The sequence below is a fragment of the Cherax quadricarinatus genome, chromosome 32 (assembly GCF_038502225.1).
Source record: "Cherax quadricarinatus isolate ZL_2023a chromosome 32, ASM3850222v1, whole genome shotgun sequence".
In the NCBI taxonomy this organism is placed as follows: Eukaryota; Metazoa; Arthropoda; class Malacostraca; order Decapoda; family Parastacidae; genus Cherax; species Cherax quadricarinatus.
This window is the reverse complement of record NC_091323.1, coordinates 5,316,628-5,388,716: the sequence shown is the minus strand read 5'-3', so window position 1 is coordinate 5,388,716 and position 72,089 is coordinate 5,316,628.

Here is a 72,089-nt window from a genome sequence, read left to right as displayed (position 1 = left end):
TTAGTTTGGAGTCAAATTTCACCCCAAGGATATTAACTTCTTCCCCAGGTGCCAACACCCTCCCATTCATCTTTACTACTGCACCAGCATTACCATCACGGTGCCTAGAGACCAACATCATTTGCGTTTTCTCAGGCGCAAATGTTACTTTCCATCTATTTCCCCAAGCTGATACAGCTCTTAGCTGGTGATTGATGTAGCTTAGAGCAGCTGGCATTTCTTCTCTTGGATAAGTGAACGTCAGTGTATAGTCATCTGCATATGCATGGGATTCTGGGATGAGGTGAAGAAGGTCATTGAAGTAGACATTCCATAACAATGGTCCCAGCACGCTTCCTTGTGGAACACTTGCCCCAATAGGATGTCTTGCTGATTCCGTTCCATTGAGAGTTACCCTTAGAGATCTACCATGAAGGTAATCACTGAGAAGATATAGCGTAGAGCCTGCAATTCCCAGTGCTTGAAGTTTTGCTATGAGGCCCTGGTGCCACACCCGGTCGAAAGCACCAGCAATGTCCAGTGCTACCACACAGCTGATTTTGGATTCATCCAGTGACTGGTACCACTTAGTGGAGAGGTTTAACAACAGATCAGCAGCAGAGTAACCTTTCCTGAAGCCATATTGACGGTCACAAAGTAGTGAGTGGTAGTCTCTCTCTCTCACTTTTTCTCTCTCTTTCTCTCTTTCTGTTTTTAAAACTATGATATTGTATCTTCTATAGTAAATATTACTGGTGGTGAGGATATATGATAACTCAAAAATCAATCTCTGGCTCATGATTTTGTCCATAACTTTAATAAATGTCTTTTTTGAGTGTCTCCTTTCTGGTAATGTATCTCTATGACCAGGTACCACAGACTAGGTATTAGTGTCTGTGTTCGTAATACCACCTGCGAGGAAATAAGGGGCTGTTCTTTTAGACTGTTGTGAGGATGCTGTTCTTTTAGGCTGTTGTGAGGAGGATGTTCTTTTATGCTGCTCTGATGGAGCTGTAAGATGAAATTCTTTAACAGCCTCTGTGAGGAGGCTATATTGCTAGAAACGGTCAGTGGGGACTGTGTCTCTAGGTCAGCCTCAAATGGGGGATGTTCTTCTAGGGTTCCTGCTGTGGGGGGTATTCTTGCATGGTTCGTACTAGGAAGGTTACTATTCTAGGGCTTCTGCTACATGGCTATTCTTACAGGGCGTCTGCTAGTGGGGCTATTCATCTAAGGCTCCTACTAGGGAGATTATACTGCTGTGGCTCTTAGTTCAGAGATATTTCCGCACAGGAGGCTATTCTTCTATGACTTTTGCTAGAGGCTATTCGTCTGTCTTTTGCTAGGGGGCTATTTTCCTTTGTCTCTTACTAGGAGGCTAGTTGTGTCGCCTAAATGAGTATTAACTGTATATCCGCAGTTCATCCTGTAAGCAGCATCTTAAACCCACTAAAAGCAATGGTCATTGCAAACAGTTAATTCATCTTATCAATGCAAAATATGGATACATCCTCAAGATTTCTGACATCTTATTATTAGCAATGAAATATTTTGCCATATCCTATATGGTCTGTATGGAGGTGTCTCCGAAAGATTGAATATTTGGATACTCTAGAAAATAATGTTCCAGTGTATGGCCCTGTCTCTGTCCACACACCAGTTAATGGCGCTGCTTTTGTCTGCACACCAGTGTATGGCCCTGTCTCTGTCCACAAACTTTGCATTTTATGCCATTGCCATCTAATACAAACCGCACTGCCAACAATACGTATAGTTTAGCCATAATCTAGCAGTAACAACAGTACTGCAAGAGATACTTATAGCCTAGCCATAATCTAGCAGTAACAACAGTACTGCAAGAGAAACTTATAGCCTAGCCATAATCTAGCAGTAACAACAGTACTGCAAGAGATACTTATAGCCTAGCCATAATCTAGCAGTAACAACAGTACTGCAAGAGATACTAATAGCCTAGCCATAATCTAACAGTAACAACAGTACTGCAAGAGATACTTATAGCCTAGCCATAATCTAGCAGTAACAACAGTACTGCAAGAGATACTTATAGCCTAGCCATAATCTAGCAGTAACAACTACTGCAAGAGATACTTATAGCCTAGCCTTAGTCTAGCAGTAACAACAGTACTGCAAGAGATACTTATAACTTAAGCCTTACTCGAGCAATAGCATCTTGGAATCTACTGACCTAGTTACCTTCTCCAAAAATACTTTTAACTAGACACATTTTATTAAGACAGATAATGGTCTGAAGTTCTTATCAAGCTCCTTCGCTGGTTCCTTTCTGACAATGTTTTGTAAAATGTTTGAAAACCAAAATTATACTCAACATTCTCTTTCTCCATTGCTTGTTTAGCTAATTCATCAACTCTGTCATGCTCCTGGAGACTTACGTGAGAAGGAATCCACAAAAGCTTCTTAACTGTGATCCCTTTCTTAATAATTTGCGCATATCTGTGCCTAGCTCCATACACATGAATGCTGCAATCCGGTCTCAGGCTGCTTAGAGCAAATAATAAGGAAAGACAGTCAGTTACAATTACACTGTGAGAGGTCATAGTTTCCACAAGCTTGAGAGCAACAAGGATGGCAAACACTCCAGTATGTAAGGTGGAAACTCAGTTATTAACTCTAATACATCTCTTTATTATAGTACCAACCTGTCCTCTCACTGTCAGGGTTAAAGTAGCCATCTGTGCAGATGTGTGATAATATTCTTTGATCTAGGGGTCGTGTATGTGTTCCAGAGCTCTGATTTTAGTAACTAATCGAAGCTGAAGATCGAGCATGATTAGTTACATAGAAAGATAGGTGGGTATAGTGATATCGAAAGCTATTATATGCCAGGGTGGCGGAAAATGCTATTGTTTCCTATTATGAATCAGTTCATGTAGTTAAATATCTTCATGGATGTCCAATGAGTTATACGTTTTAGTAATTCTTTAGAGACAATATTAATTCGAGCACAAGGCTGCAGCTTCAGGCATGACATTGATTTGATGTACCAAGTGTTGCTGACAGAATATATCTAATTCTTTTCTCACATGAAGTATTTTGGTAGTTATATAACAGCCCAGAATAATTCTCAGGGCTTCATTTTCTATTTTTTCCAGTCTTTCAATGGTTGTACTGTGTTGCAGGACTAAACTGGTGCATGGTAATCTATCAACCATCATTTTTACAATTCCAACATTTACACTATATTTGGGATTATCCCCAAAAATAGTTCTGAGAGCTATCAGTCTATCCTTACATTGTTGGTTTATTTTATTCACAGATGTTAGTGTACATAGAACAGTAACACCCAAATATTCAGAGGACACGTAGAGGTCTTTTGTTTATCATCCCTTGCAACAGGAGCTGCTACTGCTGCTGTTGTTAGTCTGCTGATATTGGTGCTGGTGCTGTTTCTGCTGTTGTTAATATTGCTATTGCTGCTGCTGTTTCTGCTGCTCATACTACTGTTACTGCTATTGCTGCTGATGTATAGTAGATTTAAGATATAAAGACTTAAGTTAAAAATAAGCAGATTGAAGGTAGCTTTATAACCTATAAAATATAATTACGCGTCTTCCTTATGACAATTAGTCAGGCCATCACATAACAACCATGAATTACCTACACGGCTGCTACTACTACTAGTACCATTGGCATGGCCCAGCAGGCCTACTGCAGTGCAACTGTTCCTCTTTTACTAAACCCGGAGAGCAGAGGTGAAGGGAAGGGTGATGTAAACATTCAAACAGGTTGTGTAGAAGACAAAGATGAAATTCTAGGTGGAAAAGAGAGTGAGAATTCAAAACAATCTTCCAGAGATCAATCTGAAATTTCTCATCCAATCTTCCATCAAAGACGTCCACTGATTGATAGCATGATCAGTCAGGGTGTTGGTGCTACCTGGCAGAATCCAGCACAGGGTAAGCACCACAGCGCGAAAATTCAGCAGATTCCATCTACTAGAAACTAGATCATACATGTCGTTTCAATGATCTGTTATCTAGAACAGCAAACAAATATGTCTCTGTATTTTGTTCCTATTTTTCTAAGTAAAAAAAACAAAATACTGTTGCTCGTGGGAATTTAATTCAGCGCTTCATGCCGATTTTTCGAGGTCAAATTTCGCCTCTATTATATTTTTGTGACAGTAGCTTGCATATTATTGGATAAATTTGCATAATGATAATGCAGATCCACACAGAGGTGCCTAAGTCTTACTTATATTCACCCGCATTATATATATATATATATATATATATATATATATATATATATATATATATATATATATATATATATATATATATATATATATATATATATATATATATATATATATATATATATATATATATATATATATATATATATGCAAAAGAACCACTCTGAAAGAATAGAGAAATTCCAAGCGCTTTCGTGACTACTCACATTATCAAGGAACTATGAAAGTAAAGTATCCAAGGAAGCTATATAAGGGGTCTGGCCAACACCTCACTATCAAATCCCACAACGGTTAAACACCTGACGCGCGGCGGCCCGACTGGACAGGTCCTTTGCACAACTCACCAACAAACTATTCTACCCAAGAAAATTTAAAAATTATTCGTCCAGTGTATTATTAAATTCTTCCCAAATTCTATTAATTATAAATGGATCTAATTTATATAAACCAAAGGAAATATTCATATTATTGTCAAAACTGCTTTTTATGAAACAAGATTCAATTATTCCTGTCGACTATGGACTTGCTTGATACTACTTTCTCAACTTTTTGAAAATCAATTGGATGGTTAAAATCTCTTACATGAATAAATAGAACATTGGAATCTTGTCCAGTTCTAATGCTATATTTATGTTGCTTTAATCTTAGTTCGAGATTTTTACCAGTTTGACCGTAATAAATTTTATCGCAAATTTTACAAGGAATCTTATAGACACATCCATCAGCATTTTGGGGGGAATTCTTTATCAAAAGTTTTTTTACTGTATCAAGATTTTTGAATACAACTTTAATATTAAAAGTCTTAAGAAGAGAAGGCATATCAACCAAGTTTTCATGGTAAGGGAGAACCAACATGTTTTTAGTTGAATAAGGCTGGTTGCCTTAGATTAAAACAACATAAATATAGCATTAGAACTGGACAAGATTCCAATGCTCTATTTATTCATGTAAGAGATTTTAACCATCCAATTGATTTTCAAAAAGTTGAGAAAGTAGTATCAAGCAAGTCCATGGTCGACAGGAATATAATTGAATCTTGTTTCATAAAAAGCAGTTTTGACAATAATATGAATATTTCCTTTGGTTTACATAAATTAGATCCATTTATAATTAATAGAATTTGGGAAGAATTTAATAATACACTGGACAAATAATAATTTTTAAATTTTCTTGGGTAGAATAGTTTGTTGGTGAGTTGTGCAAAGGACCTGTCCAGTCGGGCCGGAGCGCGTCAGGTGTTTAACCGTTGTGGGATCTGATAGTAAGGTGTTGGCCAGACCCCTTATATAGCTTCCTTGGATGCTTTACTTTCATAGTTCCTTGATAATGTGAGTATTCATGAAAGCGCTTGGAATTTCTCTATTCTTTCAGAGTGGTTGTTTTGCATATTCTGAAATCACCTGTTTACTGTGATCTTATTGCATATATATATATATATATATATATATATATATATATATATATATATATATATATATATATATATATATATATATATATATATATATATATATATATATATATATATATATATATATATATATATATATATATATAATCTCAATGAAATCCGGTATTGCTGCCGCAGTTTGGTAAATGATATATATGTATATATATATAAATGTATATATATATATATATACTGATCTCTGGCTGAAGGAGACTCGAACCTACGAACCTTAGAACAAGGTACGCAGTGCTATACCAATCTACCCACACTGGACAATACCTTGGCGTGTAGCATGTGCTACACGTTGATCCAAGGCAGCCAGCTTTCAGGGAGAAGGCTTACAGCTTTTCATCTCATCCCCTGCATGCTTCAGCCTTACTAGAGATTTTAACAATGCAAGGAATTCGCGAGAGCATGCGAAATATACACAAACACCGATCTCTGGCTGAAGGAGACTCGAACGTACGAACCTTGGAACAAGGTACGCAGTGCTTTACCAATCTACCCACACTGGATAATACATTGTATATTTCGCCTGCTCTTGCGAATTCCTTGCATTGTTAAATACTCTCGTAAGGCTGATGCATGCAGGGGATGAGATGAAAAGCTGTAAGCCTTCTCCCTGAAAGCTGGCTGCCTTGGATCAACGTGTAGCGCAAGCTGGACTCCAAGGTATTCTCCATTGTGGGTAGATTGGTATAGTACTGCGTACCTTGTTCTAAGGTTCGTAGGTTCGAGTCTCCTTCAGCCAGAGATCAGTGTTTGTGTCTATTTCGTCTGCTCTTGTGAATTCCTTGTATATATATATATATATATATATATATATATATATATATATATATATATATATATATATATATATATATATATATATATATATATATATATATATATATATATATTCGCAGATAAACATAGAAGTACAGAAATTCTGAGACAGCTCCCAATGTGAGGAAGTGACCTGAGGTCTGACGCCTTATCCACTACACCAATACTATGGTATGGCAAGTAATGAATAAGGCATCAGACTCCTGGTTCCTTACTCCGGAGCAACTGTGTACCACTGTGTCACGCTGATACAGACACCACTGCAAGTCTGTATCAGCTGCACCAGCTGTGACACTGTGCCTTTCCCACAACTCCTGAGTTTTCATGGTACATTTATTCTGGCACTTCTGAAAGCCATGTAATCTGTAAATTCAAGCTGCATTACTGGGGAACGTTAATGGCCAAATGGAAAAATGGATGGGACTCGAACCGTGTCCCATCCTAGCAAGTACCAGACCCACCGCTGTACCACTTAACCACGATGAGTATGAATAGGAAGATTTTAGCTTATACAATCTCTATGACTTGCGGGTCTTTGCGGCACTGAATATGATCTTACTCTCTCTCCCCACAGCACTAAAGTTTTTATGGTGCATCTGTTCTAATAACCCTCGAAGCCATATAGTCAATAAACCCAAAATAAGTCGTAACTAACGACCGTAAATGAATTAATAGGACCAGGACCTCTGTTCAAGTCGTCGTCCTCTCTTCTGTTTGTTTACCGACAGTCGTTCATTACGATTTATGTTGAGTTTATGGACGACTTGGCTTTGAGAGGAAGGAAAATATTGATGTTTCTGGAGACTACTCCATTTCCTCGTTCCTCTTCCCCTCAGCGATACTGAGACGTTCGCTTTACCGACATCAACAATGTTCATCTCACTCTTCTTCTAGCCTTCACATACACCATCGTGCCGAATCCGCCATTATAAGAAAGCGTTCCTAACATGACTGTGTATCCGCAGATGTCTGCCTTTGTTTAAAATACTCGTGACTTGGCCTGATCTTTGCTGCCTCCTCTACTTACCTCGAGACCTGTCCTCCTCATTATCTTTGTCATCCCAGCAGCCTGCTGACATTCCTCTTATTTGCTGTGGATCAATTGGCCTACTGTTCTTCATCTCTGTCCTCTTGGGTACAGGTGGTAGGGTGTTGAGATGCTTCATGCTCCACAGCCTTTAAATGTAATCCACTCAATAGTGCTGCCCAGCATAATCCAGCAGATATACTGCAGTGTTTTTTTTTAACTACTACTACTACTACTACTACTACTACTACTACTACTACTACTACTACTACTACTACTACTACTACTACTACTACTACTACTACTATTACTACTACTACTACTGCTGTTGTTGCTGAAAATTCTACTTCCACCTTTGCCACTACTGCTTCTATCACTACTACTAAGACTACTTATATTCTCTTCTTCCCCTTTCTCTTATCGTACTGTCTTCAGACCATCTCCGCTTTTCTCACAAGTCATGTGACCTGACAGTGGTCCAAGGTGAAGAGAAATGTCGTCTAAAGGTTTCTCTCCTACGTAAGAGTTTTCAGCGAAGAGATCACATTCTTACAATAGCAGCCAAATTCACACAATACCAGCCTCAAATTCACAGTCTTGAATTTTTTGAAAGAACGTACTGCAGGTTTAAGTGAGGAAGACTTTGTGGAATTTACCAACACGTATGGAAGGATTTTGGGCAGATTCCACAGTCTACTCCGGCACCTATGGAATGATTTTTGACAGCTTTCAGTCTATCTGCTCCCGCACCTCTGGAAGGATCTGAGGCATGTTTGGCAGTCTACTCCCGCATCTCTGGAAGGATCCGAGGCAGGTTCGGCAGTCTACTCCCGCACTTCTGGAAGAATTTCCGGCAAGTTTGGCAGTCTACGATGGTCAGTGGCCTGGTGGCAAAAGCCCTCGTTTGGCATGCTTAGGGGTCTGGGTTCGATTCCCGGCAAAGGGGAAAAACATTGGGCGTGTTTCCTTACACTGGTTGTCCATGTTCACTCATCAGTAAAATAGGTACTTGGGTGTTAGTCGACTGGTGTGGGTCGCATCCTGGGACAAAATTAACCTAATTTGCTCGAAATGCTCTACATAACAATCAGCTTTCTATATAGTAGTATGTCACTGATGTCAGCTATGGGCTGTATACCTTGTACATGCATTTGTACAAATAAAGATAGTAGTACTCTCGCTCCTCTGGAATAATTCGTGGCAGCTCGGCCGTCTACTCACTCAACTCTGGAATAATTTGCAGCAAGTACCTCAGTGTAGTCCCGCACATTTGATATATGGACAACACAAGAACATAGAAATAGAGGAACGCTGCAGTAGGCTTACTGGCCCATACTTGGCAGGTCCTTCTCAAATCCAAAATACTTAACAAAAATATTTGCCCAATTAATTTTCAGTGTTACCCACGCGATAAGCTTTCATAATCATATTAACTCATGTGCAAGTCCCATTTAAATCCATCACCTTCTGACTCATGTATTTAATTTTTTTATTAACACATCGCCCGTTTCCCACCAAGGCAGGGTGGCCCGAAAAAAAGAAAAACTTTCATCATTCACTCAGTCATTGCCTTGCCAGAAGCGCGCTTACACTACAGTTATAAAACTGCATCATTAACACCCTTCGGAGTGCAGGCACTGTACTTCCCATCTCCAGGACTCAACTCAAGTCCTGCCTGACGTTTTCCTGAATCCCTTCATAATTGTTGCCTTGCTCATACTCCAACAGCACGTCAAGTCCTAAGAACCATTTGTCTCCATTCGCTCCTTTCTAACAAGCTCACGCATGCTTGTTGGAAGTCCATGCCCCTCGCACACAATCCTTTAACCCCCCTCAATCCAACCTTTCCTAGGCTGACCCCCTACCCCGCCTTCCCTCCACTACAGAGTTATACACTCTCGAAGTCATTCTATTTTTTTCCAACCTCTCTACATGTCCGAACCACCTAAATAACTCCTCCTCAGTCCTCTGGATAATAGTTTTGGTAATCTCACACCTACTTCTAATTTCCAAACTACGAATTCTCTGAAATATATTCACACCACCCATTGCCCTCAGACACGACATCTCCACTGCCTCCAGCCTTCTCCTTGATGCAACATTCACAACCATATAAGAGTGCTGGTATAACTGTACTCACATTTCACTCTTTGCTTCCATGGACAAAGTTCTTTATCTTCACAGACTCCTAAGTGCACCACTCACCATCTGTCCCTCGTTATTTCCATGATTCACCTCATCTTTCATAGACCCATCTGCTGACACGTCCACTCCTAAATATCTTAATACATTTACCTCCTCCATACTCTCTTCCTCCAATCTGATATCCAGTCTTTCGTTACCTAATTTTTTTGTTATCCTCATCACCTTACTCTCTCCTACATTCACTTTTAATTTTCTTTGTCTACATACACTACCAAATTCATCCACCAACCTCTGCAACTTCTCTTCGGAATCTCCCAAAGCACAGTGTCGTCAGCAAAGAGCAACTGTGATAACTTCCACTTTGTGTTAGATTCTTTATGCTTTAACCCCACACCTCTTGCCAACACCCGAACATTCACTTCTCTTACAACCCCATCTATAAATATACTGAACAATAATGGTGATATCACACATCCCTCTCTCCGATATATTTTAACCTTAGCCTTATTATCCTCGTAAAAACTCTTCACTGCTTTCAGTAACCTACCTCCTATTCCATAAATTTGCAACATCTGCCACATTGCGTCCCTCCCCCCAATCCACCCCGTCATACGCATTTTCCAAATCTATAAACGCCACAAAAAACTCTTTGCCCTTATCTAAATACTGTTCACCTATATGTTTCACTGTAAACACTTAGTTTACTCACCCCCTACCCTTCCTAAAGCTTCCTTGTTCATCTGTTATCCTACTCTCCGTCTTACTCTTAATTAATTCTTTCAATAATATCTCTATCATACACTTTACCAGGTATACTCAACAGACTTATTCCCCTATAATTTTTGCACTCTCTTATGTCCCCTTTGCCTTTATACTAAGAAACTATGCATGCTTTTGCCAATCCCAAGGTACCTTGCCCTCTCCATACATTTATTAAATAACATCACCAACTACAAAACTTTATCCCCACCTGTTTTTAACATTTCTATCTTTATTCCATCAATCCCACTTGCCTTACCCTGTTTTAATCTACCCACTGCCTCACGAACTCCCCCCCCCACTCACAACTGGCTCTTCCTCACTCCTACAAGATGTTATTCCTCCTTGCCCTATACACGAAATCACAGCTTCCCTATCTTCATCAGCATTTAACAGCTCCTCAAAATATTCCCTCCATCTTCCCGATACCTCTAACTCTCCACTTAATAACTCTCCTCTCCTATTATTAATTAACAAATCCATTCGTTCCCTAGGCTTCCTTAATTTATTAATCTTACTCCAAAACTTTTTCATATTTTCAACAAAATTTGTTGATAACATCTCACCCACTCTGTTTACATTGCTTCACCACTCTCTGAACCTCTCTTTCTCTCCATTTACTCTTCCCTCCTTGTATCACTTCTACTTTGTAAAAACCTCTCATATGCTAATATTTTCTCTCTTACTACTCTCTTTACATTATCATTCCACCAATCGCTCTTCTTCCCTCCCGCACCCACTTTCCTGTGACCAAAAACTTCTGCTGAACACTCTAACACTACATTTTTAAACTTACCCCATACCTCTTCTACCCCATTGCCTATACTCTCATTAGCCCATTTATCATCCAGTAATTGTTTATATCTTACCCTAACTGCTTCCTTGTCTCATATGTGTTGCTTCCATTTTCCTTGTATCTCACCTACCTTTTACTCTCACTGTAGCTACAACTAAAAAGTGATGTGAAATATATGTGGCCCCTCTATAAACATGTAGACCTTGAAATCGGTCTTCTATGTTCCAATACGTAGTCCAACAAACTACTGTCATTGTGCCCTACATCATATCTTGTATAATTATCATCTTTTTCTTAAAATATCTCTTACCTATAACTAAACCCCTTTCTATACAAAGTTCACTCAAATGCCCCCATTATCATTTACAACTGGCACTCCAAACTTACCTACCACGCCCTCTTTATATGTTTCTCCAACTTTAGCATTTAGATCCCCTGCCACAATTACTCTCTCACTTGGTTCAAAAATTGCTACTCGCTCGCTTAACATCTCCCAAAATCTCTCTCTCTCCAGGTGCATACACACTTATTATGACCTACTTTTTGCATCCAACTCTCATTTTAATCCACATTATCCTTGAATTTATACATTTGTATTCCTTCTTCTCCTTCCATAACTGATCCTTCAACATTATTGCTACCCTTTCCTTAACTCTAACTCTCTCAGATACTCCTGACTTAATCCAATTTAATTCTCACCACTGAAATCGCCTACCTCCTTCAGTTTTGTTTCCCTTAGAGCCAGGACATCCAACTTCTTTTCATTCATAACATCAGCAATCATCTCTGTCTTATCATCCGCACTACATCCACGCACATTCAAGCATCCCAGTTTTATAAAGTTTTCATTCTTTCTTTTTAGTATTTTCTACAGGGTTACTAGCCCATTGCTCCTGGCGTTTTAGTCGCCTTATACGACACGCATGACTTATGGAGGAAAGATTCGTTTCCACTTCTCCATGGAGAATAGAGGAAATAAAGAAGAACAAAAAAGTATTAAGAAAACAGAAGAAAACCCTAAATATTTGTATGTAAATATATTCACTTGCATACCTTGTGTAGTGTGACCTAAGTGTAAGTAGAAGTAGCAAGACGTACCTGTTATCCAGCGTGTTTATGAGACACAAAAAAGAGTACCAGCAATCCTACCATCATGTAAAACAGTTACAAGTTTCTGTTTCACAGCCACCTGACAGGACGGTAGTACCTCCCTGGGTGGTTGCTGTCTACCAACCTACTACCCTACTTTTGTATTTATCTAAGCTGAATTTGAAGATACCCAAGCCTTTACCTTAAATAATCCTACTGTTCCATTCATCGCTAACCATATTTCCAAACCAGTTCCTTCCTATATCCTTTCTAAAGCTAAACTTATCCACATTGAATCCATTATTACGGGTTCTTTCTTGGAAGGATATTCCACCTTTTCTCCCAATATTTTTAATAAATTCGCACACTTTCCACTGACTGCAAATGAAGTACTGTGAAGGTAAGTGTTACCAGTCTACACTTTCCACTAACATGAAAGTGTTACCAATCTCCAGTTTCCACTAACATGAAGGTAAGTGTTACCAGTCTCCAGTTTCCACTAACATGAAGGTAAGTGTTACCAGTCTCCAGTTTCCACTAACATGAAGGTAAGTGTTACCAGTCTTCACTTTCCACTAACATGAAAGTGTTACCAGTCTCCACTTTCCACTAACATGAAGGTAAGTGTTACCAGTCTACACTTTCCACTGGTGGTTTAAACAGCATTGGGAAAAGTGTCTTCAGATAACACAGACTGCAGAGCTCTGCTGCAGGCAGAGCTCTGCTGCAGGCAGACCTTGCACGTAAAAGTTGCAAGAATGTTAAGTGGCAAGTGTTGGTGGTGGTGTTGTGTTGTTTTGTTATTGTGTTGTATTGGTCTTGTGTTGTTGTGGTTGTTGCTTTGTGTTGTGTTTGTATTGTGTTGTATTGTTGTTGTGTTGGTATTGTGTTGTTGTATTGTTGTTGTATTGATATTGCGTTGTTGTGTTGGCATTGTGTTGTTGTTTTGCAAATGTGATGGTGTTGTGTTTGTGTTGTGTTATTGTATTGATGTTGTGTCGCTGTTGTGTTGTATTAGTTTTGTTTTGTGTTGCGGGTGTAGTGTGGTGTTGTGTGTTGGTGTTATAATTTGCTGTTGTTGTGTTAGTGTTGTGTTGTGTTGGTGTTGTGTTTGTATTGTGTTGTTGTGTTGGTGCTGTGTTATGTTGATTTACGTTGTGCTGTGTTTGTGGAGTATTTCCAGTGCCACAAGATGGGAGTCCAGAGAGATCTTGGTATGACAAGAAATTACCGCAGGTTCTGCCCTAATTTTTCTCAGGTTGTTTCTCCTCTTACTAAGCACACCAGCAGGAATGTTAATTTTCAATGGTCTCTATATAACACAGTGGTGTTTGATAGGCTAAAACGCTTGCTTTCCTATGTTCCTGTCTTGAGGAGCCCAAACCCTTTTTCTTGCATATATATGCAAGCGGTTATGCAGTGGGTACTGTGTTTCTACGAAGGTCGTCAACCACTGAAATACTTCATCGTATATTGTAGGAATTCACTGAGTTCAAGAAATCCCACAGGGCCATCTTAAATAAGCAGTAGAGGCCTCTAGTATCCACGCCGACAATGCAAGTACCAGGAATCATGAGTCAGCACATAATTATTAATAGGCTTACACTAATTTGTTAGATTACAGGGTTTAGGTAGAATTCGAATGTTAGGTATTGATAAGATATAGTTTTAGGCTTTAATATAGGTTTACACTAGATAGCAGCGAGTAGGGATATTAGATAAGCAGTGACAACTAGCGGTGCGCCAGAGAATTAGAGAGGAAGAAGGACACTGGTAACCATCTTGTACAAGGACCCGTGGTGTCAGCACCTTCCTACTAGTTTCTATCTCGTAAGTTCCGCACGGTTTTCCAACATTATCTAGTAGTCAACAACGTATTTCAGAGGCTTTCTAACGAATCGTAAACAGGAGGCTCTGCGCTAGATCAGTTTGTGAGAAATTATTTTCATGAGGCTCACGGGCAGTAACCTGAATTCTTACATGCATATAATTTGGGGCAGGTACAATTAAAATGGCACTCACTGATGTTAGTTGCACCTCAGAACTAAGTGACACTTCAGGTACAGAGGGTCGCAACACTGCACCTTACTGGATGCCCACCCACTCCAAACCACACACAAAGTGGGACCTATAAATAAATATTATTATTTAATAAAACCAGAGAGAGGTGAAGGTTTATAAACTAAAAGAGGAGGCAGTTAGGGTAAGATATAAACAGCTATTGGAGGATAGATGGGCTGATGAGAGCATAGGCAATGGGGTCGAAGAGGTATGGGGTAGGTTTAAAAATGTAGTGTTAGAGTGTTCAGCAGAAGTTTGTGGTTACAAGAAGGTGGGTGCGGGAGGGAAGAGGAGCAATTGGTGGAATGATGATGTGAAGAGAGTAGTAAGGGAGAAAAAGTTAGCATATGAGAAGTTTTTACAAAGTAGAAGTGATGCAAGGAGGGAAGAGTATATGGAGAAAAAGAGAGAGGTTAAGAGAGTGGTGAAGCAATGTAAAAAGAGAGCAAACGAGAGAGTGGGTGAGATGTTATCAACAAATTTTGTTGAAAATAAGAAAAAGTTTTGGAGTGAGATTAACAAGTTAAGGAAGCCTAGAGAACAAATGGATTTGTCAGTTAAAAATAGGAGAGGAGAGTTATTAAACTGCATCTGCCACTTCTCCGACCACTCATCAGTCTTTTCAAATCATCCTGGAGTGCTCAGTCTATTCAAATCATCATGGAGTCCTCATTATAATAAATTGGACGGCCTATTTTGGTGTCGTCAGCAAATTTACTTATGTCGCTATTTATTCCCTCATCTGTGTCGTTTAAGTAGATTGTGAACAACAACGGGCCCAACACTGACCCCTGTGGAACACTGCTTGTGACGTACCCCATTCTGATTTTCCCCATTTATGCGAACTCTCTGCTGCCTATTCGTCAACCATGCCTCTAAATTGATTTTCTCTGTCTCACTCCTCTTTGATATTGCTACTACATCCTCGCACTTTCCTCTGAGATTTTTCAAATAGTATGCTATGACTTATAGTCTACAAGCTTCTTTTTCTTACACACGTCTTCCTGTGGGAATAGTTGAAGGGAAAGGGGCTAGGGTTATAAATGTTGAAAGTGGAAGGGAAACGGGTTTGGGTTGTTCTGAGTCATTGTTCATTTAGGAAAGTAGATACTAAGCAATGAACCTTGAGATGTTTTCTGGAGGCTGACTGTTAACCTCTCTTGCCAATCTTCCTTCCTCATTCTTTTTCCTGTGAGGGACTATTTTTTTTACATCCTCCTTCAGCTGTTTCCTCTGGTTACAAAAAACGTCGTGAATGACAGGATGGATAATGAGAACCTTCAAAAGCAGGGATGCCAAGTCCATGATGACACTCTTCAGGTCGCTTGTTCTATCTAGGCTGGAATACTGCTGCACACTAACAGCACCTTTCAAGGCAGGTGAAATTGCTGACCTAGAAAATGTACAGAGAATCTTCACGGGACACACAACTGTGATAAACCACCTCAATTACTGGGAAAGCTTGAAGTTCCTAAACCTGTTCTCCTTAGAACGTAGGCGGGAGAGATACATGATTATATAAACTTGGAAAATCCTAGAGGGATTAGTACCAAATTTTCACACTAAAATCACTCCCTACGAAAACAAAAGACTTGACAGACGATGCAACATCCCCAAAAGGAAAAGCAGGGGTGCCACTTGCACGTTAAAAGACAACACAATAAGTGTTAAATACCCAAGACTATTCAACTGCCTCCCAGCATACATAAGGGGGATTATCGATAGACCACTGGCTGTCTTCAAGAAGGCAGTGGACAAGCACCTAAAGTCAGTACCTGACCAGCCGGGCTGCTGTTCGTACTTTGGATTACGTGCGGCCAGCAGTAAGAAACTGGTTGATCAGACCCTGATCAACCATGAGGCCTGGTCATACACCGGGCCGCGGGGGCGTTGACCCCCGGAACTTACTCCAGGTAAACTCCAGGTATCACAGAGCAAGCTAGAGGGTCCACTAATTGATCCACCTCTAACAGGTGGCTTGTTTCTGGTTTTGTAACAAGACGTTAAGAAATATTATATTCCAGTTATTTAAGAGGCTACTCTGTAGCCTTTTTCTGTATGTAATCGGTATCAATACTAGAAGAACATATAACAATTAGGTAAAATTTAAGATCTTTAATAATAAAGCTGTCTATGTGGATATATAGAAAATATTTGACATAAGATAGCCTCCTACACTTTTCTTGGTATATTTATCATTGTGTGACTTCATTAATCATAAGAATTTCTAAAATAGCCCGGTACATTAATATACAGTTTCAAGACTATATGCTTCAACCTAGTAATATATTCGTACTACTCGACTTAGATTCATAACGTCAACAAGTCGCTATAACAAGGCGTTTCATACAGTGAAGAGAGTGCTCGATGTGACTACTAAGAGAGAAGCAACGAGGTAATTGAGTGAGGCAAACCCAGCATCCCCTACATCTGGTTGGATCACGTGACTTTGTAGTTACTCCAGTAACTGAACCAAGCAAGAAGGAGGTAAACAAGTGTCGACAGCCAATTAGAAGCACAGCTAAATATATTCTACCTATTTACAAAAGCTAAGGCAATAAATCAAATAATATAGAGAAGATATTTTCATTTTAGCCACTAATGACAACATCTCCAATATAAAATTATATGAAAATTAAATATTTACAGAATGAACATAACGTCCAGTTCAAGGGCGCAACATTTCTCCATATCTGTTCTGTCCCTAACTAGGTATACATGACGACATCTTCATGTGTTCCTAACTTGATGTGTTCCTAACTTGATGTGTTCCTAACTTGATGTGTTCCTAACTTGATGTGTTCCTAACTTGATGTGTTCCTAACTTGATGTGTTCCTAACTTGATGTGTTCCTAACTTGATGTGTTCCTAACTTGATGTGTTCCTAACTTGATGTGTTCCTAACTTGATGTGTTCCTAACTTGATGTGTTCCTCAAGAAAGTTCCATGTCACACGATCTATTTATTAGTTGCTCTTGACGATAATATCTTGTTTAAAGATTTGCTGACATGTTTCAACTATTTTATCAAGGCATCTTTGGTAAACATCTATACTTTCCTGTATAATTAATTCTTACATATTCATTACCGGTGATAAGTTCTCTATAATATCTATCATGCTTGTTTCATCTGACTTCATGATTGTTCTTTTATCTATTTTTATGTTTCACGGCAATTTTCACTCTCATGGAAATAACAGAAAACCGAGAAATCCAGTGTAAAAGTTATCATATTTATTGTTAAGAAAATAAGACCAACTAAAACAATTTTTTTTATCGATCTTGAGATTATATGACGAGAAACTTAATATATTTTTCAGTGGTCTGGCTGCTTGAGTAAATAGACTTTTAAAAAACAACAGAGTTATTTTACGCTGCAGCCTAATCTTGTTGTGATCCACACTACGTTGTGCATAATCTTGTTGTGATCCACACTACGTTGTGCATAATCTTGTTGTGATCCACACTACGTTGTGCATAATTTTGTTGTGATCCACACTACGTTGTACATAATCTTGTTGTGATCCACATTACGTTGTGCATAATCTTGTTGTGATCCACACTACGTTGTGCATAATCTTGTTGTGATCCACACTACGTTGTGCATAATCTTGTTGTGATCCACACTACGTTGTACATAATCTTGTTGTGATCCACACTACGTTGTGCATAATCTTGTTGTGATCCACACTACGTTGTACATAATCTTGTTGTGATCCACACTACGTTGTGCATAATCTTGTTGTGATCCACACTACGTTGTACATAATCTTGCTGTGATCCACACTACGTTGTGCATAATCTTGTTGTGATCCACACTACGTTGTGCATAATCTTGTTGTGATCCACACTACGTTGTGCATAATCTTGCTGTGATCCACACTACGTTGTACATAATCTTGCTGTGATCCACACTACGTTGTACATAATCTTGCTGTGATCCACACTACGTTGTACATAAAGATTTCGCAAATGATGTTGGATCACAGGAAAATTGCAAAGGAATTTCTGTTGATAAAACAAAAACTGCAAGAAAAAACAAATTTCATCTTCGTTTTAATATTTAATCGTATTTCTTCGTGATATGATTACCATCTTCAGGAGGTTAAACACTCATTTTTCTTTAATCCAGATTGTTTTATTGGCTCTTGCAAAGCTTGGCAATGATGCTGTGTTTTAAATTGGAGTTATTATTTAATTTCATTATAGAAGAATTTGATTGAATTCAAGTTTTGGTTTCATTCTGTCCACTGGATAACGTTGCTATTGTACTCTTAAAACCTGGATACCCAGACTGCTTTTACTAAACTCTCATGGTATCCTTCCACCAAGGAATAGCTAATCGACTCAAAGTGACGTAATCACTTTCTCTACTAAAATAATGGACAATAACTTCTCCAGGATACAAGATACAGCAGGATTCCCGAAGATTCTGCGTGGAAATCTACGGTCAGGAACACACTGAAAACACTTGAAGGACGCCATCAACGAGCATCACCGAACTCACGGGGATAATTTGCTGTGAACATGAGAGTTCGGTAGTTTTTTTTTTTAAAGTTAGCAATAACAACCATTATATTTGGAAGTTACTTAAAGCATGCAGAAATCTAAATGCAGTTATAGAGGAAAAATCATAGAACCAGATCTCATTGCCACTACCTTAATTATAATAAGTATTTTTTTTTTTTATTATCACACCGGCCGATTCCCACCAAGGCAGGGTGGCCCGAAAAAGAAAAACTTTCACCATCATTCACTCCATCACTGTCTTGCCAGAAGGGTGCTTTACACTACAGTTTTTAAACTGCAACATTAACACCCCTCCTTCAGAGTGCAGGCACTGTACTTCCCATCTCCAGGACTCAAGTCCGGCCTGCCGGTTTCCCTGAATCCCTTCATAAATGTTACTTTGCTCACACTCCAACAGCACGTCAAGTATTAAAAACCATTTGTCTCCATTCACTCCTATCAAACACGCTCACGCATGCCTGCTGGAAGTCCAAGCCCCTCGCACACAAAACCTCCTTTACCCCCTCCCTCCAACCCTTCCTAGGCCGACCCCTACCCCGCCTTCCTTCCACTACAGACTGATACACTCTTGAAGTCATTCTGTTTCGCTCCATTCTCTCTACATGTCCGAACCACCTCAACAACCCTTCCTCAGCCCTCTGGACAACAGTTTTGGTAATCCCACACCTCCTCCTAACTTCCAAACTACGAATTCTCTGCATTATATTCACACCACACATTGCCCTCAGACATGACATCTCCACTGCCTCCAGCCTTCTCCTCGCTGCAACATTCATCACCCACGCTTCACACCCATATAAGAGCGTTGGTAAAACTATACTCTCATACATTCCCCTCTTTGCCTCCAAGGACAAAGTTCTTTGTCTCCACAGACTCCTAAGTGCACCACTCACTCTTTTTCCCTCATCAATTCTATGATTCACCTCATCTTTCATAGACCCATCCGCTGACACGTCCACTCCCAAATATCTGAATACGTTCACCTCCTCCATACTCTCTCCCTCCAATCTGATATTCAATCTTTCATCACCTAATCCTTTTGTTATCCTCATAACCTTACTCTTTCCTGTATTCACCTTTAATTTTCTTCTTTTGCACACCCTACCAAATTCATCCACCAATCTCTGCAACTTCTCTTCAGAATCTCCCAAGAGCACAGTGTCATCAGCAAAGAGCAGCTGTGACAACTCCCACTTTGTGTGTGATTCTTTATCTTTTAACTCCACGCCTCTTGCCAAGACCCTCGCATTTACTTCTCTTACAACCCCATCTATAAATATATTAAACAACCACGGTGACATCACACATCCTTGTCTAAGGCCTACTTTTACTGGGAAAATAATAAGTAATGGAAACCAAATGCAGTTTCAGAATTCATCCATAAAAAGTATACTTAACAGAACTCAACCTAAAGGAGAATGATACCATTGGAATTAAAAAAAAGTGAAGCACAGCTGGGGGTCTTATGACTAGTGCTGAAGTTAGCTTCACACATCTGCTTGCTCACCTGATCCTCCACATTCATCTGCCTGGTGACCTGACGGTCCACACTCACCTGCACCTGCACGTTATGCTCAACTTGTCATAGACTTCACCTGAGGGACTCATTATGTCTGTATGAGCATAATGCAATCTCACGCTGAGGAGGATTCCAGTTGGGAGTCGAAATTATATATATATATATATATATATATATATATATATATATATATATATATATATATATATATATATATATATATATACTATATATATATATATATATATATATATATATATATATATATATATATATATATATATATATATATATATATATATATATATATATATATATATATATATATATATATATATATATGTCGTGCCAAATATGTAAAACTGGTCAATTAGCAAGAACTCATTTAAAATTAAGTCCTTTCCGAAATTTTCTCTTATACGTTTATAGATATATTTTTTTCATTAATGTTGAGAAATGGCATTAACAGCTAAGTTTAAAGAGTTTGTACTTAACTTAGAAAGACACCTCATCGCCTGCACAGCCGCCCCTGCAGACGAGGTCTTGAGAAGCTGTCGAAGTCATCTCTCAAAGGGCTGTAAAGATTTATAATTTGTAAGATTATAAATTACCCCTAGGGGGTGTTATGTCAGCATATTTCATTCACTGATGGCTGACAAATTACATACTTGTTTGGACTCAAAAGTCCGCACCTTACTGCCGACTATAGGTTGATTACAAACTCCTTGCGACTCAAGAACTGCGCAGTCCCCCGTACTACAAGAAATTCGTAACCTACCTTTCACTTGTAGCGTGAGCTATGGTGTTCTTCACACCTTCGACAGATATCGGTGACTTGATAGAAGCTGAAGTGTCCTTGGATGTCCACGTCTTCCATAGTCTAGGAAAACGCACACTGGTACACTATGTTCCACAAGATTTGTCTTTATTATTCACAGTTTATCACTAAAGAAGCTGATCACACTTCTCTTAAGTGTTTATTGTGTTTTATGAGACACTTTGTTCACACTAACGCACAGATCGTTCTTTTTTGGTTATCCTGGCGTCAGTGTCACTCTCAGTAGAGTCAAAAGTAATCTGAAGACGCCACAGCACCCCACGCCGTTACTGCCCCTTGCACAAAGGAAAAGCTGACCTAGTACTATTTGCTTCCTTGCCACTTCCTCGATGAAGCAAAGCAGAATGGTTGTTTCTTGCTGTCTTAAGCATAGACAACAATGTACACTATCTTTACCATGGTAATAAAGTGGGAGCAGGATTTTCCTTAATTGTCCTGCTAAGGTAAGAGATGAACTGTCTTTTATTAAAATACACTCTGCAACACTGGACTGAAAGGAGCGGCGGTCGCTTGACCACGTCGCATACTCGTACTGCATCTGCGATCAATTACCCACTATAGCAGTAAACAAGATATTTGCCCCTTCTGAGAGGGCTGGGCCCATCAAGGCTGAAAGGGCTGAAAGGGGCTGAAGGGGCTGACACCCCCCTCCTGAAAAAAATTTCTCCACAATTAATGTTAATGCAAAAATTTTTGATTTTGCACCAAAAGAATCTTAGAAAACTTACCTAACCTTATTATAACAAGAGCATTTTATTTTAGCCTAACCCAACTAAATATATTTTAAATACGTTTACAATAATTTAGTACTAAACAAACAAAATAAAATAATTTTTTTCGTTAGGTTCAGAATGATTTTGGCGAAATTATTGCATACACAAATTTTCACTTGTCCTATATGGCAAGATGAGCGCTGTTATTTAAGCCAAGATCGCAAGTTCTGCCTATTCGGCACGACATATATAAATATATATATACATATATATATTATATATATATATATATATATATATATATATATATATATATATATATATATTTATATATATATATATATATATATATATATATATATATATATATATATATATATATATATATATATATATATATATATATATATATATATATATATATATATATATATATAGATGAGGAAATATCCAAAATTTATGAAATAGGTAATGATTTAAAATACCCAAGAAATGTAATTGATAAATCTTTTAAAGTTGCTAGGAACACTTTTTATAATCCAAAAAAGGGCAACCAGCCTTATTCAACTAAAAATATGTTGGTTCTCCCTTACCATGAAAACTTGGTTGATATGCCTTCTCTTCTTAAGACTTTTAATATTAAAGTAGTATTCAAAAATCTTGATACAGTAAAAAAACTTTTGATTAAGAATTCCCCCCAAAATGCTGATGGATGTGTCTATAAGATTCCTTGTAAAATTTGCGATAAAGTTTATTACGGTCAAACTGGTAAAAATCTCGAACTAAGATTAAAACAACATAAATATAGCATTAGAACTGGACAAGATTCCAATGCTCTATTTATTCATGTAAGAGATTTTAACCATCCAATTGATTTTCAAAAAGTTGAGAAAGTAGTATCAAGCAAGTCCATGGTCGACAGGAATATAATTGAATCTTGTTTCATAAAAAGCAGTTTTGACAATAATATGAATATTTCCTTTGGTTTATATAAATTAGATCCATTTATAATTAATAGAATTTGGGTAGAATTTAATAATACACTGGACAAATAAATAGCTTGGGGGTGAGTTTTGCAAGGGACCTATCCAAGTTGGTTCGCCGCGCGTCACGTGTTTAACCGTTGTGGGATCTGATAGTGAGGTGCTGGCCGACCCCTTATATAGCTTCCTTGGATGCTTCACTTTCATAGTTCCTTGATAATGTGAGTAGTCACGAATGCGCTTGGAATTTCTCTATTCTTTCAGAGTGGTTGTTTTGCATATTTTGAAATCACCTGTTTACTGTGATCTTATTGCATATATACATGTAGTAAGGGAGAAAAAGTTAGCATATGAGAAGTTTTTACAAAGTAGAAGTGATGCAAGGAGGGAAGAGTATATGGAGAAAAAGAGAGAGGTTAAGAGAGTGGTGAAGCAATGTAAAAAGAGAGCAAATGAGAGAGTGGGTGAGCTGTTATCAACAAATTTTGTTGAAAATAAGAAAAAGTTTTGGAGTGAGATTAACAAGTTAAGGAAGCCTAGAGAACAAATGGATTTGTCAGTTAAAAATAGGAGAGGAGAGTTATTAAATGGAGAGTTAGAGGTATTGGGAAGATGGAGGGAATATTTTGAGGAATTGTTAAATGTTGATGAAGATAGGGAAGCTGTGATTTCGTGTATAGGGCAAGGAGGAATAACATCTTGTAGGAGTGAGGAAGAGCCAGTTGTGAGTGTGGGGGAAGTTCGTGAGGCAGTAGGTAAAATGAAAGGGGGTAAGGCAGCCGGGATTGATGGGATAAAGATAGAAATGTTAAAAACAGGTGGGGATATAGTTTTGGAGTGGTTGGTGCAATTATTTAATAAATGTATGGAAGAGGGTAAGGTACCTAGGGATTGGCAGAGAGCATGCATAGTTCCTTTGTATAAAGGCAAAGGGGATAAAAGAGAGTGCAAAAATTATAGGGGGATAAGTCTGTTGAGTGTACCTGGTAAAGTGTATGGTAGAGTTATAATTGAAAGAATTAAGAGTAAGACGGAGAATAGGATAGCAGATGAACAAGGAGGCTTTAGGAAAGGTAGGGGGTGTGTGGACCAGGTGTTTACAGTGAAACATATAAGTGAACAGTATTTAGATAAGGCTAAAGAGGTCTTTGTGGCATTTATGGATTTGGAAAAGGCGTATGACAGGGTGGATAGGGGGGCAATGTGGCAGATGTTGCAAGTGTATGGTGTAGGAGGTAGGTTACTGAAAGCAGTGAAGAGTTTTTACGAGGATAGTGAGGCTCAAGTTAGAGTATGTAGAAAAGAGGGAAATTTTTTCCCAGTAAAAGTAGGCCTTAGACAAGGATGTGTGATGTCACCGTGGTTGTTTAATATATTTATAGATGGGGTTGTAAGAGAAGTAAATGCGAGGGTCTTGGCAAGAGGCGTGGAGTTAAAAGATAAAGAATCACACACAGGGTGGGAGTTGTCACAGCTGCTCTTTGATGATGACACTGTGCTCTTGGGAGATTCTGAAGAGAAGCTGCAGAGATTGGTGGATGAATTTGATAGGGTGTGCAAAAGAAGAAAATTAAAGGTGAATACAGGAAAGAGTAAGGTTATGAGGATAACAAAAAGATTAGGTGATGAAAGATTGAATATCAGATTGGAGGGAGAGAGTATGGAGGAGGTGAACGTATTCAGATATTTGGGAGTGGACGTGTCAGCGGATGGGTCTATGAAAGATGAGGTGAATCATAGAATTGATGAGGGAAAAAGAGTGAGTGGTGCACTTAGGAGTCTGTGGAGACAGAGAACTTTGTCCTTGGAGGCAAAGAGGGGAATGTATGAGAGTATAGTTTTACCAACGCTCTTATATGGGTGTGAAGCATGGGTGATGAATGTTGCAGCGAGGAGAAGGCTGGAGGCAGTGGAGATGTCATGTCTGAGGGCAATGTGTGGTGTGAATATAATGCAGAGAATTCGTAGTTTGGAAGTTAGGAGGAGGTGCGGGATTACCAAAACTGTTGTCCAGAGGGCTGAGGAAGGGTTGTTGAGGCGGTTCGGACATGTAGAGAGAATGGAGCGAAACAGAATAACTTCAAGAGTGTATCAGTCTGTAGTGGAAGGAAGGCGGGGTAGGGGTCGGCCTAAGAAGGGTTGGAGGGAGGGGGTAAAGGAGGTTTTGTGTGCGAGGGGCTTGGACTTACAGCAGGCATGCGTGAGCGTGTTTGATAGGAGTGAATGGAGACAAATGGTTTTTAATACTTGACGTGCTGTTGGAGTGTGAGCAAAGTAACATTTATGAAGGGATTCAGGGAAACCGGCAGGCCGGACTTGAGTCCTGGAGATGGGAAGTACAGTGCCTGCACTCTGAAGGAGGGGTGTTAATGTTGCAGTTTAAAAACTGTAGTGTAAAGCACCCTTCTGGCAAGACAGTGATGGAGTGAATGATGGTGAAAGTTTTTCTTTTTCGGGCCACCCTGCCTTGGTGGGAATCGGCCAGTGTGATAATAAATAAAAAAAAAAAAACATATATATATATATATATATATATATATATATATATATATATATATATATATATATATATATATATATATATATATATATATATATATATATATAAATATAAGGCTAAAGAGGTCTTTGTGGCATTTATGGATTTGGAAAAGGCGTATGACAGGGTGGATAGGGGGGCAATGTGGCAGATGTTGCAGGTGTATGGTGTAGGAGGAAGGTTACTGAAAGCAGTGAAGAGTTTTTACGAGGATAGTAAGGCTCAAGTTAGAGTATGTAGGAAAGAGGGAAATTATTTCCCCGTAAAAATAGGCCTTAGACAAGGATGTGTGATGTCACCGTGGTTGTTTAATATATTTATAGATGGGGTTGTAAGAGAAGTAAATGCGAGGGTCTTGGCAAGAGGCGTGGAGTTAAAAGATAAAGAATCACACACAAATTGGGAGTTGTCACAGTTGCTCTTTGCTGATGACACTGTGCTCTTTGGAGATTCTGAAGAGAAGTTGCAGAGATTGGTGGATGAATTTGGTAGGGTATGCAAAAGAAGAAAATTAAAAGTGAATACAGGAAAGAGAAAGGTTATGAGGATAACCAAAAGATTAGGTGATGAAAGATTGGATATCTGATTGGAGGGAGAGAGTATGGAGGATTTGAATGTATTCAGATATTTGGGAGTGGACATGTCAGCGGATGGGTCTATGAAAGATGAGGTGAATCCTAGAATTGATGAGGGGAAAAGGGTGAGTGGTGTACTTAGGAGTCTGTGGAGACAAAGAACTTTGTCCTTGGAGGAAAAGAGGGGAATGTATGAGAGAATAGTTTTACCAACGCTCTTATATGTGTGTGAAGCATGGGTGATGAATGTTGCAGGGAGGAGAAGGCTGGAGGCAGTGGAAATGTCATGTCTGAGGGCAATGTGTGGTGTGAATATAATGCAGAGAATTCGTAGTTTGGAAGTTAGGAGGAGGTGCGGGATTACCAAAACTGTTGTCCAGAGGGCTGAGGAATGGTTGTTGAGGTGATTCGGACATGTAGAGAGAATGGAGCGAAACAGAATGACTTCAAGAGTGTATCAGTCTGTAGTGGAAGGAAGGCGGGGTTGGGGTCGGCCTAGGAAATGTTGGAGGGAGGGGGTAAAGGAGGTTTTGTGTGCGAGGGGCTTGGGCTTCCAGCAGGCATGCGTGAGCGTGTTTGATAGGAGTGAATGGAGACAAATGGTTTTTAATACTTGACGTGCTGTTGGAGTGTGAGCAAAGTAACATTTATGAAGGGGTTCAGGGAAACCGGCAGGCCGGACTTGAGTCCTGGAGATGGGAAGTAAAGTGCCTGCACTCTGAAGGATGGGTGCTAATGTTGCAGTTTAAAAACTGTAGTGTAAAGCACCCTTCTGGCAAGACAGTGATGGATTGAATGATGTTGAAAGTTTTTCTTTTTCGGGCCACCCTGCCTTGGTGGGAATCGGCCAGTGTGACAATAAATAATATATATATATATACACACACACACACACACACACACACACATATATATATATATATATATATATATATATATATATATATATATATATATATATATATATATATATATATATATATATATATATATATATATATGTATATTTAAGGTTCTTTTGGTACAAAATCACTAAATTTTTGTATTAACATAATTGAAGAAAAAATCTTTTAAACGTATAAGAGAAAATTTTAGATAGGACTTAATTTTAAATGAGTTCTTGCTAACTGACCAGTTTTACCTATTCGGCACGACGTTTTATATATATATATATATATATATATATATATATATATATATATATATATATATATATATATATATATATATATATATTCAACAAGTCGGCCGTCTCCCACCGAGGCAGGGTGACCCAAAAAAGAAAGAAAATCCCCAAAAAGAAAATACTTTCATCATCATTCAACACTTTCACCACACTCACACATTATCAGTGCTTTTGCAGAGGTGTTCAGAATACAACAGCTTAGAAGCATATACGTATAAAGATACACAACATATCTGCCGAATAGGCAGAACTTGCGATCTTGGCTTAAATAGCAACGCTCATCATGCCATAGGACAAGTGAAAATTTGTGTATGCAATAATTTCGTCAAAATCATTCTGAACCTAACGAAAAAAATATATTTCACTGTGTTTGTTTAGTATTAAATTACTGTTAACAAATCTAAAATATATTTAGTTGGGTTAGGCTAAAATAAATTGCTCTTGTTATAATAAGGTTAGGTAAGTTTTCTAAGATTCTTTTGGTGCAAAATTAAAAATTTTACAATAACGTTAATGAAAAAAAAAATATCTCTAAACGTATAAGAGAAAATTTCAGAAAGGACTTAATTTTAAATGAGTTCTTGCTAATTGACCAGTTTTACATATTCGGCACGACTTATATATATATATATATAATATATATATATATATATATATATATATATATATATATATATATATATATATATATATATATATATATATATATATATATATATATATATATATATATATATATATATATATATATAAACCTTTGAAAGACTTTGGAAAAAGAACGTCTGTGAGGACATTTTCAGAGTGTAGGAAAATTCATTAAGTTTTCTCATTATCTGTGAGCAGTACACTCCAACACACGTAATTATAGCTGGTCAGGTGGAATGTTCCAGCCACCACTATACTGGTCACTATATCTTCTAGCGTGAGTGCTGGTGGTGGTGGTGGTGATGATGGTAGTGGTGGTGATGGCCTTGGTGGTGGTGGTGATGCTGGTGGTGGTGGTGATGATGGTAGTGGTGATGGTGGCCTTGGTGGTGGTGGTGGTGATGATGGTGTTGATGGTGGTGGTGGTGGTGGTGATGGTGATGCTGGTGGTGGTGGTGGTGATGGTGATACTGGTGATGATGATGGTAGTGATGCTGCTGGTGGTGGTGGTTGTGGTGATGATAGTGGTGATGATGGTAGTGATGGTGGTGGTGGTGGTGATGCTGGTGGTGGTGGTGGTGATGATGGTAGTGATGCTGCTGGTGGTGATGGTTGTGGTGATGGTAGTGATGATGGTAGTGATGGTGGTGGTGATGCTGGTGATGATGGTGATGCTGGTGCTGGTGGTGATGATGGTCTTGATGGTGGTTGTGATGGTGGTGATGGTGATGCTGGTGGTGGTGGTGGTGGTGATGATGATGGTAGTGATGCTGGTGGTGGTGGTGGTTGTGGTGATGGTAGTGGTGATGATGGTAGTGATGGTGGTGGTGGTGGTTGTGGTGATGCTGAGGGTAGTGGTGATTTTAGAGATGGTGATGGTAGTGGTTTTGGAAGTGATGGTACTGGTGATTTTAGTGATTGTAGTGGGGTTGGTGATTGTAATGGTGGTGGTGATGGTGATGATAGTGGTGATGGTAGTTGTGATGGTGATGGGGATGGTGACGGTAGTGGTGTTGATAGTATTTATAACGAAAACAGGTAAAGAATGGCCTGTGAGACCTGGTGGTAATCGGAAACAGAACATACAAAACTCAGCAGTATACTATAATGTATATTTGCCTTTACCAGATGATATATACAAGTATGTACACTATGTACATTATTTACAGATGAAAAAGTAAGTGTACACCACGGTGACAGATGGCAAAGCAGAAGCCAGAGAGAATGTACCGTGCTCAACCAGCAGCTAGGCAAGTCTGCCAATGCTTACCGCAAGCGAACCACGTTTCGTCTGCTTTGGCGGTCTTGCCTGTGATTGTCCAATGAACCAAGGTACTGATTTAACGAGAGGTACCCTATTGGTCGTTAAACCCTTAGCACCGGTTTGCTGGTTGGAAGGCAGCCTATATGGGAGTGTGACATACTCTGAATAGAATACAGCATACTTTTAGCATGCCACAGTAGCAGTGAAGGTACTGGTGATATAATGGTGATGATAGTGGTGATCGTAGTGTTGATGGAGATGGTGGTGGTGATGTAGTGGTGATGGCAGTGATGGTGATGGTAGTGGTGATGGCAATGGTAAAAAAAAAATGCTGTTTGAAAATTTATTAAGACTTTCACCCTTGAAACAGTCTTCACCATTACCAAGGATATATAACCAGTGTGTGTGTGTGTATGTGTATGTATATGTTTGTGTGTGTGTGTGTATGTATGTGTGTGTGTGTGTATGTGTATGTACTCACCTAATTGTACTCACCTAGTTGTGGTTGCAGGGGTCGAGACTCAGCTCCTGGCCCAACCTTTTCACTGAACGCTATTAGGTCCTCTCTCTCCCTGCTCCACGAACTTTATCATACCTCGTCTTAAAGCTATGTATGGTTCCTGCCTCCACTACATCACTTGCTAGACTATTTCACTTCCTGACTACTCTATGACTGAATAAATATTTCCTAACATTCCTTTGATTAATCTGGGTCTTCAGCTTCCAATTGTGACCCCTTGTTTCTGTGTCCCATCTCTGGAACATCCTGTCTCTGTCCACCTTGTCTATTTCACGCAGTATTTTGTATGTCGTTATCATGTCTCCCCTAACCCTCCTGTGCTCCAGTGTCGTCAGGCCGATTTCCCTTAACCTTTTTTCGTAGGACATTTCCCTTAGCTCTGGAACTAACCTTGTTGCAAACCTTTGCACTTTCTCTAATTTCTTAACGTGCTTGACTAGGTGTGGGTTCCAAACTGGTGCTGAATACTCCAGTATGGGCCTGACGCACACGGTGTACAGTGTCTTGAACGATTCCTTTCTGATTTTTGCTTCCGGGGACATGCTCAGTGTTATACTCACCCCAAGATCTTTCTCCTTGAGCGAGGTTTGCAGTCTTTGGCCACCTAGCCTATACTCCGTCTGTGGTATTCTTTTCCCTTCCCCGATCTTCATGACATTGCATTTGACGGGGTTTAATTCAAGAGGCCAGTTGCTGGACCAGGTGTCCAGTCTGTCCAGGTCTCTTTGAAGTCCTGCCTGATCCTCATCTGATTTAATTTCCTCATTAACTTCACATCGTCTGCAAACAGGGACACTTTTGAGTCAATACCTTCAATCACGTCGTTCATATATACCAAAAATAGCACTAGTCCTAGGACCGACCCCTGTGGGACCTCGCTCGTCACAGGTGCCCACAGTGATACCTCATCACGTACCATGACTCGTTGTTGTTTCCCTGTCAGGTATTCTCTGATCCATTGCAGTGCCCTTCCTGTTATACATGCCTGATTCTCTAGCTTCTGCACTAATCTCTTATGAGAAACTGTGTTGAAGGCCTTCTTGCAGTCCAAGAAAATGCAGTCAACCCACCTCTCTCTCTCGTGTCTTACTTCTGTTACTTTATCATAAAACTCTAGAAGGTTTGTGACACAGGATTTGCCTTCCATGATTCCATGCTGGTTGTCGTTTATACTCTCGTTCCATTCCAAGTTCTCTACCACTCTTCTCCTGACAATCTTCTCCATGACTTTTGCATACTATACATGCCTCTTTGCAGTCTTCCATACCTCAGGTAGGTGTCCAGTTTCAAGGGATGTGTTGAAGATTGTGGTTAGTGGCACACACAACATTTCTGCTCCCTCTCTAAGGACCCACGGGGAGATGTCCAGTCTCATTGCCTTTTTAGTGTCAAGGTCACTTAGCAACTTCTTCTCCTCAGTTGTATGTCATCCAACTCTTGTTGGTGAGTTCCATGTTGGTGTCCCCCTCTGCCCTGTCTTCCCAGAGTCCTTCCTGTCTCAACTGTAAATATAAATACTTCCCTAAATCTCGTGTTGAGCTTCTCACTTACCTCTTGATCATTTCTTGTGAGTTCCCCACCTTCTTTCCTCAACCTGATCACCTGGTCTTTGACTGTTGTCTTCCTCTTAATGTGGCCAAACAGCAGTTTTGGGTCAGACTTGACTTTCAATACTATATCGTTCTCGAAATGTTGCTGGGCCTCCCTCCTTATTTGTGCATACTCGTTTCTGGCTCTTCGACTACTCTCCTTATCTCCCTGGGTCCTTTGCCTTCTATACCTTTTCCATTTTATGTTGCACATAGTTTTTGCCTCCCTACCCCTTCGAGTAAACCAAAGACTCGTTTAAGTCTTCCCATTATTTCGGTTGCCCTTGGGAACAAACCTTTCCTCTGCCTCCTTGCATTTTGTTGTTACATGTTCCATCATTTCGTTTGCTGACTTTCCTACCAGTTCTCTGTCCCACTGAACCTCCTCCAGGAAGTTCCTCATGCCTGTGTGGTCCCTCGTTTTATAGTTTGACTTTTCCCATTCGACTCCTGTTACCCACTCCACTTGTAACTCTACTATGTAAACAAAACTCAGAACCACATGATCACTAGCTCTAAGGGGCCTCTCATATGTGATGTCCTCAATGTATGAACTGTTCAGGGTGAACATAAGGTCCAGTCTTGCTGGCTCATCCTCCCCTCTCTCTCTGGTAGTGGCCCTGACGCGTTGATGCAGGAGGTTTTCCAGTGCCACGTCCATCATCTTGGCTCTCCATGTTTCGGGACCCCCATGAGACTCGAGGTTTTCCCAATCTATCTCCCTGTGGTTGAAATCGCCCATAACCAGTAACTTTGCTCTGCTCGAGTGAGCTCTTCTTTCCATTTTAGCCATTGTGTCTACCATCACTCTGTTGCTCTCTTCGTATTCCTCTCTTGGTCTCCTGCAGTTCTCTGGTTAGTTATGCATTACTGCAATGACTACCTTATGTTTCCCAGACTGAATAGTAACTACTTAGTAGTCCCTTTCTCCAGTCTCGTCCATGCCTTCCATTTCCTCAAAACCCCATCGGTTTTTTACGAGCATATTGTATATTTGGGTTGAGGGAGCAGGAGCCCTGGAGGGGGCCTATGAGGGGTTTTGTGGGTGGGGTTTTTGATGGGTTGGGGCAGAGTGTCCAAAGGGGGCTGCTGTAGGGGTGGGGTTTGTTGTTTGGGAGTTGGGGCAGAGGGAACAGTGTGTGGGTTTTGGTTTAGATTGCTCAGTTGAAATGGGGTTGTCATGGTTGGAGTCCTTCTTAGGATGTTTCTGGAGGGTGTGTTCCCCCTTTCACCTGAGTCTGGGTTCTGTTCATCTTTTTCATTGCGTCTCGTTCCTCCTCTCGTCTTTGTACCCTCTCTTTCAGTATCATACTTTCTTCTTGTGTTCTGTCACGATCGAGGTACACTCTCTGGTACTCCAGGTTGTCCCTCAGTCGTGCTTTCTCTTGCAGGATCCTGGTTTAAGCTGATTCTTCCTTGAAAATTACTTTGACAGGCCATTTCCTCCCACTCACAAATAACCCAATTCTCTGAAAATTTGTCACCTGGGTCATGTCTCCCTCACCTATTGCTTTCATAATACCTTCAATTATTTTTTCTTCGCCTGTTTTCTTTCTTCTTGGAGCCCGTAGACAAATATTGACCTCTCCCTTTTCTCCTCCCACTGTGTCTCCCTTTGCATCCTCTGAGGTGCATTAGTTCCTTCCAATGAAACGTTCCTGTCTTCAATCCCTGCCTTTGCTGAAGGCCCTATGCTCAGTGGCTGTTCCTTGCCACTGCAGTTGTCTGTTAGAGTCTCTGCATATGGCATAACTCCATCATTGTCTTCAGGCCTCTCATTTGTTCATAGTGTGTTCCTCGCCTTTTCCTGGGCCCCATGTGGGTCTGATAGGGCCTTCTTATGCAGCACAGCTTCTTTTCTTTCTACAATCCCCTTGTCTGTGACTGATAAAGAAGTTCCTGATGTCATGTCTGCACTGTCATTTGTTTCCCTAATCTGTCTCAGGTTTTTTAGTTCCTCTTCCAAGCACTATATCTTATCTTCTGCTGCTAAGACTTGTAGCCTCCACTTCCTGCTCTCTTCAGCTATCCTCTCCTCCATTTTCTTGCCAAACTCTTCTAGTTTCCTTCCCCACTCTTCCTACCTTTTTCGAGCTCTAACTCCCAATCTTCCCTCCCAGGTTCATTCACCAGACCTTTAGTTCTTCACCCTCTTGGGAATCCCATTTTTTCACCACAGAAAGAAGCTTGTGTGTTTTACCACAGAAACAAGCTTATGCATTTTCAGTGTGTCTGTGGGGTGAGAGGAAGCAGGGGGAAGTGAGAGGAATGTTGAGGGAAGAGGGGGAAGCGAGGGGAACACTAGGCAGAGAGAAGAGGGGAATCCAGGGGGGGAGGAGTAGGAGGAGAAGGAAGATGAATGGAAGGTGGAGAGGAAGAGAGAGGGAGATAAACTGGTAGGTAGATAGAGAGATGGAGAAAGTGATAGAGAGAACAAGAGAGAGGGGGAGAGAGAAAGAGAGAAAGATAGAGAGAGAGAAAGATGGAGGGAGAAAGATAGAGAAAAGGCTAGGGATGGGAGAGAAGAGGGGGAAGTGAGGGGAAGGCTAGAGGTGAGAGGGAAAAGGGGGGAAGTCAGGGGGGAGGAATAGGAGGAAATGAAGATGAATGGAAAGTGGAGAGGAAGAGAGAGGGAGTTAGATTGATAGGTAGATAGAGGGATGGGGAGAGGGATAAAGAGAACAAGAGAGAGTGGGGAGAGAGAAAGATAGGGAGCGAAAGAGAGAGAGAGAGAGAGAGAGAGAGAGAGAGAGAGAGAGAGAAGGGGGCAGGTAGAGAGAAGGGGACGGGGTTACGCGTTAGTGGGGTATGCGTGGTCAGTTTTCACGAGCCTGCTGACTGTTTATGTATGTGCGTGTGTGTGTGTGCTGGCTGTGAGCTGCTATGTACGATAACGTATCACTTACATGTGTACACCTGATGGAAATAAGTCACTATCTCTGACTTTTTTAGGTTATCCTAGGTACTTTACACATATACTGCTATGTATGCTAATCTATGTAACTGTGCGCATGTACATGTGTGGGGGTTACTATCCTGTCACCCGAGCCTTCTTTCCTGGATTGTACCTTAATTTAGCAGTAAAATAAATCACTGTCTGGCTTTTTGGGCTCTCCCCAGTTTCTCTACACTAGATTTTCTACAACTATGCAGCTGTTTATGGCAGTCTATGAACAGTATTTGTGTGTGCCTCGATAAACTTGCTTACAATATGGGTTTATTTTGCCTGACCTATGCACCTGCGCGCTTTGCTGATGTGTGTGGCACTGCTGAAGTCCCTTTTCAGTTACTCCTCCTTGCTAAGTGTTGAGTGTTCTACTATGATATTCAGCACTTCAGAGCAGGGTTTAAGACCCTCAGCTATCATTGTTGCAGGACCACACCCAACTCTCCCATACAACCACAAAAAGGCTCAATACTATACGTCTGGCACCTGGGTTCCGCGGAGTTACAGCTGCGCGATGCTTCTCCTCGATCACGGTACTTGCTTTCCCTACCTTCCTGTAGGCACTGTAGTCACTAGTTCATCTAACTTTTTCACTGCACTCACTGTATTCACTGACCCATCTATACTTATCTCTTATCTCCCTGATCATGGGTCGCTCTTATTCTTCAAATACGCAACTACGTACTGTGTGGAAACACACTTAAGCTTAGTTCCCAACCACTCCCCTTCCTTATTCCGGGCCGGCACTTGTGATATTATCTATGTTTTCTCTTCTGTGATCTAAACTTATATTTCCTTTTAGCGGGGTTTAAGTGATTATATACACTCTTATGTTTGCACACGCCTATATCCCACGCTCTATTCCTTATGGTACAGTCAGAAAATACCACGAATTCATGAGGTCAATCGCGCACTACATCTCCACTCCACTGTACTCACTGTACTGTGTGTGTGTACTCACCTATTTGTGGTTGCAGGGGTCGAGTCCTAGCTCCTGGCCCCGCCTCTTCACCGGTTGCTACTAGACCCTCTCTCTCCCCGCTCCATGAGCTTTATCAAACCTCGTCTTAAAACTGTGTATGGTTCCTGCCTCCACTACGTCATTTTCTAGGCTATTCCACTGCCTTACAACTCTATGACTGAAGAAATACTTCCTACTATCTCTCTGACTCATTTGTGTCTTCAACTTCCAATTGTGGCCTCTTGTTTCTGTGTCCCCTCCCTGGAACATCCTGTCCTTGTCCACCTTGTCTATTCCACGCAGTATTTTATATGTCGTTATCATGTCTCCCCTGACCCTCCTGTCCTCCAGTGTCGTCAGGCCGATTTCCCTTAATCTTTCTTCATAGGACATTCCCCTTAGCTCTGGAACTAACCTTGTTGCAAACCTTTGTACTTTCTCTAGTTTCTTGACGTGCTTTATCAAGTGCGGGTTCCAAACAGGTGCTGCATACTCCAGTATGGGCCTGACATACACGGTGTACAGTGTCTTGAATGATTCCTTACTAAGGTGTCGGAATGCTGTTCTCAGGTTTGCCAGGCGCCCATATGCTGCAGCAGTTATCTGATTGATGTGTGCTTCCGGAGACATGCTCGGTGTTATACTCACCCCAAGATCTTTCTCCTTGAGTGAGGTTTGCAGTCTTTGGCCACCTAGCCTATACTCTGTCTGTGGTCTTCTGTGCCCTTCCCCTATCTTCATGACTTTGCATTTGGCAGGATTAAATTCGAGAAGCCATTTGCTGGACCAGGTGTCCAGTCTGTCCAGGTCTCTTTGAAGTCCTGCCTGGTCCTCATCAGATTTAATTCTCCTCATTAACTTCACATCATCTGCAAACAGGGACACTTCTGAGTCTAACCCTTCCGTTATGTCGTTCACATATACCAAAAATAGCACTGGTCCTAGGACCGACCCCTGTGGGACCCCGCTCGTCACAGGTGCCCACTGTGATACATCATTACGTACCATGACTCGTTGTTGCCTCCCTGTCAGGTATTCTCTGATCCATTGCAGTGCCCTTCCTGTTATATGCGCCTGATGCTCTAGCTTCTGCACTAATCTCTTGTGAGGAACTGTGTCAAAGGCCTTCTTGCAGTCCAAGAAGATGCAATCAACCCACCCCTCTCTCTCTTGTCTTACTTCTGTTATTTTATCATAAAACTCCAGAAGGTTTGTGACACAGGATTTACCTTCCGTGAATCCGTGCTGGTTGGCATTTATACTCCTGTTCCGTTCCAGGTGCTCCACCACTCTCCTCCTGATAATCTCCATAATTTTGCATACTATACACGTCAATGACACAGGTCTATGTGTGTGTGTGTGTGTGTGTGTGTGTGTGTGTGTGTGTGTGTGTGTGTGTGTGTGTGTGTGTGTGTGTGTGTGTGTGTGTGTGTGTGTGTGTGTGTCTGTGTGTGTCTGTGTGAGTTTATGTGTGTACTCACCTAGTTGTGGTTGAAGGGGTCGAGTCATAGCTCCTGGCCCCGCCTCTTCACTGGTCGCTACTGGGTCACTCTCCCTGAACCATGAGCTTTATTATACCTCTGCTTAAAGCTCTGTATGGATCCTGCCTCCACTACATCGGTTCCTTAACTATTCCACTTCCTGACTAGTCTGTGACTGAAGAAATACTTCCTAACATCCCTATGATTCATGTGTGTCTTCAACTTCCAACTGTGTCCCCTTGTTGCTGTGTCCCATCTCTGGAACATTCTGTCTTTGTCCACCTTGTCAATTCCTCTCAGTATTTTATATGTCGTTATCATGTCCTCCCTATCTCTCCTGTCCTCCAGTGTCATCAGTGCGATTTCTCTTAACCTCTCCTCGTAGGACATACGCCTTTGCTCTGTGACTAGTCTTGTTGCAAACATTTGCACTTTTTTGAGTTTCTTTACGTGCTTGGCTAGGTGTGGGTTCCAAACTGGTGCCGCATACTCCAATGTGGGCCTGACGTACACAGTGTACAGGGTCCTGAATGATTCCTTATTAAGATTTCGGGATGCTGTTCTGAGGTTTTCTAGGCGCCCATATGCTGCAGCAATTATTTGGTTGATGTGCGCCTCAGGAGATGTGCCTGGTGTTATACTCACCCCAAGATCTTTTTCCCTGAGTGAAGTTTGTAGTCTCTGGCCCCCTAGACTGTACTCCGGCAGCGGTCTTCTTTGCCCTTCCCCAATCTTCATGACTTTGCACTTGGTGAGGTTGAACTCCAGGAGCCAATTGCTGGACCAGGTCTGTAACCTGTCCAGATCCCATTGTAGTTCTGCCTGGTCTTCGATCGAATAAATTCTTTTCATCAACTTCACGTCATCTGCAAACAGGGACACTTTGTAATCTATTCCTTCCGTCATGTCGTTCACAAATGTCAGAAACAGCACTGGTCCTAGGACTGACCCCTGTGTATGTGTGTGTGTGTGTGTGTGTGTGTGTGTGTGTGTGTGTGTGTGTGTGTGTGTGTGTGTGTGTGTGTGTGTGTGTGTGTGTGTGTGTGTGTGTGTGTGTGTGTGTGTGTACTCACCTATATGTAATTAAAGTGGTCGAGTCAAAGCTCCTGTCCCCGCCTCGTTAATATGCACTCTCTCCCTGCACCAAGAGCTTTGTCGTATCCCATGAAACTATGCATGGATGCTGCCTCAGCTAGATCACTCTCCAGATTGTTCCACTTCTTGACAGTTCTATGAGTGAAGAAATACTTCCTGACATCCCTATGACTCATCTGAGTTTCTAGCTTACAGTTGTGACTCCTTGTTGCTGTGTCCTGTCTCTGATACATTATGTCCCTATCTACATAGTCATTCTGTCAGTATTTAATATGCCGTTATCATGTCCCTCTTATCCCTGCTGTTCTCCAGTGTCGTCAGGTTGATTTCCTTTAATCTCTCCTCGTAGGACATATCCCTTAGGTCCGGGACTAGTCTCGTTGCAAACCTTTGCACTTTACCTAATTTCTTGTCGGGCCTGACGTACACGGTGTACGGTGTTCAGATGTCTTAACTCTGTTCTTTGGTTGTCAGGCACCCATATACTTCTGCAGTTATTTGGTTAATGTTCACCTGAGGCGATGTGCTCGGTATTATACTCACTCCAAGATTATTTTCCTTGAGTGAGGTTTTCAGTCTTTACTCACCTTTTATCCTGTACTCCGTTTGCGGTCTTCCTTGACAGTCCCCAATCTTCATAACTTTGCATTTGGTGGGAGTTAAACTCCAGAAGGCAGTTGTTGGGCCAGGCTTGTAGCCTGTCCAGATCCCTTTGAAGTCCCACGTGATCCTCATTTATTTGAATTCTCTTTACAACATCTGGAAACAGGGACACCTCTTAACCTATCCCTTCCGTCGTGTGTATGTGTGTGAAAGAGAGAGAGAGAGAGAGAGAGAGAGAGAGAGAGAGAGAGAGAGAGAGAGAGAGAGAGAGAGAGAGAGAGAGAAAGATAAAGAGAATTTTGAGATTGGTGTGATACACGCTCGGCTCTGTTTCTCCCAATGACCTCTGTAAGGTGAACTGGGCCTAACATTTACCTAGACTAACAACTACTTCAATCTGCTGACTCGTATCTTGTGAACGCATTACCACAGCTATCAGGCCTCTGCTGCCTCGTGTTTTGTCTATTTCCTTGCTGGGCGTGTTGTTCCTATGTATCATGCATGTTATGTTGTGAGTCCTGCAGGGACCTTGTTGCTCATATAACCTGATCTGTACGCTTTGGAAGGCTTCTCCCAAATATTTCTCGTCACAATACCTACATAAAATGATGTACACACCTGTTGACTGTCATTTTGGTTAGTCATCTCTTTGATGGTGCTGGATGTTATAGTGGTGAGTGTGTGAGTGTTGATCTTGGTGAGGAAGTGACGTAACTTGGACAACATGATGACCCCCAAAGAAACAGATGATGATGGCACAAGTAAGGTCGTTAAACTTTCTTGTCAATACTAATTATAATACTCCAGAATGTATAAGGCTCTAGGTAAACTCTGCTGCAGAGTTGATCATGTCCATGGATGAATCTGGCGCTTCCACGAGCTATGTTGACTTTTAGAGAAGCAAAAATTTGAGAGTAAGACACATGTGCAACATCTGGGTATCTTTATTGGGTATCTTTATTGGCGAAACGTCTACAATAAAGATACCCAGATGTTGCACATGTGTCTTACTCTCATCTTGTCGGTATTATATACCATTCGTACACAAGCAAAAATTTGTTGAATGTTTATGTGCTGTGTAAAATGCGGTACTTAAAGCACGTCTAAACCCAGCCATTTTAATCGCTCAGGGTTTTGGCGCTCTAGATAACCTTGGTTTTCATAAGTAAGACACATGTGTAACAGTCAGGTATCTTTAATCCGAAGCGCTTCACCTACACAGCCGGTTTCTTAAGTCGAGTAGAGGAAGCAGTAGAGATGTAAAGACGATGTAATCGGTCCATCAGCCTGGTCTTTACAGCTTAACTGCTTCTGGTGCCTCCTAGGCATTCGACTGAATTATCATTATTATTATAATCATTGGGAGCGGTAAACCTGTAGGATTATACAGCGCATGTGCGGGCGGAGATGGGGGGTGATGGAAGGTATTCAGGCTCACTTCAGGAAACCAGAGAACAGATTCAATTCCGTAGATCAAGAGCCCCTCTCACACAGCGTCATGGAACCTCCCTTGAAGGGTATTCGACTGAAGAAATCTACTGAATTGGCGAAACTTTTCGGAATAAAGATAAGTAACTGTGGAAAATGTGTCTTACTTACCAATTATTCGTATTGCATACCATTATTATATCCAACCTTGACTTCGATTATCATTGTGTTGCTAGAGTACACAACACTAGTTGTTTTCCAAGGTGAGACTATGACAGTGTTTCGGTCCAGTTACGCTATTGTGACTTTTTGCTGTTTAACAATGATTGTTATTATTTGTACAAGTTGGTATCAGGGAGCACAGAACTGGATGAAAACACAACTGAAGGAAGATAAGGAGAGTATAAGTCTGACAAGCTACTATATAAGTCTCAGGTTCTTAAACAAAATATAATCAGTATTCACTGAGTTACTGATTCACGAAATCGTAATAACAAGATCGCAAACAAATCACGAAACACTGTGGCCTGTGAGCTTCAGGACTCACTCGCCATGGGTTTAACCCCCACCAGTTCCCTGGATACTTTGAGGAATGTTATGGGTAGAATTGTCCAGGTTCTTCAACGTGTTGTGGCACCTGGAATGTCTTCTGAAGATGCAATATGGCAACTAATCCTGATCTTATTGCAAACTTCACTAGGCAGACATTCACACGATTTTCATAAGCGTTCAAATCGGGATAAAAAAAAATGTTATGTTTATAAACAATGTCAGAAATGTTGTCAAACAGAGCATCGAGGGGGAAAAAATACCTTTGTTGTTTGTAGACAAACTTTTCTACACTACAAAATTAGGCTTCAGGATTTGATGTGTGTTCAGTCCATCAGTGGACTGAACACATCAACTCCAGGTTTAGGGACTGATTCCCTCTGTATCGGACTGCAGAAGGCACCGGCCATCGTCTTCAGTTCGTAAAATCATAAAAAAACTAAATGAAATTTAGAAATAGATCCCCCACTCGTCCTATACTCACTACAAATATATAATTTAAAAATTGTCGACTCAAAACTTAGAAATGTTAATATAACAAACAAACAAAAAATCTGCAGATAACTAAAAGGTAAAGAAGAAATTTTTCAATTGTAATATAAAAAAACCTAAACAACTGACCAAACAAATGGAATGATATATATAGGAAAATGGCGGCAATCCCCCCCAAAAAATCCCCCAAATGTTTAAATATTGATCCATAGCATTTGGTTCTAAATTGGACATGTAAACAAAAAAAAATAACTCCACGAACACATTTTTTTTAATAAACGATAAACATTGATATTTCGCATTAAAAACAAGAATAAAAAGGCACAATTCCGTGACTGAAACACTAAATGGCTCAAGTCGGACTGAAACGTCATTGTAAGTTACAGCCTTTTATGTACAGGTTATTTGAGTTTCCCCAAAATGTTCATGTTTTCGAAGGATTTTCTACCATATGGTATAAATTTTAACACCAAAACTGAGATATTTGTGACAAGAAAATGGCAGGAGAGAAATATTGAGAGGAAGTCGAGGAAGAGGAGTAGGAAAAAATTATTAGGAGTAATGTAGGAGAAAGACGTGAAACAGGAAGGAGAATAACGCTGAGGAGTGAACGAGAGAAGCACAGAATGTTAGCGAGGAGAACAGGAAGAAGAGTACATGAAAGTAGGAGAGAAACACAGGAAATACAGGAGCGAGAAGGATAAGAAAGGAGAGAGAGTAAAGAAACGGCAAGATGGAGGCTAGGAAGAGAGAAGAAAGTATGTAAACAACGACAAGGAGATGAGGTAAAGAAACACGTACGGGAGAAATAGCGACAGAGAAATCAGGAAGAGGAAAAGGAAGGTGAATAACAGGAAGACGAGGAAGATGACCGGGAGGGAGAGAAACAGTGGTAAATAGATGGAAAGACACAGAGAAAGAGATAACAGGAAGATAAACAAAGAGAAGAATGACAAAAATAAGGAAGGTAAAAAGAGAGTAGGTAGAAAAACAAAGAGAGGAAGGCAAGGAAGATGGAGACAAAGAAGAGGAAAGTATGGAAGAGTGAGGCAAGAGTGAAGCTAGAGAGAGGAAGGCATGGAAGAGAGAGGCAAGGAAGAGTGAAGCAAGGGAGAGAGAGACAAGGAATAGGGATGCAAGGAAGATGGAGACAAGGAAGGAGTCAAGAAAGAGAGCCAGAGGAAAAGGTAATGTATAAGAAAGGTGTTGGTCAACAGCTCATTAAATAACACTGACTGCTCTTCACTAATCATTAAATAACACTGACTGCACTTCACCAATCATTAAATCACACTAACTGCACTTTACCTATCATTAAATAACACTGCACTTCACTTCACCAATCATTAAATAACACTGACTGCTCTTCACCAATCATTAAATCACACTGACTGCACTTCACCAATCATTAAATAACACTGACTGCTCTTCACCAATCATTAAATAACACACTTCACCAATCATTAAATAACACTGACTGCTCTTCACCAATCATTAAATAACACTGACTGCTCTTCACCAATCATTAAATAACACTGACTGCTCTTCACCAATCATTAAATAACACTGACTGCTCTTCACCAATCATTAAATAACACTGACTGCTCTTCACCAATCATTAAATCACACTAACTGCACTTCACCAATCATTAAATAACACTGACTGCTCTTCACCAATCATTAAATAACACTAACTGCACTTCACCAATCATTAAATAACACTGACTGCACTTCACCAATTAAATAACACTGACTGCACTTCACCAATCATTAAATAACACTGACTGCACTTCACTAATCATTAAATAACACTGACTGCACTTTACAAATTATTAAATAACACTGACTGCACTTCACTAATCATTAAATAACACTGACTGCACTTCACCAATCATTAAATAACACTAACTGCACTTTACCTATCATTAAATAACGCTGCACTTCACTTCACCAATCATTAAATAACACTGACTGCACTTCACAAATCATTAAATAACACTGACTGCACTTCACAAATCATTAAATAACACTGACTGCACTTTACAAATCATTAAATAACACTGACTGCACTTCACCAATCATTAAATAACACTGACTGAACTTCACCAATCAATAAATAACACTGACTGCACTTCACCAATCATTAAATAACACTAACTGCACTTCAGTAATCATTAAATAACACTGACTGCACTTCACAAATCATTAAATAACACTGACTGCACTTCACCAATCATTAAATAACACTGACTGCACTTTACAAATCATTAAATAACACTGACTGCACTTCACCAATCATTAAATAACACTAACTGCACTTCACCAATCATTAAATAACACTGACTGCACTTTACCAATCATTAAATAACACTGACTGCAATTCACTAATCATTATATAACACTGCACTTTACCAATCATTAAATAACACTGACTGCACTTCACTAATCATTAAATAACACTGATTGCACTTTACCAATCATTAAAAACACTGACTGCACTTCACCAATCATTAAATAACACTAACTGCACTTTACCTATCATTAAATAACACTGCACTTCACTTCACCAGTCATTAAATAACACTGACTGCACTTCACTAATCATTAAATAACGCTGACTGCACTTCACCAATCATTAAATAGCACTAACTGCACTTCACCAATCATTAAATAACACTGACTGCACTTTACCAATCTTTAAATAACAATGACTGCACTTCACTAATGATTAAATAACACTAACTGCACTTTACCAATCATTAAAAAACAGTGACTGCGCTTCACCAATCAATAAATAACACTGACTGCACTTCACCAATTAAATAACACTGACTGCACTTCACCAATCATTAAAAAACACTGACTGCACTTCACCAATCAATAAATAACACTGACTGCACATCACCAATTAAATAGCACTGACTGCACTTCACCAATCATTAAATAACACTGACTGCACTTCACTAATCATTAAATAACAATGACTGCACTTCTCCAATCATTAAATAACACTGACTGCACTTCACTAATCATTAAATAACACTGACTCCACTTTCCCAATCATTAAATAACTCTGACTGCACTTCACTAATGATTAAATAACACTAACTGCACTTCACTAATTATTAAATAACACTGACTGCACTTTACCAATCTTTAAATAACAATGACTGCACTTCACTAATGATTAAATAACACTAACTGCACTTTACCAATCATTAAATAACACTGACTGCACTTCACCAATCATTAAAAAACAGTGACTGCGCTTCACCAATCAATAAATAACACTGACTGCACTTCACCAATTAAATAACACTGACTGCACTTCACCAATCATTAAAAAACACTGACTGCACTTCACTAATCATTAAATAACACTGACTGCACTTCACCAATCATTAAATAACACTGACTGCACTTCACTAATCTGACTGCACTTCTCCAATCATTAAATAACACTGACTGCACTTCACTAATCATTAAATAACACTGACTCCACTTTCCCAATCATTAAATAACTCTGACTGCACTTCACTTATCATTAAATAACACTGACTGCACTTCAACAATTATTAAATAACACATACTGAACTTTACCAATCATTAAATAAGACTGACTGCACTTCACCAATCATTAAATAACGCTGACTGCGTTTCACCAATCATTAACTAACACTGGCAGCACTTCAATCATTAAATAACACTGACTGAACTTCACCAATCATTAAATAACACTGGCTGCACTTCACCAATAATTAAATAACACTGATTGCACTTCACCAGTCAATAAATAACACTGACTGCACTTCACCAACCATTAAATAACACTGACTGCACTTCACCAATCATTAAATAACACTGCACTTCACCAATAATTAAATAACACTGACTGCACTTCACCAATCATTAAATAACGCTGACTGCACTTCATCAATCATTAAACAACACTGACTGCACTTCACCAATCATTAAATAACACTGACTGCACTTCACCAATCATTAAATAACACTGACTGCACTTTACCTATCATTAAATAAGACTGCACTTCACAAATCATTAAATAACACTGACTGCATTTTAACAATCATTAATAACACTGACTGCACTTCATCAATCATTAAATAACACTGACTGCAGTTTACCTATCATTAAATAACACTGCACTTCACTAATCATTAAATAACACTGACTGCACTTCACCAATCATCAAATAACACTGACTGCACTTCACCAATCATCAAATAACACTGACTGCACTTCATCAATCATTAAATAACACTGGCTGCTCTTCACTAAACATTAAATATCACTGACTGCACTTCACCAATCATTAAATAACACTTACTGCACTTCACCAATCATTAAATAACACTGACTGCACTTCACCAATCATTAAATAACGCTGACTCTACTTCACCAATCATTAAATAACACTGACTGCACTTCAATCATTAAACAACACTGACTGCACTTCACCAATCATTAAATAACAGTGACTGCACTTCACCAATCATTAAATAACACTGACTGTACTTCACCAATCATTAAATAAAACTGGCTGCACGTCCCCAATCATTAAATAACACTGACTGCACTTTACCTATCATTAAATAACACAGACTGCACTTCACCAGTCAATAAATAACACAGACAGCACCTCACCAATCATTAAATAACACTGACTGCATTTTACTAATCTTTAAATAACACTGACTGCACTTCAATCATTAAATAACACTGACTGCATTTTACTAATCTTTAAATAACATTGACTGCACTTCACCAATCATTAAATAACACTGACTGCACTTCACTAAACATTAAATAACACTGACTGCACTTCAATCATTAAATAACACTGACTACATTTTACTAATCATTAAATAACACTGGCTGCACTTCACTAAACATTAAATAACACTGGCTGCACTTCACCAATCAATAAATAACGCTGACTGCATTTTACTAATCATTAAATAACACTGGCTGCACTTCACTAAACATTAAATAACACTGGCTGCACTTCACCAATCATTAAATGACACTGACTGCACTTCACCAATCATTAAATAACGCTCACTGCATTTTACTAATCATTAAATAACACTGGCTGCACTTCACCAATCATTAAATAACACTGGCTGCACTTCACTAAACATTAAATAACACACTTCACTAAATCATTAAATAACACTGACTGCACTTCACCAATCATTAAATAACAACGCATTAAATAACACTGACTGCACTTCACCAATCATTAAATAACGCTCACTGCATTTTACTAATCATTAAATAACACTGGCTGCACTTCACCAATCATTAAATAACACTGGCTGCACTTCACTAAACATTAAATAACACTGACTGCACTTCACCAATCATTAAATAACACTGCCTGCACTTTACCAATCATTAAATAACACTGACTGCACTTCACCAATCATTAAATAACACTGACTGCACTTCACCAATCATTAAATAACACTGACTGCACTTCACCAATCATTAAATAACACTGACTGCACTTCACCAATCATTAAATAACACTGACTGCACTTCACCAATCATTAAATAACACTGACTGCACTTCAATAAACATTAAATAACACTGACTGCACTTCACTAATCATTAAATAACACTGACTGCACTTCACCAATCATTGAATAACACTGACTGCACTTCACCAATCATTAAATAACACTGACTGCACTTCACCAATCATTAAATAACACTGACTGCACTTTACCAATCATTAAATAACACTGACTGCACTTCACCAATCATTAAATAACACTGACTGCACTTCACTAAACATTAAATAACACTGACTGCACTTCACTAATCATTAAATAACACTGGCTGCACTTCACCAATCATTGAATAACACTGACTGCACTTCACCAATCATTGAATAACACTGACTGCACTTCACCAATCATTGAATAACACTGACTGCACTTCACCAATCATTGAATAACACTGACTGCACTTCACCAATAATTACTCACAAACGTAACAGTAATGAACATAATTTAAATAATTACCAAGTAAGCTAAGTAATTAGATCATTCAATTTTTCCTTGTAGACCGCTGACAGATAGTAATAATAATCGTCGTTAACACTATATTTACCTCTCTTCCTGTAGGTCGCTCCGGGGGGTCAAAGCGTCCGTAGTCTAGTCTCTGACGAGGCCTCCTGGTGCATCATGGTCTGATCAACCAAGTTGTTACTGTTTGCCCCAGGTAATAAAACGTACGAACCACAACGCAGTTGGTCAGGTACTGACTTTAGATATGTGTCTAATTCCTCTTTCAAGATAGCCAAGGGACTATTAGTAATTCCTCTTATTTATGGTGGGCCCCAGACACATTGTGTTTTCTGTTAGTGTACCCATGGCGCTCCTATTTTTCATGGAGAGGTATGTTGCAATATCTTCCAAGTCTTTTCTTTTATTAGGGAGTGATTTCCGTGTGCAGATTTGGGACCAGCTCCTCTAGGATGTTCCAGGTGTAGATTATGATGTATCTTACTTGCCGTTCCCAGTAATTAAAATGCTTGAACTCTCTGTACATTCTCTAGGTCTGCGATTTCAACTGCCTTTAATGGAGGTATTAATGCACAGCAGTACAGCTTAGAGAGAAAAATTTAAAAAGTATAATCATTGGTTTGACATGCTTTCTTTTGAAAGTTCATATTGTCCATCCTGTCATTTTCCTCGTAGATGTGATAGTGACACTGTTGTGATCCTTGAAGGTAAGACATTGACACTCCCAGGTCCTTCACACTACTTTACCGCTCTATTGTGTGATGAGAGTTTGTAGTATACTCATTTCTAGTTATTATTTCCACCAGTTTTCCATAACGGAGTAGTTGAAATATGTCCTCATTGACAATCATATTGTTTTCCGTTGTCCAGTGGAAAACTTGATTGAAATCTTATTGGAGATTTACCGTGTCCTCAGTGATGGCGGTCTCATGTTGATACTAATATTGTCTGCAAAGGAAAACACGATACTATTGCTTACATCTCTGTTTATATCTGACATGAGGATGGATGCTATAGTTTACATCTCTGTTTATATCTGACATGAGGATGGATGCTATAGTTTGCATCTCTGTTTATATCTGACATGAGGATGGATGCTATAGTTTCATCTCTGTTTATATCTGACATGAGGATGGATGCTATAGTTTATATCTCTGTTTATATCTGACATGAGGATGGATGCTATAGTTTACATCTCTTGTTTATATCTGACATGAGGATGGATGCTATAGTTTCATCTCTGTTTATATCTGACATGAGGATGGATGCTATAGTTTACATCTCTGTTTATATCTGACATGAGGACGGATGCTATAGTTTACATCTCTGTTTATATCTGACATGAGGATGGATGCTATTGTTTACATCTCTTGTTTATATCTGACATGAGGATGGATGCTATAGTTTACATCTCTTGTTTATATCTGACATGAGGATGGATGCTATAGTTTACATCTCTTGTTTATATCTGACACGAGGATGGATGCTATAGTTTACATCTCTGTTTATATCTGACATGAGGATGGATGCTATAGTTTACATCTCTTGTTTATATCTGACATGAGGATGGATGCTATAGTTTACATCTCTTGTTTATATCTGACATGAGGATGGATGCTATAGTTTACATCTCTTGTTTATAACTGACATGAGGAGGGATGCTATAGTTTACATCTCTGTTTATAACTGACATGAGGAGGGATGCTATAGTTTACATATCTGCTTATGTCTGACATGAGGATGTGGAAGAGAGCTTTTCACGCAGAGATAGAAACATATTTTTAAAAGAAAATTAGCTCAGAATTTTTTTTCACAATTCTTCAAAATAACCAAATGATGTTTAAACGTGAAAATTAGTTTCCTTTAATTATTTACTATATAACTTAGTAAATTTTTGAGGAAATTAATTTCAAGATTTACTAGAAAATTAATACACTGGTGATATAAACTAGAGAATTATGTAGTAGCTAGGAGAGTTATGTGGTAGCTAGGAGAGTTATGTGGTAATTAGGAGAGTTATGTGGTAGCTAGGAGAGTTATGTGGCAGCTAGGAGAGCTATATGGTAGCTAGGAGAGTTATGTGGTAGCTAGGAGAGTTATGTGGTAGCTAAGAGAGATATGTTGTAGCTAGGAGATTTATGAGGTAGCTAGGAGAGATATGTGGTAGCTAAGAGAGATATGTAGTAGCTAGGAGAGTTATGAGATAGCTAGGAGAGTTATGTGGTAGCTAGGAGAGCTAAGTGGTAGCTAGGAGAGTTATGAGGTAGCTAGGAGAGATGTGTGGTAGCTAAGAGAGATATGTGGTAGCTAGGAGAGATATGTGGTTACTAGGAGAGTTATGTGGTAGCTAGGAGAGGTATGTGGTAGCTAGGAGAGTTATGAGGTAGCTAGGAGAGTTATGAGGTAGCTAGGAGAGATACGTGGAAGCCAGGAGAGTTATGAGGTAGCTAGGAGAGTCATGAGGTAGCTAGGAGAGGTATGTGGTAGCTAGGAGAGTTATGAGGTAGCTAGGAGAGTTATGTGGTAGCTAGGAGAGTTATGTAGTAGCTAGGAGTGTTATGAGGTAGCTAGGAGAGTTAGGTGGTAGCTAGGAGAGTTATGTGGTAGCTAGGAGAGTTATGAGGTAGCTAGGAGAGGTATGTGGTAGCTAGAAGAGCTATGAGGTAGCTAGGAGAGGTATGTGGTAGCTAGGAGAGCTATGTGGTAGCTAGGAGCGTTATGTGGTAGCTAGGAGAGGTATGTGGTAGCTAGGAGAGGTATATGGTAGCTTGGAGAGTTATGAGGTAGCTAGGAGAGGTATGTGGTAGCTAGGAGAGGTATGTGGTAGCTAGGAGAGCTATGAGGTAGGTAGGAGAGGTATGTGGTAGCTAGGAGAGTTATGAGGTAGCTAGGCGAGGTACGTGGAAGCTAGGAGAGGTATGTGGTAGCTAGGAGAGTTATGAGGTAGCTAGGAGAGGTATGTGGTAGCTAGGAGAGGTATGTGGTAGCTAGGAGAGTTATGAGGTAGCTAGGAGAGGTATGTGGTAGATTGGAGAGGTATGTGGTATCTAGGAAAGTTATGAGGTAGCTACGAGAGGTATGTGGTAGCTATGAGAGTTATGAGGTAGCTAGAAGAGGTATTTGGAAGCTAGGAGAGATATGTGGTAGCTAGGAGAGGTATGTGGTAGCTAGGAGAGATATGTGGTAGCTAGGAGAGATATGTGGTAGCTAGGAGAGATATGTGGTAGCTAGGACAGTTATGAGGTAGCTAGGAGAGTTATGAGGTAGCTAGGAGAGATATGTGGTAGCTAAGAGAGATATGTGGTAGCTAGGAGAAATATGTGGTAGCTAGGAAAGTTATGAGGTAGCTAGGAGAGGTATGTGGTAGCTAGGAGAGTTATGTGGTAGCTAGGAGAGTTATGAGGTAGCTAGGAGAGATATGTGGTAGCTAGGAGAGATATGTGGTAGCTAAGAGAGATATGTGGTAGCTAGGAGAGTTATGAGGTAGTTAGGAGATTAATGTGGTAGCTAGGAGAGTTATGTGGTAGCTAGGAGAGTTATGAGGTAGCTGCGAGAGTTATGAGGTAGCTAGGAGAGATATGTGGTAGCTAGGAGAGTTGTGTGGTACCTAGGAGAGATATGTGGTAGCTAGGAGAGGTATGTGGTAGCTAGGAGAGTTATGAGGTAGCTAGGAGAGTTATGAGGTAGCTAGGAGAGTTATGAGGTAGCTAGGAAAGATATGTGGTAGCTAAGAGAGATATGTGGTAGCTAGGAGAGTTATGAGGCAGCTAGGAGAGTTATGAGGTAGCTAGGAGAGTTATGTGGTAGCTAGGAGAGTTATGAGATAGCTAGAAGAGATATGTGGTAGCTAAGAGAGATATGTGGTAGCTAGGAGAGATATGTGGTAGCTAGGAGAGTTATGTGGTAGCTATTAGAGGTATGTGGTAGCTAGGAGAGTTATGTGGTAGCTAGGAGAGTTATGTGGTAGCTAGGAAAGTTATGAGGTAGCTAGGAGAGTTATGAGGTAGCTAGGAGAGATATGTGGTAGCTAGGAGAGGTATGTGGTAGCTAGGAGAGTTATGAGGTAGCTAGGAGAGTTATGAGGTAGCTAGGAGAGATATGTGGTAGCTAAGAGAGATATGTGGTAGCTAGGAGAGATATGTAGTAGCTAGGAGAGGTATGTGGTAGCTAGGAGAGTTATGTGGTAGCTAGGAGAGTTATGAGGTAACTAGGAGAGATATGTGGTAGCTAAGAGAGATATGTGGTAGCTAGGAGAGCTATGAGGTAGCTAGGAGAGTTATGTGGTAGCTAGGAGAGTTATGTGGTAGCTATGAGAGTTATGAGGTAGCTATGAGAGTTATGAGGTAGCTATGAGAGATATGTGGTAGCTAGGAGAGTTGTGTGGTAGCTAGGAGAGATATGTGGTAGCTAGGAGAGGTATGTGGTAGCTAGGAGAGTTATGAGGTAGCTAGGAGAGTTATGAGGTAGCTAGGAAAGATATGTGGTAGCTAAGAGAGATATGTGGTAGCCAGGAGAGTTATGAGGCAGCTAGGAGAGTTATGAGGTAGCTAGGAGAGTTATGTGGTAGCTAGGAGAGTTATGTGGTAGCTAGGAGAGTTATGAGGTAGCTAGGAGAGTTATGAGATAGCTAGAAGAGATATGTGGTAGCTAAGAGAGATATGTGGTAGCTAGGAGAGATATGTGGTAGCTAGGAGAGTTATGTGGTAGCTAGGAGAGGTATGAGGTAGCTAGGAGAGATATGTGGTAGCTAGGAGAGGTATGTGTTAGCTAGGAGAGTTATGAGGTAGCTAGGAGAGTTATGAGGTAGCTAGGAGAGCTATGAGCTAGCTAGGAGAGATATGTGGTAGCTAGGAGAGTTATAAGAACACAAGAACATAAGAACATAAGAAAGGAGGAACACTGCAGCAGGCCTGTTGGCCCATACTAGGCAGGTCCTTTACAATTCATCCCACTAACAAACATTTGACCAACCCAATTTTCAATGCTACCCAAGAAATAAGCTCTGATGTGCAAGTCCCACTCAAATCCAACCCCTCCCACTCATGTACTTATCCAACCTAAATTTGAAACTACCCAAAGTCCTAGCCTCAATAACCCAACTAGGTAGACTGTTCCACTCATCAACTACCCTATTTCCAAACCAATACTTTCCTATGTCCTTTCTAAATCTAAACTTATCTAATTTAAATCCATTACTGCGGGTTCTCTCTTGGAGAGATATCCTCAAGACCTTGTTAATATCCCCTTTATAAGAACATAAGAACATAAGAAAGGAGGAACACTGCAGCAGGCCTGTTGGCCCATACTAGGCAGGTCCTTATCAAAACGACATCTACCTAAAGCTACTCAAGAAACAACTCCCGCACCCCCCAACACCAATCAAACCCAGCCCCTCCCACTCATATATTTGTCCAGTCTCTTCTTAAAGCTACCCAAGGTCCTAGCCTCTATCACCCCACTGGGAAGACTGTTCCACGCATCTACAACTCTGTTAGAAAACCAGTACTTACCTATGTCCTTTCTAAATCTAAATTTATCCAACTTAAATCCATTATTCCTGGTTCTTACCTGGTTCGACACCCTCAGTACTTTATTAATGTCTCCCTTGTTTATGCCCGTCATCCACTTATACACTTCAATGATATCTCCCCTCATTCTACGCCTCTCCAGAGAGTGGAGATTTAAGGCTTTAAGTCTATCTTCATACGGGAGGTTCCTTACACAGTAAATCATTTTAGTCATTCTTCTCTGTATGTTCTCTAATGAGTCTATGTCCATCCTGTAGTAAGGGGACCAAAACTGAGCAGCATAATCTAAATGAGGCCTCACTAGTGATGTATAGAGCTGTAAAATAACTTTTGGACTTCTGTTACTTATACTTCTTGAGATAAATCCAAGTAATCTGTTGGCCTTGTTGCGCACACTGAGGCACTGCTGTCTTGGCTTTAGATTTCTGCTTACCATGACTCCCAAGTCTTTTTCACATTCTGTATGACCAAGCTCTACTTCACCTAGATTATAGCTTCGAGGGTTATTTTCATTACCAAGGGCAAGTACCTTACACTTATCCACATTAAACTTCATCTGCCATTTTTCGGACCAAGACATTAATTTGTTCAAATCGTCCTGGAGTTCATTGATATCCTCCTCAGAGTGAATTATACGGCCTATCTTTGTATCATCAGCAAACTTACTCATGTGATGAATGGTTTGAAAAACCGACAAGTTGAAGATTGAGACACTTATGCAGCATATGGGAATCTTTATTCAGGAAACGTTTCGCCACACAGTGGCTTCATCAGTCCAATACAAAGAGGAAGGCGTAAGGAGAGGAGGAGAATGAGGTAATCAGTCCCTCAACCTGGAGTCGATGTGTTCAGTCCATCAATCTTGTAGAATGTACAGCATAGGGCCGTAGACGTGGCTTATATACTGTAGTGAGGTGACGTGAAGCAGATGGAGGCGGGGTCATAGTGGTACCATCCACTAGTCGAAGTAGGTCTTCGTCCAAAGGTTGAACAAGTGTTGAAGAATTCTTTGTAACAAGACCCCATGATGCTGCCGTGTCTGACAGTTGTGATGAATGGATTGAATGGACTGAACACATCGACTCCAGGTTGAGGGACTGATTACCTCATTCTCCTCCTCTCCTTACGCCTTCCTCTTTGTATTGGACTGATGAAGCCACTGTGTGGCGAAACGTTTCCTGAATAAAGATTCCCATATGCTGCATAAGTGTCTCAATCTTCAACTTGTCGGTTTTTCAAACCATTCATCACAACTGTCAGACACGGCAGCATCATGGGGTCTTGTTACAAAGAATTCTTCAACACTTGTTCAACCTTTGGACGAAGACCTACTTCGACTAGTGGATGGTACCACTATGACCCCGCCTCCATCTGCTTCACGTCACCTCACTACAGTATATAAGCCACGTCTACGGCCCTATGCTGTACATTCTACAAGATTGATGGACTGAACACATCGACTCCAGGTTGAGGGACTGATTACCTCATTCTCCTCCTCTCCTTACGCCTTCCTCTTTGTATTGGACTGATGAAGCCACTGTGTGGCGAAACGTTTCCTGAATAAAGATTCCCATATGCTGCATAAGTGTCTCAATCTTCAACTTGTCGGTTTTTCAAACCATTCATCACAACTGTCAGACACGGCAGCATCATGGGGTCTTGTTACAAAGAATTCTTCAACACTTGTTCAACCTTTGGACGAAGACCTACTTCGACTAGTGGATGGTACCACTATGACCCCGCCTCCATCTGCTTCACGTCACCTCACTACAGTATATAAGCCACGTCTACGGCCCTATGCTGTAGATTCTACAAGATTGATGGACTGAACACATCGACTCCAGGTTGAGGGACTGATTACCTCATTCTCCTCCTCTCCTTACGCCTTCCTCTTTGTATTGGACTGATGAAGCCACTGTGTGGCGAAACGTTTCCTGAATAAAGATTCCCATATGCTGCATAAGTGTCTCAATCTTCAAACTTACTCATGTCACTAGTAATCCCTTCATCAAGGTCATTAATGTAAATTATGAACAAGAGAGGGCCTAAAACTGATCCTTGTGGAACGCCACTAGTGACTAATCCCCATTCAGATTTCACTCCATTAATGGTAACTCTCTGCTTTCTATTGGTAAGCCATGCCTCAATCCATGCTAGAACTTTACCTCCTATACCATGAGCTGCCACTTTTCTTAAGAGTCTCTTGTGAGGTACTCTGTCGAAGACTTTACTAAAATCCAAATAAACAATATCATATTCCTTATCACTGTCAACTGCCTCAAATGTTCTATTGAAGAACGTCAGTAAGTTTGTCAGGCAGGAACGACCTCTCGTGAATCCATGCTGAGATTCATTTATCAAGTTATGCTCTTCAAGGTGACTTCTGATAATGTCAGCTATAATTGATTCTAATAACTTGCCCACTATAGATGTCAGGCTTATTGGACGGTAATTTGAAGGAGTGGACTTATCCCCTGATTTGAATATAGGAACCACATTAGCCATCTTCCACATCTCTGGCACAACACTGGTAAGGATGGACGCATTGAATACACTCGTTAATGGCTGACTAAGCTCCATCTTGCATTCCTTAAGTACCCTTGAAAACAACTCATCGGGTCCCGGGGACTTATTTTGTTTCAGTTTGTCTATCTGTTTAATAACCATGTCCCTCGTGACAGTAATATTAGTTAACTTAAATTCATCAGGAACTAAATAATTGTTAATTACTGGAATCTCATTTACATCTTCCTGTGTAAAAACTGACAAAAAATAGTCATTAAATAAGGAACACATTTCCAGTTCATTATCCGTCAGCTGTCCATTCCCAGATTTCAGAGGTCCTACTTTTTCCTTCACCTTCGTCCTATACACTTGAAAGAACCCCTTTGGATTAGTCTTTGATTCATTAGCGACTCTAATTTCATAGTCACGTTTAGCCTTTCTAATCGGCTTTTTTACTTCTCTTTTAAGCTGAACATATTGGTCAGTAAGGTTAATCTCTCCTCTTCTGATGCGCCTATAAATTCCCCTTTTCTCCCCTAATAGATGCTTTAACCTCCTGTTAACCCATTTGGGATCATTATTATTAGACCTAATTTCTCTCTGGGGAATGTATATACTCTGGGCACTGTGTACATTATTAAGAAAACAATCATAAAAGCAGATCCCTTCATATTCATAAGTATGATTATCGTCAATAAAGTCATTAGCTAGATAACCCCAATCAAGATTAGAGAGATGTTCCCTAAGTCCATTATAATCGGCAGAACGAAAATCGGGGATTTTTACTGTATTATCATTATTCTTGCATTCCCAATTAATGCTAAAGGTGATGGATTTGTGATCACTTGCGCCAAGCTCTTCAGTGATCTCCAGATTATTCACGAGTGTTTCCTTATTTGACAAGACTAGGTCTAGCAAATTATTACCCCTGGTAGGTTCAGTTACACTCTGTTTCAGAAAACAGTCCTGAACTGTTTCCATGAAGTCACTGGACTCTAGATTACCTGTCAAAGAATTCCAGTCAATTTGGCTAAAGTTAAAATCCCCTACTATGTCTACGTTACTGTGTCCAGAAGCCCTAACAATTTCGTCCCAAAGAAGTCTCCCTCTATCGTGATCCAAGCCTGGAGGTCGGTATATTACACCTAGAATTAGTTTTTCTTGACCCTCCACGAACTCTACCCAAACAGACTCTGTTACTGCTCCATCTATTTTTATACCTTTTTTTAAGCAACAATTAATATTTTCTCGAACATACAATGCAACTCCTCCCCCCTTCCCATTACATCTATCCACATTGAATAGCTTAAATCCCTGAATATTACATTCAGCAGTCATATCCCGACTCTTTAAATCATACCACGTTTCAGTTAATGCAATGATATCAAAGTTCCCAGCACATGCTACCAAACGTAGTTCATTAATTTTATTTCTTGCACTTCTACTGTTAGCATAAAATACCATCATATGTTTTTTCTTCTGCACATTTTTCCTATTCATCTTTGTTTTTACACAATTTCTGAAATTATCATTACCCAGAGTTACTCCATGACAGTTACTATTAAGATTCTTAATATCAGAGCATAAGTCAATATATCCATACTCATTATTAATCATTTCTAAACCCATACCTCTAACTAATCCTAGTTTAAAGTCCTAACAACCCCCTCAACTGAGTTAGCAAGAAAACCCACACCTGCCCTGGATAATACCTATCTTCCACTTATACACTTCGATCAGGTCTCCCCTCATTCTTCGTCTAACAAGTGAATGTAACTTAAGAGTCTTCAATCTTTCTTCATAAGGAAGATTTCTAATGCTATGTATTAAACGGGAGTTCAGGTGCAGATCGACGTTTTCTGATTTCATGTTGATGGCTGCTGGCAAACAAGTGAGAATCAGATGTCAGATAATAATCTCATTTGTGGTGAGATTCAGAATATACTCCCATCTTTCAAGCGAATTCCATGCCATTCTTCTAACGATGTAGTGCATTTGTCTTTGTGTGCTTATACCGTTAGTGGTATAGGGAGAGAGCCTTGTGCTTTTCTGTTCGTGACTCTTACTGAAGATAATACGCGATAGTAGTTTATCTACAGAAGATAGAAGTATTTATATAGTTCTCAGCACACAGTCTCGTTGTAAACCTCATGTTCTCTCTCTCTCTCTCTCTCTCTCTCTCTCTCTCTCTCTCTCTCTCTCTCTCTCTCTCTCTCTCTCTCTCTCTCTCTCTCTCTCTCTCTCTCTCTCTCTCTCTCTCTCTCTCTCTCTCTCTCTCTCTCTCTCTCTCTCTCTCTCTCTCTCTCATCTCAAAAATTAATATAATAAATTATTGGAATATTGGAACATAAAATTCGAGAAAAGCGTAAAGTATCGGATATTTTCTTGAAAAGTTTGTAAGAGTCAAGACTGCTTATCGTCACCCCAAAACTGAATTACTTCTTCTTAAATTGCTTATTAAAGTTGTAAAAACAGCAGGAGGTGACTCGGTTGAATTTCCAGTTCAGTTCTAACCTCCTGGAACACCACTTGTTCAGTTCTAACCCCCAGAAACACCACTTGTTCAGTTCTAACCTCCTGGAACACCACTTGTTCAGTTCTAACCCCCAGAAACACCATTTACAGTATGGACGAGATGTTAGATGTAAGATGTTTCATCTAAGATGTCTGATGTAAGATGTCTGATGTAAGATGTCTGATGTAAGATGTCTGATGTAAGACGTCTGATGTAAGATGTCTGATGTAAGATGTCTGATGTAAGATGTCTGATGTAAGATGTCTGATGTAAGATGTCTGTTGTAAGATGTCTGATGTAAGACGTCTGATGTAAGATGTCTGATGTAAGATGTCTGATGTAAGATGTCTGATGTAAGATGTCTGATGTAAGATGTCTGATGTAAGATGGCTGATGTAAGATGCTTGATGTAAGATGTCTGATGTAAGATGTCTGATGTAAGATGCTTGATGTAAGATGTCTGATGTAAGATGCTTGGTGTAAGATGTAAGATGTCTGATGTAAGATGTCTGATTTAAGATGTCTGATGTAAGATGTTTGATGTAAGATGTCTGATGTAAGATGTCTGATGTAAGATGTCTGATGTTAGATGTTTGATGTAAGTTGTCTGATGTAAGATGTCTGATGTAAGATGTCTGATGTAAGATGTCTGATGTTAGATGTTTGATGTAAGTTGTCTGATGTAAGATGTCTGATGTAAGATGTCTGATGTAAGATGTCTGATGTTAGATGTTTGATGTAAGTTGTCTGATGTAAGATGTCTGATGTAAGATGTCTGATGTAAGATGTCTGATGTTAGATGTTTGATGTAAGTTGTCTGATGTAAGATGTCTGATGTAAAATGTCTGATGTAAGATGTCTGATGTAAGATGTCTGATGTAAGATTCTGATATAAGACGTCTGATGTAAGACGTCTGATGTAAGATGTTTGATGTAAGATGTTTGATGTAAGATGTCTGATGTAAGATGTCTGATGTAAGATGTCTGATGTAAGATGTCTGATGTAAGATGTCTGATGTTAGATGTTTGATGTAAGTTGTCTGATGTAAAATGTCTGATGTAAGACGTCTGATGTAAGATGTCTGATGTATGATGTCTGATGTTAGATGTTTGATGTAAGTTGTCTGATGTAAGATGTCTTATGTAAGATGCCTGATGTAAGATGTCTGATATAAGATGTCTGATGTAAGACGTCTGATGTAAGATGCCTGATGTAAGTTGTCTGATGTAAGACGTCTGATGTAATACGTCTGATGTAAGATGTCTGATGTAAGATGTCTGATGTAAGATGTCTGATGTAAGATGTCTGATGTAAGATGTCTGATGTAAGATGTCTGATGTAAGACGTCTGATGTGAGATGTCTGATGTAAGACGTCTGATGTAAGATGTCTGATGTAAGACGTCTGATGTAAGATGTCTGATGTAAGATGTCTGATGTAAGACGTCTGATGTAAGATGTCTGATGTAAGATGTCTAATGTAAGATGTCTGATGTAAGATGTCGGATGTAAGATGTCTGATGTAAGACGTCTGATGTAAGACGTCTGATGTAAGATGTCTGATGTAAGATGTCTGATGTAAGATGTCTGTTGTAAAATGTCTGATGTAAGATGTCTGATGTAAGATGTCTGATGTAAGATGTCTGATGTAAGATGTTTGATGTAAGATGTCTGATGTAAGATGCCTGATGTAAGACGTCTGATGTAAGATGTCTGATGTAAGATGTCTGATGTAAGATGTCTGATGTAAAATGTCTGATGTAAGATGTCTGATGTATGATGTTTGATGTAAGATGTCTGATGTAAGACGTCTGATGTAAGATGTCTGATGTAAGATGTCTGATGTAAGATGTCTGATGTAAGATGTCTGATGTAAGATGCCTGATGTAAGATGTCTGATGTAAGATGTCTGATGTAAGATGTCTGATGTAAGATGTCTGATGTAAGATGTTTGATGTAAGATGTCTGATGCAAGATGTCTGATGTAAGATGTCTGATGTAAGATGTCTGATGTAAGATGTCTGATGTAAGATGTCTGATGTAAGATGTCTGATGTAAGATGTCTGATGTAAGATGTTCAACAGCGTACTGAAAAGGAAAACTTTTAATTAAACTTACCTTTTGTTTAATTCACGTTAAGCGCTAAAACCATATGTGGGGTCAAGATGCCCCGTGGCTCTACTGATAGCAAACTCAGTTCAGACAATGAGTGTCCGTGGTTCGATCGCTGGTATAGGTAGAAATGTTGGGCATGTTTCCTTACATCTGCTGTTCCTGTTCACAAAGCAGTAAGTAGGCACCTGCGTGTTTGCCGACAGGTGTGGGTCACATCCTCAGCTTTGAAATGACCTGAGATGGTATGACAGAACTTTGCCTGTGAAATTAATATGCGCAAAATAATCATGTGTGGATATCATCTCATTTCAACAACTTCGCAGAGGTAGTGACCAAGTTGACAATTTTTCTGACATAGGGAATAACAAATTTGGGAATAACAATGAAGCATATTTAAATAAAAAATCGTAATTATATTTTATAGCGTAAGTTCAGCGAGAAAAATGTCGTTGTATACTGAAGGTGTGTAGCTGTGTAGCTTTACAATAAACTGCTTTACTATAGTGCCCAACAGTTACCAAAGGAAACTGTCAACTACTTAGAGGTCCGTCTCCTGGAGCAGTGAAAAAAAAATACCACTGGCAGGGATTGAACCCGGGATCAGAGAGTCATAAAGCTCCAGACCGACGCCTTAGCCACTGGGTCAGCTAGGCCAGTGGCTAGCGCGTCGGTCTGGAGTTTTATGACTCTGTGATCCCTGGTTCTATCCCCGCCCGTGGTATGGTTTGTTTGCAATCGTATCATTACGAGGATGAATTAGCTGACACTTTTTGTGAGTTAAAACGAGTATGCGCTACCTACAATACGATGAATATGAGGTGCACAATAAACCAGCCACTTCGACACCAAAATCCCCCCAAAAAATCTAAAACGAGGTAAACAGCGAGGTGGCCAGGATTGGTTGAGGTCACCTGTGTATAAGGCAGGTTGGTGCAGCAACTGTACCATAGGAAAGACAATGTACAGGATATAGGAGTAGAATATATACACTCTCCTACACTATATATTTCAGCATAGGAGACTGCAAAAGTATAGAATCAATACTACAGATAAGTATGTACTATGTAAACAGACGATGGCTAAGACTTCTATCAAGAATTTAGGATAATCTTTTAATTAAGGCAGTGATGCCTGTCAATGCCTCAACTATTACTAGTACAAGTAACAGTACTGGATTATTACAACCATTAAAGCAAGAGTTTACATCACAACGTGTGAACTACTGCCCAGTAATGTCATTATGGTGGTATGTTCACTCACTGGACGAGTGGCACTGCCCAGTAATGTCGTTATGGTGGCATGTTCACTCACTGGATGAGTGGCACTGCCCAGTAATGTCATTATGGTGGTATGTTCACTCACTGGACGAGTGGCACTGCCCAGTAATATCGTTATGGTGGTATGTTCACTCACTGGACGAGTGGCACTGCCCAGTAATGTCGTTATGGTGGCATGTTCACTCACTGGATGAGTGGCACTGCCCAGTAATGTCATTATGGTGGTATGTTCACTCACTGGACGAGTGGCACTGCCCAGTAATATCGTTATGGTGGTATGTTCACTCACTGGACGAGTGGCACTGCCCAGTAATATCGTTATGGTGGCATGTTCACTCACTGGATGAGTGGCACTGCCCAGTAATATCATTATGGTGGTATGTTCACTCACTGGACGAGTGGCACTGCCCAGTAATATCGTTATGGTGGTATGTTCACTCACTGGACGAGTGGCACTGCCCAGTAATATCATTATGGGAGTACGTTCACTCACAGAATGTACTGACGTTTCTTGTACTTTATTCAACACGGGAAGAGTAGTAATGGTCACTGCAATTATTACAGTGGATTATTATTCACAGCAACAATGGCATTGTCCAATATTTTCATTATGGATGAATTTTCTCCAAAAAAATGGCTGACACTGCCCAACACGGTCTTTAATATGCTATCTTCACTCACAGGATGATTTGGACTCCCCCTCAAAATCGTCTAAGTGAAGTAATCTTTTGCTTCATCATTTATTGAATTTGAAATATTAACTACTGTGACTGTGCACTTGAAGTCACAGTTTTCTCTCACTATCACAATATCTATAAGGTACATTAATTCCTTTTCCTTTCTAGGGCCATATATACGATGAATACAGTAATGTCGTACATAGGAGAGAGGAGCTCACGACGACGTTTTGGTCTGACTTAGACCGTTTACAAAGTCACACTAGGAGTCAGTATTAATAGGCAAGCTGGTTTCTTCTCTCCTTCCTGTTAGTGTGACATTGTAAATGGTCCAAGTCGGACCAAAACGTCGTAACCTCCTCTGTCCTATGTGCGCGTTATTTGTGTATTGTTCCAATTACGGTATTCTGACTGTTTTTTTCTGTAAAGTCGTAGCGAACGACTATCCATGAATAAAAAGAAAAATAAAGGGGATCGAACGGAGGTTCTCTGGGTATCAAGTCCTACGTTACAACATCCAGTTTCAGGACGGTGGGTGGAGGTTGCTGCAATATGTCGCAAGAACGACAAGGGTAAAAATTTACTATTGAAAATTGCCGTGGCTGGAAGGTCCAGTTGTGGACTGGCTGCCCAGAGGACCTGGATTTGATTCCGGTTTAATTTTTTTTTGCATTATTCATGGGCGGTCATTCATTATGAAGAACTGGATTCATGGATCATTTCTTAAGTCATGACAGTCTTCTTTTTATTGCGCAAACTATTGCTCAGGTGGAAAATTTGAAATACATGTTGAAAACCTCATAAAAATAAGTACCAAACAGCGCCAACAGATGGCGTATATGCGAAGGTGTCCAGTGGGAATGAACAAACAACAACTTTTATTTATTATCATTAAATCGTTAAAAAATTACTTCTCACAAAGAATATAAATATAATTGTGTACATAATTTGCTATATCCATCAAGCTATTGTGGTTGGTTATCCGTCATTTGTTGCTATAGTTGGACAAGACAGCGAGTACTATCGGCTTTGCTAATCTTCACCTTGGCTAATCTTAATCCTCACTTGTACGACAACATTACTCTCGCAATGACTTCTGGAGCTTTGGAATTTAATTATAATTATCGGGACTGATGTCAAGAGTATTTGTTCAGTAAAATGAGAAGTGGTAGAACCTGTATGGAGCAAGTTGACTCCCGGAACACTTCCTGGTGGGTGTTCCGGGGATCAACGCCCCCTGCCTCCCAGTCCGTGATCAGGCCTTCCTGTGTAGCCCACCGGAAGGCCTGGTCAAGAATATCTGATCAACCAGGGTGTTACTACTGGCCGCATGTGGTCCAACGTACGAACCACAACCCGGCTGATCGGGTACTGACTTTAAGTATCTGTCCAGCTCCCTCTTGAAGGCAGTTAGGAGTCTTTTGGTAATTCCGCTTATGCCTGGTGGAGGATGTTAAACAGTCATGGGCCCCGGACACTTACTGTGTTTTCCCTTACTGTAACAATGGCTCTCCTACTTTTCACTAGGGAAGTATCTTGCACGGTTTGATCAGTCCCCTGCTTTTGTAAAGAGAGATTTCTGCGTGTAGATTGAGGACCAGTCCCTCTAGGATTTTTCAGGTGTACAATATGATGTATCTCTTCCGGAGTACAAGTCATGTGACACCAAACATTCCCAGTACTTAAGGTGTTTAACGGAACTTATATCTCCGGTAAAGGTTCTCTAAACATGTTCTAGATATGTTATTTCACGTGCCTTAAAGAATTAAAACCTAGAGAGAAGTGATTTTAAAATTATCATCACTTGTATGACATTGTTTGCTTTGAAGGTTCTCGTTATCCATCCTATGGTGTATAGAAATATACGTAACTGGATAAATATTATTAGAGCCAACTGGTAGAGTGGTTAACGCACTGGCCTGTTGAGAAGGACCAAACATAGGGACAATCAAATGATATATAGTCCGTAAACTTTAATACTGTAATGATTCTAGTGACCTTCCAAGAATTTCCTCTCTCCTCGGCACTCTCTGACTACTGATCCTGGACTCAGTGTGTGAGTGGTGCCAGGTCTCCCTCCGACTTTTTCAGCGTGCTCAGTCCTTGTCATGAGTGGCAGCCTTACTTTATATGATTTTCGTCTTAATTTTTTAAGGGGTGATAGGAGAAGACCATATATATATATATATATATATATATATATATATATATATATATATATATATATATATATATATATATATATATATATATATATATATATATATATATATATATATATATATATATATATATATATATATATATATATATATATATATATATATATATATATATATAGGAGGGTTGTTAATGTTGCAGTTTAAAAACTGTAGTGAAAAGCACCCTTCTGGCAAGACAGTGATGGAGTGAATGATGGTGAAAGTTTTTCTTTTTCGGGCCACCCTGCCTTGGTGGGAATCGGCCAGAGTGATAATAAAAAATAATAAAATATATTATATATATAATATATAGATATATTATATATATATATATATATATATATATATATATATAATATATATATATATATATATATATATATATATATTTTATATATATATATATATAAATATATATATATATAAAGACAAAAATACATTGGCCAAACATTCACAAAAATACAACAGAAAGTAAAACAACATAGGTAACTCAGAGCTACATCTCGAATACTTCGTCCAGCTCCCCTGCGGTGGGCCGCGTGCCCAGAATGCTGCAGGCATTTCCCCTCTGGATCGCAACACTGAGTCTCTGAAAGAGAAAGCTGGTCACCCTGTGGTCCTTGGTTTCTATGATGAGCTTTTCACTCAGCTCTTTGAGGAACTTTAGAGCACACTTGCCCCATGCTCCAAGGGTCTCCGACCCTTTTGGAATGAAGTTATAGCAAGGGGGAAGGTCTTCATATTTTCGGATCTTCTGGGTCTCCCTGTGGCTGGAAGCTCCACCCCCTTCCACTATGGAGTATGGCAAGTAGGTGTCTGCCAATGTGGCAGCACAGGTGTAGTCTCAGGCAATCTGCTTTCCATCCTTCTAGGGTAGCATAGTGGCTCCATCAGGACGCAGAAGCTTGACCCAGTGTGGTGCAGAACACTGAAACTTGACCCAGTGTGGTGTAGAACACTGAAGCTTAACCCAGTGTGGTGTAGAACACTGAAGCTTAACGCCTGTTGGAAGTCCAAGCCCCTCGCACACAAAACCTCCTTTACCCCCTCCCTCCAACATTTCCTTGGCCGACCCCTACCCCCGCCTTCCTTCTACTACAGACTGATACACTCTTGAAGTCATTCTGTTTCGCTCCATTCTCTCTACATGTCCGAACCACCTCAACAACCCTTCCTCAGCCCTCTGGACAACAGTTTTGTTAATCCCGCACCTCCTCCTAACTTCCAAACTACGAATTCTCTGCATTATATTCACACCACACATTGCCCTCAGACATGACATCTCCACTGCCTCCAGCCTTCTCCTCGCTGCAACATTCATCACCTATGCTTCACACCCATATAAGAGCGTTGGTAAAACTATACTCTCATACATTACCCTCTTTGCCTTCAAGGACAAAGTTCTTTGTCTCCACAGACTCCTAAGTGAACCACTCACCCTTTTCCCCTCATCAATTCTATGATTCAACTCATCTTCCATAGACCCATCCGCTGAAACGTCCACTCCCAAATATCTGAATACGTTCACCTCCTCCATACTCTCTCCCTCCAATCTGATATCCAATCTTTCATCACCTAATCTTTTTGTTATCCTCATAACCTTACTCTTTCCTGGATGAGATTTTCGCCTTATAATCGGTGATACACACGTAAGAACATGTACCGTATATGCCACCTTTATATCAACAATGTATCTCTTAAATCTTCTGTACCATATTATGTAATAATATTTATACATATATATATATATATATATATATATATATATATATATATATATATATATATATATATATATATATATATATATATATATATATATATATATATATATATATATATATATATATATATATATATATATATATATATATATATATAATTTTATTTTATTATTGTTATTATTATTATTATTATTATTATTATTATTATTATTATTATTATTATTATTATTATTTTATATGTTGTCATTTACAATTTTTCCCTGAAAGAATTACTTCCAAATTCAAAACGATTTATTCACTATAAACATCAATAGCTTAAAACCTATACACAAAAACAATTTTTCTAACTTACAAATTTCCCCATAAAAAGTTATTCCTAAATTATTCTTTAACTTTACTGCTAAATAAAATAATTCATCATTAACAATTCCTGCCAATAAATAATTATTTAAAAAAATAATCTTCTCAACTCCCATGTGAAATATACTGGAAAAATATGACATATTTTATTAAACAAATTGGCAGAGGAAAAATATTTTTGTTTGAACTCTGACGAGCTTATTGAAGCTTAACTCAGTGTGGTGCAGAACACTGAAGCTTGACCCAGTGTGGTGTAGAACACTGAAGCTTAACCCAGTGTGGTGCAGAACACTGAAGCTTAACCCAGTGTGGTGCAGAACACTGAAGCTTAACCCAGTGTGGTGCAGAACACTGAACCTTGACCCAGTGTGGTGCAGAACACTGAAGCTTAACCCAGTGTGGTGTAGAACACTGAACCTTGACCCAGTGTGGTGCAGAACACTGAAGCTTGACCCAGTGTGGTGCAGAACACTGAAGCTTGACCCAGTGTGGTGCAGAACACTGAAGCTTAACCCAGTGTGGTGCAGAACACTGAAGCTTGACCCTAGTGTGGTGCAGAACACTGAAGCTTGACCCAGTGTGGTGTAGAACACTGAAGCTTAACCCAGTGTGGTGTAGAACACTGAAGCTTAACCCAGTGTGGTGTAGAACACTGAAGCTTAACCCAGTGTGGTGCAGAACACTGAAGCTTGACCCTAGTGTGGTGCAGAACACTGAAGCTTGACCCAGTGTGGTGTAGAACACTGACGCTTGACCCAGTGTGGTGCAGAACACTGAAGCTTGACCCTAGTGTGGTGCAGAACACTGAAGCTTGACCCAGTGTGGTGTAGAACACTGACGCTTGACCCAGTGTGGTGCAGAACACTGAAGCTTGACCCTAGTGTGGTGCAGAACACTGAAGCTTGACCCAGTGTGGTGCAGAACACTGAAGCTTGTCCCAGTGTTGTGTAGAACACTGAAGCTTAACCCAGTGTGGTGCAGAACACTGAAGCTTGACCCAGTGTGGTCCAGAACACTGAAGCTTGACCCAGTGTGGTCCAGAACACTGAAGCTTGACCCAGTGTGGTGTAGAACACTGAAGTTTGACCCTAGTGTGGTGCAGAACACTGAAGCTTGACCCAGTGTGGTGCAGAACACTGAAGCTTGACCCAGTGTGGTGTAGAACACTGAAGCTTGACCCAGTGTGGTCCAGAACACTGAAGCTTGACCCAGTGTGGTGCAGAACACTAAAGCTTAACCCACTGTGGTGTAGAACACTGAAGCTTGACCCAGTGTGGTCCAGAACACTGAAGCTTGACCCAGTGTGGTCCAGAACACTGAAGCTTGACCCAGTGTGGTCCAGAACACTGAAGCTTGACCCAGTGTGGTGCAGAACACTAAAGCTTAACCCTGTGTGGTGTAGAACACTGAAGCTTGGCCCAGTGTGGTCAGGAACACTGAAGCTTGACCCAGTGTGGTCCAGAACACTGAAGCTTGACCCAGTGTGGTCCAGAACACTGAAGCTTGACCCAGTGTGGTGCAGAACACTGAAGCTTGACCCTAGTGTGGTGCAGAACACTGAAGCTTGACCCAGTGTGGTGCAGAACACTGAAGCTTGACCCAGTGTGGTGTAGAACACTGAAGCTTAACCCAGTGTGGTGTAGAACACTGAAGCTTGACCCTAGTGTGGTGCAGAACACTGAAGCTTGACCCTAGTGTGGTGCAGAACACTGAAGCTTGACCCTAGTGTGGTGCAGAACACTGAAGCTTGATCCTAGTGTGGTGCAGAACACTGAAGCTTGACCCTAGTGTGGTGCAGAACACTGACGCTTGAGCCAGTGTGGTGTAGAACACTGAAGCTTAACCCAGTGTGGTGCAGAACACTGAAGCTTAACCCAGTGTGGTGCAGAACACTGAAGCTTGACCCAGTGTGGTGCAGAACACTGAAGCTTGACCCTAGTGTGGTGCAGAACACTGAAGCTTGACCCTAGTGTGGTGCAGAACACTGAAGCTTGACCCAGTGTGGTGCAGAACACTGAAGCTTGACCCAGTGTGGTGCAGAACACTGACGCTTAACCCAGTGTGGTGCAGAACACTGAAGCTTAACCCAGTGTGGTGCAGAACACTGAAGCTTGACCCAGTGTGGTGCAGAACACTGAAGCTTAACCCAGTGTGGTGCAGAACACTGAAGTTTAACCCAGTGTGGTGCAGAACACTGAAGCTTGACCCAGTGTGGTGCAGAACACTGAAGCTTGACCCAGTGTGGTGCAGAACACTGAAGCTTGACCCAGTGTGGTGCAGAACACTGAAGCTTGACCTAGTGTGGTGCAGAACACTGAAGCTTGACCAAGTGTGGTGCAGAACACTGAAGCTTGACCCAGTGTGGTGCAGAACACTGAAGCTTGACCCAGTGTGGTACAGAACACTGAAGCTTAACTCAGTGTGGTAAGTAGGAGAGAGAAAGAAAGTAGTAAGTAGGAGAGAGAAAGAAAGTAGTTAGTAGGAGAGGGAAAGAAAGTAGTAAGTAGGAGAGAAGAAAGTAGTAAGTGGGAGAGGGAAAGAAAGTGGTAAGTAGGAGAGGGAAAGGAAGTAGTAAGTAGGAGAGAGAAAGAAAGTAGTAAGTAGGAGAGAGAAAGAAAGTAGTAAGTAGGAGAGGGAAAGAAAGTAGTAAGTAGGAGAGAGAAAGAAAGTAGTAAGTAGGAGAGGGAAAGAAAGTAGTAAGTAGGAGAGGGAAAGAAAGTAGTAAGTAGGAGAGGGAAAGAACGTAGTAAGTAGGAGAGGGAAAGAAAATAGTAATTAGGAGAGGGAAAGAAAGTAGTAAGTAGGAGAGAGAAAGAAAGTAGTAAGTAGGAGAGAGAAAGAAAGTAGTAAGTAGGAGAGAGAAAGAAAGTAGTAAGTAGGAGAGAGAAAGAAAGTAGTAAGTAGGAGAGAGAAAGAAAGTAGTAAGTAGGAGAGAGAAAGAAAGTAGTAAGTAGGAGAGAGAAAGAAAGTAGTAAGTAGTAGAGAGAAAGAAAGTAGTAAGTAGGAGAGAGAAAGAAAGTAGTAAGTAGGAGAGAGAAAGAAAGTAGTAAGTAGGAGAGAGAAAGAAAGTAGTAAGTAGGAGAGAGAAAGAAAGTAGTAAGTAGGGGAGAGAAAGAAAGTAGTAAGTAGGAGAGAGAAAGAAAGTAGTAAGTAGGAGAGAGAACGAAAGTAGTAAGTAGGAGAGAGAAAGAAAGTAGTAAGTAGGAGAGAGAAAGAAAGTAGTAAGTAGGAGAGAGAAAGAAAGGAGTAAAACAATGGAGGAGACAAAAGAGTCGTTTCCCTAATTACTAATAAGAAAAATAAATAAACATCTGTCTAGAGCCATTAGAGATTGTAGAGCTATTAGAGCTGTCGAGACCCGTCTAGAGCTGGAAGAGCTGTCTGGAGCCGTCTTTAGCTAGTAGAGCTGTTAAAGCTCTCCAGATCTGTCTAGAGACGCTAGAGCTGTCTAGAGCTGTTAGAGCTCTCTAGAGCTATCTAGACATGCTAAAGATGTCTAGAGCTGTTACAGCTGTCTAGAGATTGTGCTCTTATAGATGTCCTGAACTGTTAGAGAAGTTTGAACTGTTAAGAGCTTCTACGGCCGTTAGAGCTGTCTTGAGGTATTAGAGCTGTTATAGCCGTCTGGAGCTGTTAGAGCTCTCTTGAGCTCTTAGAGCTGTCTTGAGCTGCTAGAGCTGTTTAGAGATGTCTAGGGCTGTTAGAACTATCATGAGCTGTTAGAGCTGTCTTGATCTGTTAGAGCTGTTAGATTCTTAGACTGTCTAGCGCTATTAAAGTTGTTAGAGCTGTCTAGAGTTGGCAGAGCTGTCAGAGCTGTCTTGAGTTCTCTTCACATTGTTCACACAGATAACTCAAACACTGAGAGTGTCTCAGTAGTTAGATAACTCAGCTACTGAGAGTGTCTCAGTAGTTAGATAACTCAGCTACTGAGAGTGTCTCAGTAGTTAGATAACTCAGCTACTGAGAATCTCTCAGTAGTTAGATAACTACTGAGAGTGCCTCAGTAGTTAGAAAACTCAGCTACTGAGAGTGTCTCAGCGGTTAGATAACTAAGCTACTGAGAGTGTCTCAGAGAACTTAGCTGCTGAGAGTGTCTCAGAGAACTCAGCTACTGAGAGTGTCTCAGTATTTGAATAAACTACGCTGTGCTCTAGTTGTCATGTGTATTGCAACCCCTGAATGGGTTGCAATATATATTATGTATATTATGATTATGAATATAATGTATATATATAATTATCACCTTTTCATATAATTTTATATTGCTTATATTTGCGATAATAGCTAAATCGTAAATGTATTGCTTTATATTGTTATTGTTTGACTTAGCTAAATTTTGTGAGGTAGGATGTAACATATTATGTGCTCAGTTCAAGTCTTGATAGTCTAGCTACTGTAATTATCGCTTGTGGCGCGTTAGACTGCCGGCTTCTCGTTGTTGCTGGGCAGCAACCCACGGAGCTATCACGTGATCGACGGGGGGTGTCCTCACCTCGCCTGAAGTATTCAGTCTGGTCTAGACTCTCTTGGTGGTTGGACAGATTGTCTGTCTCATTATCCTTGTTAGTTCTGTAGAACTCTGTTCACAGAACATTGTATAGACTTAGTGATTTTCGACGTTGTACTGAGGTTGTGTCACATAGACATTCGAAACATCTCAGGTCCTGAGCTGTAGCTTCTGACTTAACTTGTACTGGTATCTGTGTATTATCACAGTCGGGGATTTTCTTATGCTGAACTTAGATTCAGTAGTATGGGAGTTTGGTGACTTTTGTGGAGGATCTGCAGATGGTCCCTACTTAGTGTCGTTATATTATCTCCTTGTTCCTGATTCTGTGTCGCAGTTGCTTGTTGTATTGCTATTGGGCTTGGCATTCTTTTTATTGTTCAAGCAGACTGTTCTGACTGCCAGTTGGTTAAGAAGTTAGTTTATTTGAGGACTTTGTCAGTCACTTGTTTAAGTCTAGTCGAGTTGTGAGACATAGCGAACTACTTAGAGCACTTACACACATACACACCTACTTGTACATATTTGCAATATCTTATTAAATGTTAATGTACCAGACGGTACTTAAGAATTATAAATGTGACATGTGCTTTCAGCACAATAATATTGTACTCGAGAGAAGTGATATTATTTTGATTAATTTAATTTAATTTAATTTGATAATATACCTCTAGACTTAATAAATTTATTAAATTTTAATTTCTCTAGTTAGTAGCCTACCAGTTGTAATCCTGAAGCACTATTGAATCATACTGAATTCTAATGGATAATTGGACAAGGATACTGACTACTTGTTACGAAAACCCAGTAACAGGCTGGATGCTAGAAGGGCAGACCTTTCTAGTGTTCACTGGAGATCTCTAAGCTTTTAGAATCGCGTTTTTTGTAACAATGTGTTATATGTTCTTCATGTGACAGGTAAACTGAGCAAGTGAATAATTGCATCTCTTGCAAAACTGAATAGCTCCTGACGAAGCACGGAAGTGCGAAAGGTCCTAAAGCTAGTGTTCCTCACCCCCTCCCCCTCCCTAGTGGCTTGCTTTGCGTTGTTAACAGTGAATATTTACAATTTTTTTGGAAATTTATTTTTGCCCCTAGTTCGATTGCTAATGCGCTCAGCTCACACTGAGGTCCGGAGTTCGAATCTCCGGTACGGCTGGAAAACATTAGGGACGTGTTTCCATAAGACACCTGCTGACCATGTTCACCCATCAGTGTAAAATGGGTACCTGGGTGTTAATGGACTGGTGTGGGTCGCATCCTGGGACAAAACTGACCTAATTTGCGGGAAATGCTCAGCATAACAAGCAACTTTCTATACAGTAGTATGTTGTTGATGTCAGTTATGGTCTACCTTGTACATGTACTTGTAGAAATAAAGATATATTTCCGTTTCCCTATTCGCCTTAAATCCCAATTTTTTTCTTTCCAATTACTTTCTACGCTTTTACTTTCTTCCCAATTACTTTGTACCCAATTACTTTCTACCTAATTGCCTTCTTCCTAATTACTTTCTTCCCAATTACTTTCTTCCGAATTACTTTCTTCCCAGTTACTTTCTTCCCAGTTATTTTCCTCCCAATTACTTTATTCACGAATACTTTCCTTCAAATTATTTTCTTTCCAGCAACTTATAAATTGTTTACTTATTAATTACCTTCCAAATTATTTTCTTCTCATCACATTGTTCCCATTTTTTTTCTTTCCAGTTAGTTTTTTTTTTTTTTACTTTGCTTTCATATCAAGTGTTCTTCTTAATTTATTCTTGGTTTCTTTATTACCAATTATTTCCCTCA